The 72,089-nt window shown below is 44.4% G+C and overlaps 2 protein-coding genes across 2 annotated transcripts; both read left to right on the forward strand.

Moving 5' to 3' along the window:
* The first annotated feature begins 2,275 nt into the window (after window positions 1–2,275).
* On the forward strand, window positions 2,276–23,274 carry LOC149335558 (uncharacterized). The gene is made up of 7 exons (XM_089553825.1): window positions 2,276–2,394; window positions 9,490–9,570; window positions 13,183–13,227; window positions 14,400–14,420; window positions 15,509–15,520; window positions 17,209–17,412; window positions 23,125–23,274. The coding sequence occupies exons 2-7, from the start codon at window positions 9,498–9,500 to the stop codon at window positions 23,220–23,222; spliced, it is 453 nt and encodes a 150-aa protein (XP_089409951.1). The 5' UTR covers window positions 2,276–2,394; window positions 9,490–9,497; the 3' UTR covers window positions 23,223–23,274.
* An 18,219-nt stretch (window positions 23,275–41,493) lies between these two features.
* Window positions 41,494–56,869, forward strand: LOC149335559 (uncharacterized). Its single transcript, XM_089553827.1, has 3 exons — window positions 41,494–41,785; window positions 45,889–46,073; window positions 56,758–56,869. The coding sequence occupies exons 1-3, from the start codon at window positions 41,662–41,664 to the stop codon at window positions 56,791–56,793; spliced, it is 345 nt and encodes a 114-aa protein (XP_089409953.1). The 5' UTR covers window positions 41,494–41,661; the 3' UTR covers window positions 56,794–56,869.
* The last annotated feature ends 15,220 nt before the right edge of the window (window positions 56,870–72,089 follow it).

The following is a 72,089-nucleotide window of genomic DNA, read 5'->3' on the forward strand; positions in this document are numbered from 1 at the left end:
AGAAAGCATCAGGGCTCAAGAAAGGTTGCGTAAGCACCCCGTCCATCTCATTATCTGAAAAAGAAATCAGCTTTCTCTCTGGTTTTACCTGATTTTACCTGGTTTTTAGGGGCACACTGCATTTTCGTTCTAGCCGTGTTAATTGTTGGCGCTCATCCTTTCGCATCGCTTACGTTTTTACCGTGTCTCGCCTTCTCATGTTTTTTTTTTCTTTTAGCAAAATTCGCGCTCTCAACTCTGTTTTTCCATTATTCCATTTGCGCACACTGAACCCTGTTTTTACATTGTCTTGTTTTTCCGCATGTCGTTCGTGCTTCATTTCATGGAAGTCTTTGTATAGTGCGATAGTAGTTATCATTTTGATGCCCTGGACATCGTGTTGGTCCCAATTCGATCGCGCGCCTTGATTACCCCTCTGGTGGGATTTTACCTGGTATGTGTATAAAAGTGCGGGTTCAGGTTTTGCTCAAATAAAAGTCGGAAGTTCAGCGCTCTTTACCTCCTTCTCCTTCTTCTTCCTGTGTGGTGTTCGCGCTGCTGATACATATGGATCACAACCAACTAGCCCGACAGATGGTGTTATTCTACTACGACCTGTAAATAATTTATAATCGAATTTTTTTTCTCCTGATGATTCGTTTGTCGGTTACAACAGTCGAACAATGGCTAACACGTAAAAGGGCCTTATATGTCACGCGAAAAATGAAATAAACCTCGATATAATCACTGCTTCATCGTTTTAATAAACTACAATGCTAAAGCCAACATGTCTCAAGAGCACGAACGACAACGGATTTAGAAGCAGCGATTATATTGCAGTCTTTTGTGCCTCACGTGACCTATAAGCACACTTTGACATCACGGTCATCACTCGGCTGTAGAAACCGAAACGGGACGACAGAAAAATGCCATTATAAATCGTTTTACGGTCGTAGGCGAATACCACGTAACGATTCATTCGTAGTAGTATTTTCCTCATCATTGTAGAGAAGAAAACATGCCACAAAAATTTGACGTCTAAACTCCTTAACTCTGCTCAGCAGATACCCTGCTACAGATTCTTACCCAGCTTATTTAACTGGCTAAAGATACAATATTACGATCCAAACAAGGTAATAGACAAAAGTCGAATTCACAAGCACCGCTCATATAGAAAGACAGCTGCAAATACAGCTGAACATCCCAAGACCTATAGCGGAAACCAACGCATCTGATTTTCTGGGAAGTACAGGTTCTAGGTACTGCCCTAAAGTCGTCGGTCTCTTTATTCCTAGGTACAAAAAAATAACTATTTTCTCTTCGTCCGTGCTAGACCACAGGCTGATCGCATAGCTTAAATTATTTATTGCAAAGTTCTCCAGGTCTGCATAACCCTAGCAGGAGAGGCACATCTTCAGCACGCAGAGAATTTTCTGACACTCATTCGTAATGTCCTCCACTACACTTCTAAGAAGGATGAAGAAAAATATATCCCCTTTTTGACGGCTCATAAAAGCAGACATACAATGCCAACGGCACAGCGCCTTCCTGACTGCCTTCTCCGTTCCACCTTGCACCCGTAGTATAGCACAAGCTCGTACGACCTAACTTATTGAGACGTCGCTTCAACCCTCCTCCGAACCACAGCGCCTCCTAAAGTCAGGAAGTCCTGCCTCAAGTGATAAATGCTCGTCCAGAGGGCGCCACAAATCAATTCGAACCCCGGCGAAAGCAACGAATGAAAGGCGCCCACAAAAGAACAGCCAGCACGGCGAGGTGATCGAGCACCTGCCCGTCGGGTGCCACTGGCGAATCGACGAGCGCGCTTTTCTACCCCCAACGATCGGGACGCGCTCGATCACGACCCACTTGGAAGTTGGTAGGCGTGCGTGCATGCCTGCGTCCGGCATTGGACATCAACAGCTGCTGGCTTTACCGCGAGAAAGAGAGATGGAAAAAGCAAGAGAGTAGGTACGTTTGTATCATCCGCGTGCGTGCGTGAAACAGAGAGATAGATAGAATCTAGACGAATGTACGCGTGTGCGTCAGGATGCGATGGAAAGAGGGTGAGAGTGTGTCCATGCTTGACTGCGCGCCTCTATGGTATATGGGTGAGAGAGTAACGTCGTGCATGATCCAGTGTTCGTGCGTGTGCGTGCGTGTGGGTGTGCGTCTATGCGCGTGCGTGCGTGCGTGTGTAAGTGCGTGCGGGTGTAAGTGCGCGCGCGCAAGTACAGGCAATCGTCCAGCCATGGTCGTAAAGAGAAAACGACTCCTGGTGTCGCCTTCGCTCGCGGGTGGAAGCGGTCAGCCCGGGGTCTGTGCTCGCAGTCGGAGTAATCCTGAGGCGCCAGAGAAGGTGGAGGAAAGGGGGGAACCTGTGAGAACACCGGGAACCGACAGTGCCCCCGCAAGGTAGGTGGGTCACTGATGGCAGTAAAATGGGCCGCGATAACAAAGGTTCCGTGGTTGTAAATTGGGCCCGAGGCCAACGGTAATGACTTGGGAGAGCGGGTGCGGGTAGAAAGCGTTGCTGCCTTTTCAAGATACCGCCGATGCCTCGAATTATCGCTGTAATGCCAAGGCTAAGAAACTAGCGGCTAAAGTCGTGAATTTTTAACGTTTAAGAGTTTATGGCCTTTGTGGTGCGGAAGTGTGCATAGCTGGTGCATATGTTTACACAAATAAACGGCTGCATAATTAAAATATGCAAACTAGGTTAATTTTGCAACGTCTAAAAGCGTGACACGGCGCGTGCGTATGCTTGCGCACAGAATAAAGCAATGGAGAAATTTCCAATATTTGCATCATTTCCTGATGTATCATTGTGCCCATTGGGTTCTCAAATTTTCTTAGCTAGTTGTTTTTGGTTATGTGAACAATGATCATAAACTAGACCTCCCGCATCGTCAGCGTCTAATAATTTCCTTTTATAATTATGTTGGTATTTTCTCTTGTTACGCCACCGATAAGATTTGATATTTTTGCACGCATCAAGGAAACCGACTTACGTCTATACCCTCTGTTTTGTTCCTGGTGCATGAGGCATTACGCTCCCATTATACAAAGCCTAACCTCCAAAATGAGAGTTCCTTACACGGAAGGGTCTCCCTCGTAAACGTACCGTAAAGCTCATTCCCAAATTAGAAGGACAAATGACCGCAACTTATCCAAAAGCTTTCTCTGAACTGATGTTTAGAATGTCTGTTTAGATATCTCATATGTTTAGAAGTGTTTAGACAATTAATGTTTAGATATCTGATCGTGCAAGCTTTGAACGCTATTACGATACTTACAAAACTCACAGTGCAGTCGAGGTGCAAGGTCACGTGGTGGCTATACGAATGAGCTCAAAGAACTCATTCTGAGTAGGTTTTTCAATCGCCAGATTCACCTTCGTTTCAACCAGTGCGGCCGCGAACAAGCATAGTTACAAGAGAATGCTACCGCTCTATTGACCTGCGACACGAAAACTCCTCTGCTACATGTTTTCTCGCACAAACACGCTATAGGCTACACTCTTTAACTCATTTTATTAAATGAATCCGAAATAAACGCTCGAACACGTACTAAGACGAAGACGCGTCAAAACCAAAGCCACAAAAGCGAAATTATGCGTCAAAGAAAGATTTGTGGCTCTAAATTCTGGTTTGTATTAGAAAACTCGTTAAATTAATGGATTTTCAAGCAGTGGACGTACGCTTGCGTGTGTTGACCGCGAATACAGCTAAAGCAAATTAAAGCACAACACATATCCAAATGCAATAAACTAGAGACAGGAACACACGAAGAGAAAGGTAATGAAATGTCAGGCTGCAAGGAGATTCCGGAAGTCTTGCGTGAAAACCCAGAAGCAAGCCTGAGAACAAAAAGCAAATAGTATTTAATCTTAGACAAGAAGCATGGTTGGTTTCGTCGTCATAGCCTTGCGTAACTAGAACAGGCAGAATAGCCAAAGCAATCAGAGGAACACCTTGATTAGCTATACACGGCCACGCGTGTCCAATTTCTTCTTTCAGCACATCTGCCGCTAAACAAACAGCGAAGTGAGATCACCTGCTTTTTTCGGCAGAACTTCCAGTAAAAAAACAGTAGGGGACGGTCACGAACTACGTGTTAGTCCTCACCGTTAACGTCCTCCGGAAACTACCTCATAGAACTAACTAAACAGGATCCATAAATAAGAGCACAGTAGACAACAGGCAATCGCCTCCCATTCCGGATGCTGTTAACGACGGACAGGGGGAAAGTTAGCAACCTGCAGCCTTAGAAGACAGACTTTTACTCTCAATGCTTCCTGGTCACTGCTACAATGATCAGTAGAAAGGCATTCCCTCGCCCTTTCGTGCTGAATTTAATTCCCTTGCTTTGCGAACTAAACAAGTGGTTTAGTTCAGTGTCTTCTTCTTGTTCTTCTTCTTCTTGTTCAGTGTCTGAGCAACACAAACCACAGTAAGCAAATTGGCTAGCTAGACAAATACGTTAACGTCAATCCCCTGTATGGCGCTGAAAATAGTACAGGTAGCAACAGTTTCCTAGTGGGCTGAGCAGCCGCCTCTTATGTTAGAGGTTAGGGGGTTCGATCGCAAGAGCAGCCGGGTACCGGCCGATTTTCGGTAGGCGCAAGCTTTCCCCTGGCCTGGTGTTCGGCTACACTGCAGTGAGATTCTGGGAAAATGGGCAACCCCACCTTTTGTAGACGAAAACACCATGTGCCAAGGCGCTCTTAGAGAAAGATGCCACTGCAATATTACAATTTATCATCGCCATTACGGTACAGGAAAATGGTACATGCACCAGTGAAGCTCACACCCTCCAAATAACCTCACAATCTCTTTAGCAAAGATGAAATATTTATTCGGAAAACCCTGAATTTGATCCGGTCCTTCATGACTACCCTCTTTCAAAATGTACCCGCCTCGGTGGCTCTGTGGCTACGGCGCTCGCCTCCTGATCCCAAGGTTCAGGGTTCGAAACCGGCCGCGGCGGCCACATTTCGATAGCGCCGAAATACAAAAACACCCTTCAACTGTGCGATGTCGGCACACGTCAAAAAGTCACAGGTGCTCCGAATTAACGCGCAGCTCTCCACTACGGCTTCCCTCATTGTCTCTGTGTTACTTCAGAGCGTTAAACTCCGCAATTCACAATTTTCCTTAGATGTATTCAAAGGCCATCGATGTTTCTAATTACCGCCGCACTGTCTCAGTGGTGATGATGCTCGGCTGCTGACCCGAAATACGTGGGTTTAATCCTGGCCCAGGCGGTCGCATTTAGATGGCTGCGAAATGCTAGATATCCGCCTACTGTACGGCGTCAGTGAACGTTAATGAACCCCAGGTGGTCGAACTTACCCGGAGCCCTCCACTACGGCGTCCCTCATAGCCTGAGTCGCTTTGGGACGTTAAATCTCAATAAACCAAACCTAATAGCTAAACATATTTACACTTATTCAGGCTTGCACCCTACGACAACGTAAAGTAAATCGCTCGAAAATAACCTACGTCCAGTGATAAAAAGGTTGACGTCACTCTAACGTCAGTTTAGTAGGCATCGTTCCATGTCAAGAAGAGTGGCAAACAGGGCGAACTTAGCGCGCGATGTTTTGCTCTTGCAGGCTTTGGATAAGCAAAAGTTCCACCAGCGTAAAAATTACAAAATAGCATCTGTTTAAAGTGATTGGAGAGTCAAAACAAAAAAAGGATGATTCAACCTTCAAAGGAAGGTTGAAATAAGTAACAGCACAGAGCAGCGCTAAACAAAAAGTGTTACGCCTGACACGAGAGCGAAACAAAAGCCAGTGCCTGTAGCAAAATATCACATTTCTTAGGGCGCACCCTCACCACCAGCTCCTTTTGTGGCAACCAGCAAGAGACGAAGATTGACGACTCTTCCGCAACCACTTTCTCCCTTCCGAATCTGCGCCTCTCTGATAGTCTTGCACTCCTTTGAAAACACCCGTCACGCATTTCTTATTCATGCGCTTTAAGCTTCCCTGAACATTTTGTTGGGGGACACCCTTGCGGCAACTGTAATACTTGGTGTAAGGCACAGAAAGAAGAGAAAGCATAGCAACTAGAAAACCTGAAAATAAAGGTAAGATCGGCGACGTGCATAGTGTATTAATGCGAAGGAATTTCTTGCCTGTTGTAACGCGTTACGACGAGATGTTTGCACGAGATAACGGCAAGAACGAAGTAATGATAACCAGTTGATAACAGAATTAATGAAATAAAACAATAACAGGTAATAATAATTAATAAAAACAGTTATAGCAATAGTGACTAATAATAGTGACAGTAATAGTTCGCGATAATAATAGTGAAATTAAAAATTGGTGATAGTAACAGTGACAGTAATAGCGATAGAAATAGTGACAGTAATAGTTATTGATAGCAATAGTTATTGACAGTAAGAGCTAGTGATAGTAATAATTAAAATGATAGTAATACTGACAGTAATAGTGGTAGCAAGAGCGAAAGTAATAGTTAGTGGAAGTAACAATTAGTGACAGTAATAATGACAGTAATAGGTAGTGGTAGCAATAGCGACATTAATAGTGGTAGTAATAGTGGCAGTAGTGACGTCATCAACCAGTCATGTGATAGGACCCAACTAGTGACGCGATGGGAACACGTCCTGGTGAAGGGCTCCGGAAATTTCTTCCACCTAAAGCTAGAGAACCCCAGATGGTCGAAATTTCCAGAGCCCTTCACTGCGGCGTCCCTCATAGCCTCAGTCGCTTTGGGACGCTAAACCCCCATAAACAATAAACCATGTCTAAAAAAGGAGTTGACGACGAATGGATGACGTCATAAAAGACAAAATGACAAAAAAAAACATGTCTAGAGAAGGAGTTGCGTCACTCCTCCTCAGTACGTGCGCATTTCCAGACGTAAGGAGACCTAAGTGCCACCATTAAATTTTAATAATGTTTCCATAAGTTTCTAGCATGTCTGCACGAGCAATTCAAGTCTGCTAGCAGGTCGACATAATCATTTTTCATTCCATTCAGCCTCCTCATGACAAATATTGCCGAAATCTCGCGCCCGCTGCGAAAATGTACCAGTCCACGCCTACTTCCGGCGTAAAGAATTTTCGCGAAGTTTAATTCAGACACAATCCGACGCTAAAATAGAGAATCTTTTCTCTCTTTTTTGTTATTATTTTTTTATCTTATTCATGTAGTGACAGTCCGTTTTCTATTTTCTAACTCTAAGCTTCGTTTTATTTTTATTTTTCACGGAATGGAAGGGGAAGGGAATTATTCTTTTTTTTTCGCTCACAAAGTAGACTGTATATAATTTTTTGTCACGCCCTGCACGCTTCTATCCACGCGCTAGCGCAGACTTCCGACTGAGTATTTTCTAGTTCTTGGTAAAAAAGAATAATTCGATAAATGTGCCTTCACGCATTAATATTTTATCGTTGGAAGTTATTTACGCACGTGCTCTGCATGGAATGATTCTTCCAAAATTTAAACTGAATTTTTTTTTTCGGGGGGAAATATTTTTCATTTCTTTCTTGGTAAGCGCTGCATAAGTTCTCAGGCACTTCCTGGTTCACTCTGTAGCGTTTGCTCTTAATTTTTTTCGGCGTCGGCTGATCGCTCAGTCGCTTCAAAAGCGCTACTGTGGCGCTGCATATGAGAGCCTCCTGAAGGAAAATATCAAAACAAGCAAAATCAGTTTATTCCCCCCGACTGGTACATTAAAGTGAACAGGAGCATCAAGGAAAAGCTGACCAGATACACCTTACTGAGAGCAGCGGCAGCATCCCTACTGAAACGTTCCATAGGAGTCGCTTGTATGGAATTATGGGAATGTATGAAGTCACTATGACCCTAATGTGAAAAATATATGGACGTTCATACGTTTTTCGTATGGAGTCCATAAACATTCTACAAAAAGTTCTATATATTTTCTATAATGCGTGCATGACGTCAAATGGAGTCCGTAAGTTCCAAAACGCGCTTTCCATAATGTCAAAATCGACTCCATACTCACTATACTGACTCTATATTCATATGGAAATATGTGGAATTATGGAACTCGCCTTATGGAAACTGTCAGTAGGGATCAGATACAAATAGCAATCTTTTTGTGGACACAGGGCAGAACACAATACCTAAAACCACAGAAGTCGAAGGTTCGCAAATTTCGAGCACAAAACAGATAAATTTATAAATGCATAGTTTGCATAGTTTGCACCCGGATCATATAGTTAGTATTACAGGTGTACAAAAAAGCGCTTTGTGAGCGACACGCGATTGATATATCTGGGCAGTAGACACACGAGAACCAAATGTGAGATCTTAATCTTTCCCTCTTGTTGGCCAGTGTACACGCCTGTCATTGAAATGTTTTCTAGTGCGCAATGCCAAAGAATATTGCATGCGAATAACATGAGACGCCACCCCAACGTGGTAGATGCGACACCTTCCGGAATTTGCTTGTCGCAACGTATGCGCTTCACACAGGGTGCATGTTTATGAGGTCGCCATTGGCCCCTCCTGAAAGCTTTCAGCTCGGTTAACATCTGACATGTGCCATGTGCTAAAGCTCAATGGCAATCATTTGTCAAATACAACGCGCGGAACAGTGGGCATTGAGCGCGAACATTTCGGTATGCCGGCTACTGCGCGACGAGATCCTAACATGTTATTAAGGTCTAATTTAGCCCCGCTCTTATTGCTTATAGTATGCAAAATGTATGCAAAACAATTGCAATGATTTTATTTATTCAAATCTTAGGTAAAGTTATTTACATGAAGCGCTGTTAACCGGCTCAAACGACTCGTCTTCTTTACAAGGTGCAAAGCTCTCTGCGCTGTTTAGTTTTGAAAGTAAGGCTTTCTCAGCATACAACGTAAGTATGCGCGCATTTGAAACGAACCTGGAATAATCCCTAATAGCCATGCCTTCTTACGTTTCTGGCAGTGAAGCAGAAGTTTGAGGCGAACGATAACTTATTTATTTAGGCGCAAGATGGTATGTTCGCGGTCCTTAAAGCTAGTGTTCTCTCACGAAGCATAAGAAGTAGAACTGCAGCTCGCTCATTTCATTGTAACTCCTTGTCTAAGAAGCCGGAGTTTATTAATTGCAATCAACTAAATATCTTTAGTCAGCAAATAATTCCCGGGGAAGTTTAATGCGAAAGCACTAAACATGGTCTCAACTGGGAATCTTGTGTGATGCTCGGAGCAACTTCGGTAAGCTCGGGTCTGTTCGGAGGAGCGTCGCGCAAGCTGCAGCCAATGGAAGGAAGCTCGGGTAAGTTCGGGGGAAGCTCGGGTCAGTTCGGAAGAGCTTCGCGTAAGCTGCAGCCAATGGGAGGAGGGCGTCGCCTGAGCTGCAGCCGAGTGGAGAGAGGGTGTGGTGACGAAGAGCCAAAAATGCGGCTGCTTGCACATGTAGGTGCCGGAATAAGGAGGCGAATAATTAACACATGCTTTCACACGTCTACACGGCTTTAACTATGTTCAAACCCTACCACTTTTTTTTCTTCCAGAGGACGACATGACCAGTACAGGCTTCTACGCATTCATCATCGCCGGCTTTGTCATCGCGCTTATCACGGCAGACTACTACGGTGAGGTTCGCTAATATTTAGAATATTTCAGTGACAAGATGCTCTTACCCTGTCCAGTGAACTATTACCCCTGTCAAATAACATCATAATCTTAAAGATTAAGGTACAAAGTTTATGGATGTCCGTCTATTTTACCTTGAAAAATTCCTGCCAGTCTATAGTAGTCATGAAAATGAGTTTTAACCGTCAGTGTTCAGTGTGAATAATTAATTACAAATGATTTTGTAGTGGCAGCTTTAACCTCGGTCGGCGCTAGCCCTGAAGCCCACTTTGACTTTAAGATCGACCATCAAACTTGGAGAACCACATTCTCTATGACGTCGGCGTTACCGGCAAGCACTGGTTGTTCCTGTGAACGACTTGTGGGTTCGGTGACGTCACTGGCAGTGGGTGAAACCCCCTAGCGGCTCCTCGGGCAACATTTAAAATCATATTATGTTTCACACAGCGCCTCCGAGTCAAAAATTCTGAACGGCATCTCCTTACACCCGTAAAACAAATCACACCATTTGTTTGCGTTCGGAATTCCCTGTTTACACCACTTTCATCTAAATTGTGCAGTTATTAACGAAGCACCTCAACCGAGAGCTTTCAAGCTTGCTGCTTATCCAATAATGCACTGCCTAAGCATTTTGATTGTGAGGTAAAATTCGAATAAGGATTCTATAATTAAGCAACTTCAACACTCCTCATAGTGCCATTCGAATGGCATGTTGTATAAACGCTGTATTAGCCGAATAAGCTGTCTGAAATGAAAAGTTCAGGACACCAGTTTCTGTGCAGAAGTATGACTATAGCCAAATAAAACGTCTCAGTGATATATTAGTCCTCCTTGTTTTTACTTTTAAAGGCAAGTAGGAGCGAGCAATAAAACCTTGAAAGCTTCGAGAGGGCTTTTTTTTTCTCTTTCATAATTCATGCCTTTTCATAGGCTCCGAAGGAAGTGTTGCCGTGTATGGGAATTCCGAGTTTGACAGTCGCCTGCAACCAATTATGGAATATGCAGTTACTATATATTAGGTCCACTGTTACAGGAAACAGAGCTGACAGAATTAAATAAGACGTAGATGCCAGTGCATTTTTGCCTCCGAACAGCGAGAAACGAAAGTTCCATTAGGCACGTACTTTATTTCCGTGATAATCAGGACCGTCAAAGGCTCTTGATCGAACTTTAATGATGCGAAATGAACTCCCAAACTTTCGCGCCTCTTTAAGGCAGACGAAATGAACCGAATCGCATGCAACCAAGTCTTCATTTCTGTAGAAATTCCTATTTTTTGTCGGTATCCTCTCATTTCCTATAAACTAACCTTTAATTTGAGTCTGCGGTGAATGTGTACGTTGCTGTGGCACTCTGTGTATTTTACTGCGTCTAAAGAGTGCGCTTCACTGCGTGAATGCCAGTATGTAGCAATGTAATTGGCGCAGAGCAATAAATTTCCACAATAGCGTTCGAAAATTTTCTTTTCAAAAATTAAAAAAGTTAAATTCTTTTGGGAGTGCAGACCACCAGGTTTTCATGTGTTATGGCCTCAAATACTAAACAGCAGCTCCGCGGGTTCTTGAGGCCGCCATATTCTACTAAAACTACGTGTTTTATTGTCGTTTATGATTACTTCCACCAATATTGACAGTGACGCAACATTTTATTTTGATGAAAATCGATTTTACACTTTCTCTGGCCTCAATTATGATCACTTCTTAAAACATTAAAACAACACAGCGTTTTCGACGTCACGAACTATTCCCTCGCATTAATACCCACTCCCCGCTTCACTAACAAAATTCTGAGGCATTTATTTTGTCATCTTAGCCATTTCATGAAAGTAATAATTTTCCCTCACTACTGCTGCGATTGAACGCACGCACTATTGTTTTTTTTAGTACAATTACAATTTGCGACTTCTTCACTGCGTCATGCAAAGCATTAGCCCAAGCCGCGGTTTCTGTTTCGGTTCACTGCTTTCGTTGTATTAAGATGTTTACAATCTATATTTCGAAAAACAAAAACTGTTTGTTGCTTCGGAAAAAGACGATGAACAAAAAATGTTCAAACACCCACGCAGTTCGGGTTTAAAAAGTCATTTTACTCAAAACTTTCTGAATATAAGAGATCAAAATGCAATCAATACAATTTCTTCAGACGTCATGATAACGGTGCACTTCTAAAGAGCCAAATACTCTCCCTCGTTTAACAAAATATATCGGCAGTATCATTTTTTCTATTTTACGGCCGTGCTCCAAAACAAGATTCATGCACAGCCACAGATCTATGCGCCTCTGCAGCTTTACCATTTCTCCGGTGAATATATTCCACGATCTATCTGTCAGCATAGTGTATGAGATCTCATTGCCGTAAAACAAATAAAAGCATTATATAATCGTTGCAACCGAAAAAAGTAATAGGAGTAGTTATTAGCACAGGGCAGGAAGTGCTCCTAGCATAACATCGTTGAACTGATTGCAAAACATTGCTCAGAGATCTAAGCGCTCCCGTAGCTCACGTAATTCAAATAACAATTTCAGCACGGGAGCTAAGCCCCTTGGCACTGTAGATATTTCCTTTTCTTTTAAAAGCAAACGGACAGGATGGACGAGGGTACTTTCAATCCTTCTTGATGCCAGAAGGCGGGATGAATGATCGCTTTATTTGAACAGCATAGATTAAGTGCTCTACTGAAGGTATTATGCAAGAGATATGTACGCTGCTTTTACTGATTATTTTGTTTGAAATCACCTTAAGACCAGTGTGTCTTCGTTAATCAAACCAGCGCGTTCCTCCTAGCGTAGAAGAAGACAAATTGTAATCTAGATTACAGTTATTAGATAATTTTGTGCACTCACTTAAAAGTATTTATTACACCACTTTCCTTCGACCTGAAAGCGTTTGTCCTTGCTGAATACGGCGGGAGCCTCTTGTGTAATAATCTTGGAAAATTAATAAAAAGGAACCTCTGAAACTTCAAGACTTGCTTTCTACAAACACAGTCGCGTTGCAGCCGGAGTAGAGCTCTCAAAAAGCCACGCACACTCTGCTCCAAGACCGAGCCCTGGACTTCCGTATTTGCATAACTTAACAAAATATCGATTTATGGAGCAGGTGTGAAGCCTAAAATGAGTCCGCTATTGCACGACGTTTCCCGAAAATATTGGAAACTGTCCCTGGAGAGTTATGGGATTTTGTTGTCTCGCCGAAGCGCTTTTTCAGCGGGAGAACTTTTCATGATCTTATTCCTGCACCTTCGTAGCTGCCACACGCTCGGAGCTGCCACAGCAAGGCGCGCATTCTGTTCCGGTCAGTCGCAGAGTAGGTGGAGAATTTACAACTCTACTCTGATTTCAACGCCGCCATAAGAAACTGTGCGAGACTAGTTTAACATCTCCTCGAAGACGATGCCGACGAAGCGATGACAAATCAAAGGCAGCGTTTCCGCTTCTCAGCAGCTCGTTATTCGTTTATTACTACTGAAGTGAGCTTAGAGCCCTTGTTTTCTTCGGACTCTCAATTTTATCTTTATCGACGACGCATTTACTAGTTTTTATAAGTTTTTTTTTTCTTGTGTCACGCTCTTTGTTACGTTCAGAAATGATATCTTTCACAAAACCTTTCAGAACCGGAGGCCAAAGAAGTTCACATTATCAAGCCCAATTTGCCACGTAAGTCGCAAATTGACCGTGTTTGTTGTTCTTTACACGTATAAATAAATCAATTTTTCTAGTTTTTGTAATTTCTGAGCCCGTAGTAGTAGTAGCAACTGAAGTCGTAGTACGTTACACCCCGTATATGCCACCACAGTAATGGCGAGGAAATGTTTGTTAGTGGCAGCGAGAGAGGAAGTAGTGCAATTCTCATAGAAAAAGGAGTGAAGAGGAGAATGAGGATAAAATAACGCTGGGAATGTTCAACAATGTTGGGGGCACTCTAGTCAGAACAACTTCTCCCCCTTGTATAAGCAATTAGAGCCGACTTCTAGCGAGCCGAGGAAGTCTGCTAGCATCATAGTACTCCATGAAATTACAGATCGATTAGCCTACTGCTAGCCACTTGCACGGTATATGCTAAGGTAATTGCTTTCAGTCGGAGCAACTTTAAACGGGAATCATCAAAGAAAACAGGCTGGTTTTCGGAATGGGCACTGGTTGAGACACAGTAATCACGCCATCATACAACTCGTAAAGTAAATGCGCAGAATACAGCAAGCCAGCTTCTATTCATAGCAGCGCCAATTCCAAAGCACCATGGCATTTCGTCCATACATTGAATTATGAAGGGAATGCTTTAGCATAGCGTAAAAAGGGCACACGCAAAGGCCCTAGAAAGTTTATAAAGATGGTTTAAAGTAGGCTGTACGCACTAAATTATTTTTTTGCCATTCGCTATTCCTTAATATATTAACAAATTATATTGCACCCATTTTTTTTATCAAATTCTATATCTGTTTCTTCCTTTTTTTTCGGCAAAGCAATTAACTATAGTTATCAAAAGATCAGGTCGGCATTAAACCATGGAAACTAACCCAGAATGCACCGAGGAAACCGTTATTTTTTAATCGCAGTCACACCAATCAATTTTTTGTTGTTTAAAAGTAAACACTTGAATTACTATAATAGGCAGAATTTACTGCGCCTACATACAGCCTTCGCCTATCATACAATACTTCATTGCATTAAACTTGCACCTAACCAGAAGGCATTTTTCATGTACGGCACTTCTTTGTATGAAAGAAGTCCTCATAGTTATTCTCTTTGCCGGGCGTTCATGAGAAATGATCCTACGCTAATACAAAACCGCTTCTTTTTTCCTACGCTCAACGCCATCCTCCTCGCAGCAAGAAAGAAGCTTACCGGACGTGAGTAATGTTCAATTATTGCATATCCTTGAAGTTTCGGCAGCTACTCAGCTCGAAGCGGTCTGCATAAAAGCGAAACCTGCTAGCCTCCCAACAGTGCACATTACTCCCCTCTCTTTAAAACTTGATTACCACTAAACGAGGATGAACGCGCAAAAAGAAACGCGAGAGCATACGTGTAACAACTGATCGCGTCCGTTTTTTTGTTGTGTTTTGTTTTATTTACCCTTCTAGGGTGTGCGACCGATTCAACGGTAAAGTAACGATAAATGTATCCCGGCTTCCTACGGCAAAGTAACGATAAATGTACCCCGGCTTCCTCCGAAGTCTCAGAGCTCCTTCTAATAACGAGCCATCTTGTCTCTTTACTATAATGGGGTCTTTAATGTTCAATGGGGAACACTCTACAATATAATAGTGCAAAGAAAGGGTGAAAAGAAGGAACTAAGCTCCGCACTTCCGATAATTTCAACACTTACGCGCTGCCGTGTAATGAAGTGAGCTCGTTAATCTAACTATCATTTCCTCGCAACGAAGGAACCAGCCAGTCCAATTAGCTGGCTCGTTAAGCTCTCCTTAGCGCCCGTCTTAAGCTTGTAGTCCGTAGCTGGAAGCTGTTGCAATTTCTTTGTCCCCCGCGGCCATTACGGTGTACGCGTTCAAGCGAACCACGACGTGATCCTCGCGCGCTGAATACGCTGCGCGCGCCTGAAGAAGGTAGTCATCAATACTAGATAAAAGGCGGGACCACCAATTGCCCGAAAAGGCTCTTAGCAGCTCTGATTGGTCTAAATGAGGTCTAATCTTCTTCCTTCCATTCTCGACGGTGCTGTATTTTTCGAGGAGGTATATATAGGCCCTGAAAACGCAAAATCTGTTCTGAATTGCCTTCGAATTGTGTTGCCATGGAGACTGGAACACATTTATCTCCTTTATTACGTCCCTGTTGGCCAAGTTTATTTCTATACTATAACATCCCTGTATAAATATTAATTTGCATCTTTTTGTGGTAAGCTTTTTGTTCATTTATTACTACTTTCATGCTTGAACGAAAAACTCATCATATACTTTTTCTCATTCCGTTCCAGACACGTCTAATGGTGAGTAATGCGACGTAGAAGAGAGACACTACGGGAAAAGTATGCATGTTGTAGAAGACCTGAAATATTTTACTGGCTTCCAAATTTAATCATATCTTTGCTTTTACGCGTACTCCTATTGATCTTCGTAATTGCTTTTCGGTGCGTCATTTTCCTCAATCACGGGTTCTTAATCAAGCGCTCAGCATGTTTTATTCTGTCATTTCTTTTGCATTTACGTTTTTTTTTAATTCACCTCGGCTGGTCTAAGGATTTAGTTTCTACCACACCGTAAAATTATCCAACGAAATGCAGTAATGAAACGTAATACAAAAGCAATTTTGCTTTGATTAGACGACGTTAGCAAAAGAACAGTGGTTTTCCTGACTGACAACAATTTTATCAGGCAGGATGTTTGATTCTTCAGCTACAAAAAAAAAATTATTAACTAGACGTTTTTTTCCTCAAGGCATGAAAACCGCCTTTATGAATGTGTTTAAATGGATGCGTACAGTAAAACACTGGAAGCAGTAGTTGGCCACACGAGTGTAGGATGCGGGGAAAAAATGCAATAAGTTGATGTCAGAAATGTTTCGGCCAGATGACAGAGAATGAAACAAGAATGCTAAATTTATTTGCTGGAACGCTGGATGTTCAGGAGCAGTTAAAAAAAACTAATGAATAAACTGGCACAGTTGTTCTCCGCAGTGATCATCATTCTCAAGCAATTGTACTCTCGTTTATTGAATCTCAATATGAAAAATAACGCTGTTTGCTAGTAGGAAAGTGTAGTTTCCTTCTGACAATTTTTTCTTTCCTAAAATTGGTTGGGTCAAGGCTTCTTTGTATCCTCTGTCTTCATGATTTTTTTTTTCACTTTTCTGCTTGTGTTGGAGTTTGGCATAGTTTTTTTTTCTATTCTATAGTCAGATGGTTGAGGGGTTTTTAGGTTAAGTTTATGGGGTTTAACGTCCCAAAGCAACTCAGGCTATGAGAGACGCCGTAGTGAAGGGCTCCGGAAATTTCGACCACCTGGGGTTCTTGAACGAGCACTGACGTCGCACAGTACACGGGCCTCTGCTTTTACATGTTTCTCCCATGACGATGGGAGAGTTTGTTTCAGTAATTCTGTATTTCAATGTACTGATCTTCATGTGCAACCGTCTTGTGCCACGGCCCCCATGCAAATGTAGAATCCAATGTCGTGGTGGCCCCTAAGGATACCAAGATGGATTAATTAATTCATTAATTAATTACTTAATTAATTAATTAATTAATGATTCGACGTATGGACGGACGGACGGACGGAGGAAGAACGAAAGATTCAGTGAATGAATAAGCTAGTCATTCAATGAATAAACGAATGAATGGTTTGAAGAACGAAGGCATTAATAAAAAGTAATGTGTGAATGAATGATAGAAAGAACGAAGGAATCAATAAAAAGTAATGTGTAAATGAATAACAGATAGAACAAAGGAAACAAACAAACAATGAATAAATAAATTAATTAATTAATGAAATAACGAGATAATCGAAAAAGAAATAGTGCACTCATGAAACGAGTGCAGCTCTGTTAAACGAGTTCGAGAGAATCCACTTTTTTTTTCGTCACCAGGATCCCGTAGTCCTAAGGCCCACTCGACTTGCAACGGCATTATTCTTGCATTCATCCTCTCCGTCCACTACTTCCCACTTATAACTGCCACAGTGCGGTACGCCTTCTACTACACGGGCAACATCTGCAAGGAGCCCAACCCGTTCGTGCCGCTGCACATGGAGCCCTACGTGAACCGGACGTCGAACGAGCATCTCACGCTGTTCTACCGCTGCATCGGCGGCTTCATGAACCCCGTGGTGTGCGGCTACCGAAACAAGCCCATCAGCGACATCTGCGTGCTATTCCACAAGCGCTGTGGGTATCCGCGTCACTTTGCATTCTAGCGCTTGTCGGGCCCTTCATGCCTCGAATGAATGCGAGAGCGTCCGGCTGGTAGACTTCTGAATCAGAACACTGGGGTTAGTCAAGGACTTGGCCGATAGAAACCTAAACTAAGTGTCTGAAAAAAAAATCAATGGGAGTTCACCGAATGTCAAACGTGCGTCTAGGTCACATGTATGTGTGCCGTTGATATAGAAAAGGCAGTGTCGCAGGGGAAGCTGTCTAGGGCACGTGGCTTACCCACGCCCCATTAGCCAAGCTCAGTTAGTATAGTACGATATTACAAAAACAATTTGGCTGTGGCTTACATAAGGTTAAGCCTGGATATCTCGAAGCGAAAAGCTCTCGCTGCTTTCCGCCAACTCCCAAGCTCTGGATCGGTGTTTCTGCGCCGTACGACTGTTGCTTCTTCTTCTCCTTCCATGGCGAGTGTCTGCGCCTGTTCAACGGGCAAGCGCGCCTTATATACCTCTCCTTTCAAATGCGTACTGCGCACGGCTGCGGCGAAAGGTCAGACGCTGAACAGAGGGTCTTTCTCTTTGACTAAAAATGCCCTACATAAGGCACCCACCCTACCCACGGTTTTACTCAACTGAACAGATGCTAAGCTCAATGTCTGCCGCATGGCATCACTTACCGGCTTAAGATCCCGCAAATGCCATTGTCTTTCACAAACGTCACACACGTAGCCGAACGGATTGTTCACAAAGTCTGCCATGAAGACCTTGTTCGCACTGGCACTTCTGCGTGTTTCTGCGCCGTCCGACTGTTGCTTCTTCTTCTCCTTCCATGGCGAGTGTCTGCGCCGTGCGTGACGTCACTCCGTTTCGCGCACGCACAGAAGTGTCAAAGCTGTAGTGTGGCTCACGCGAAGCGCGGGGTTGACAAGCCTAGTGAAGCTTTTCGCTTCAAAATTCCTCAAAGCTTTTCTTGGTTTCGGTGACTGTTGGCTTCCTTCCTGTACATAGTTCAGCTCAAGCTTACAAGCTGTATATACTTCCTCATGGTCATGAGGCATCATCGAAGTACCTCTTCCTTTATGAGTCCGGTGAATTGAGTTGCCTGATTTATGAATCATTGGACCACGGTTCCAATGGCCAATGACTTGTCATGTGACCTTGCTATGCCACGATGTAACTTCATGCACACAACGACTACGAGGTCCCGAGGTGCGGAAGAATCCGTCTAAAGCAGCTGAGTCAGTATAAAACACACAAAACAAGAATCGCCTTTCCCTGATTTTCTTCACTTCACATCACGCTGAAAGAATTGCGAGTCATTTCTTAGGGGTGGATCCAAAACAAGCTCCATTTATTCATACCCTGGAGGATTTTGGCAAGACTTCGAATCAGTGAGGTGTCTGAGCGGTGCGCAATTTTCGCCTGCGTATGATGTACATTTTATTTTGTTCTCTCCCTCACGCTCACCTTGGTACAATCAATGTTGCGCTAGTCAGCGACCGTTAAGGCAAGTAATAACAAAAAAGAAGTATTCCCTTGCTGTTTCTTGCTTTTACAGTTGTATAGTTGACTTGTTGATCGCAGCAGCATTACTTCCGAAGGTGTGGAATCAATCTTCGTGGAGTAATTAAATACGCATTACAGAATGGGCACTTCTTTGTGCTCCTGATTGATGGAGTTTTAAACAAAGCTAAAAGCGTTGATGCTTGGGGAATAAGGGGTAGGAGAAGGTAGGTAGGCGAGCATTGCGCTTAAAATAGTGAGCACAATCTTCAGTTTCGCGGTTGGCTTTCCGGAAGATAAACTCTCTTCTAATTTTCCGGGATTAGGTCTCCTGACATGGACTCAAAAGCACCAAGTTTGTCTCGGCGGCAAGCGAGTATCTGTGGGGCTACTGGCAGCTAGTAGACTAGTTAAGCTGTTTCCGGGCCGACTTCAGTTTTCCTAATTTCCTGCTTCCTCTTCCTCCTTCCGGATCCCCTCCCCCCACCCCGGGGGGGGGGGGGGGGGGGAATGTTAATGTAATAAATTGCACTTTTACGTCAGAGTTTTCGCCAGCTTTCCCACTCTGAAAATTTTTCCGCAGACCGCATTGCAGTGAAATTCAGCACTCCGTGCGTGTAATCTGCCCTCTGTCATTGCTTTTACGATTATATTTAGCAATTTTAAAATGAAATACAAAGCTCAATACAGGTTTTAAACCCCTTTCGATTCCGAGCATCGGCTTTTTATTTGAAGAGTCCTCCATTCTCAAAAGCATCGTGTATAGAGAGTAGCATTGTTTACGCAGTGTTCCTTTAGCTCTTACATAGCGAATTATTGTGCGTTTCCTCTCCTGGATAATTTCATAACAACACTTAACACAGTTAGCCACTGCAGCTCATGCAACCCCTGAAAACTTGTTCTGGCTTCCTCTTGGAAAATGCTGATCCACATATTTTAGCAATACGGTAATCTATATAGGTGGAATATTTTTAAACATGTTCCAAATGGCATGTTGCCGGGCTTATTGGGGCAGCATATTGAATAAGGTCAAGGAAAAAACGAAGGCGAATAGTACAACGAAAAAATTTGACGGTCCGCTCAAAAGATCAGTGTGAGGCGGCAATGGCTGCCGCTTCGTGCTTATGCTTCCCAGGCACTGGCTCCACTCCTTCTAGCATGAACCTCATCCGAGAGAGAAGTTCCGGAAATTGAGGATTTTCCCGCTACGCGTCGCTGCTGCGATACTGGAAAAGGCAGATCAGGAAAGAATCTTTCTATCATAACTCAAGAGGCAGTGCCCTACTTTTTGAACCTAGGTCAGGGTGTCTTAGAACGCGCAGCTACAAAAAGAAATTTAACGAAGAAGATGACACATGTGCAGTGTGTGGTAGATCTGTGGAAACAATCGAACACCTCATAATCAAATGTGGTGGTATCCATCCGGATGTCAATGCAGGCACAGTCACTCTTCCTGAGGCCCCAGGGTTTAAAGATAACAGTGGTCATGTAAATAAATCAGCAGTGGAAGTTAGTAAAAAGCGATTGGAAGATTGGTCGTTGAAAAGCAGAGATGTGGCATAAGGTTAGAATTGTAGGAAACCGTAGGTAAAGAAGATGGTGAATCTCAATGAGAATTGCCAACACAGTAAACAAAAAAAATAGTAAAGAAAGAAAAGCTGAGCATGTTGGCAATTGCCACCACCCCGTTTCAAAGGGGGCGCTCCTATCCATCCATCCATCAATCCATGTCACCCGTCGTTCCCATGTCTGCCTGCGCCGCCGATCGGCTTCTCGGCCGGCAGTGATCACACGACTGGGCCTCGTCAAGAGCGAGCCTTGCGAGCGTCCTTCTCATCACCGATAGCACTGCGTCGCCACAGCTGCGCCGCCATCCGCGCTCACTGGTTTTTCGTTTCTTTTATATTTTAATGCGAAAGCATTTCTTGCCTCATGAGGGGCGTGGACAGAATGTGTGTCACCACGGGCTGTGGACAGAGCGTGTCCTCATGAACTGTCGATCATCCAGTAAGAGTGTAATTATGATTTGTAATTAATGATAATAACTGAATGGAAAGTTTAAATGGCCGAATTGCTAAATAAAATAATTAATTAATTCCGGAACTACTCTGAACAATTAACAAAACTGTCGATTTACTTGTAATTCCTTCAATACTGAACAGTGCAAAAATGATGAAATGAACTGATCGATAAAAATAAAACTAATCAATCAATTTCATTTAATCTTTAAGTAATTATGGCTAAGAATTACATTTAATTAGTAAATAATAAATAAGTCATAAATGACTTCTGAACATTAACTAAACAATCTGCAGAAATGATTAATTACCCTACTGAGTAAACGAGGAGGCAACGAAACTCGAAATGCTTTCTCATTTCCGCACGTAAGGAGACTTAGCGCACCTTTAATTTTTGTTTCCTTTCCCGCCCACAGATTAAATCTTGCCTGAGCTTCTCCACACCAGGCTGCTTCCGAGATTGACTTACACGGAAACTATAAGAGTGGCTCACATGGCCGATGGCATTCACGATTAGATAACTAGTAGCCGGAGGCATCGCTGGGCGTGCGTGAAAGGTTTCACAGCTAGTCCGGCAGCTTGAGATTCAGATATCTTTATTTCTATCTCCGCATCAGCGTTGTTTTTCTTGTTGTCTTTTTTTTATACGAGCTGTTTGCCATTAGGCATAATGAGTTGTTGTTGTCAGCGTGCCTTCTTTTTCTCCCCTTCTTGTCTTCTCTCTCCCTTGGCTTCTCTTCAAGTTTTTTTTCTATGCTTCTTTCTTTCTTAGGCAGCGTATTTTGATCTCTTCTTTCAATCCTTACGTCAAGAACAGCGTCCCTCCCCCTACTTCTTGTCTTCTGGAAGCTTCGGTCTATGACTTTGGACGGACTTCATCCACTCAACGGCAAAAGAGGGGAGAGGGGGGGGGGGGTCCGTTTAACGGCTCGCGCAGTAAAAAAATCCTTCTAATTGCCGCCTGGTACATGTGATGTGCTTGCTGCGCCTTGTTCTAATCAAGAAACATGTTGCGTGATAACTGAATTAGCATGGTGTTACGATACCAATATATTTTCGATTCTATAAGGCAATAACCAAGAGGCAAGGTAAAGTGTGCAGCATTTTCAGCCAGTTATAGAGTTAACAAATGAGAGAGCAAAGGAAAGCAAATGATCTCTGTTTTCTAGCGTCGTTCCCGTAGAAGGACTCAACATCGGGCACAACTGATGCAGCTGGTCATGTGCTTTAGTTTAGGCCTGTCACAGGAATTATGTTTCTCTAGTAGTTTGATCGAGTACTATATAGTCCTAATTGCATTTCTCTGTTCTTGCTGCAGAAAACACGCAGTTATAGCCTCTCGCAATTTGATCTACATGGCCGTGTCTAACTCTTTTCATTCGAATTTATTCCCTTCAGGTTACACGCTGAGTGGACGGACAGGTCGCGGTGACAGCGGGGGGGGGGGGGGGGGGGGGGGCAGCTAGGCGCATGTTTAAAAGGCAAAAAAATAAATGTGCAGGCTAATATATGTTATGATGCGACTAATATTCGTAGGCCGTTTTTGTTGTATATTTCGCTTGAATTGGAGAAAGAAGGGGAGGGAAGGCGATGTAGACTTGCAAGTGGGTTATGCAATTTCGTCGATTGATACCCGGATATGCACTCGCACGCACATTCACACGCGCCATGGTTTTTTTTTTTTGCTGAAAGAGAGTATACGCCGGTAGCGCAGTTAAAACGAAAAAAAGAACACATGCAGAAGTGCAGGTGGGCTGTAATACAAGCAGTAAAAGCATTTACGTTTCTAGCAGTATTCTTCTAAGAAATATTTTAGTCCTCCCTGATTTAAAACCAATTGTTTACAAAATCCTAATTACCCCTCTGCGCTTTAGCTGGACTGTACAGTTTTCAGCAGCTCAACGTGCAAGTAAACAACGAGATAGTATTGAACCAGAGTTAAATTCCTTCCTGTTTAATTTCTTCAGTATCCTCCTCCCTTTCAGCTGAGAGGCAGGATAGAAAGACACGGAAGTGATTTCAATAGAAAGAGCTTGTCATTTCTTTTATCTGCCTGCCAGAAGATGATTACCTGCCCTGCATACCCCAGCTCTTTTTTCCTGGCTATACTTCCACTAATTGCCTAACGCTAACGATTGCCTAACAGTAATGTTGTATCCTGCGGGCTATTTTTTACTCGATGTTTTGTTTTTTTGTTTTTTCAGGCTGGCAAATCATGCTGGAGACACCATCAGATATTGAGGAGATAATCAATCGGCGAAAGAAACTCGAGAAATGTCTCGGAAGAGTGTACCAGGGCTGATGCACACAACGCCGCCGATTAAGGCGCATGTCTTCGCTAATAATAAACTGCGTACCGCCGATTCAATTTCAAGTAGCAGTACGATTAAGGAAATGACTTGAACATTTATTTTAGGACACCTCAAGAAAGCTTGCGATCATCGTAAAAGTACCTGTTTTTCTTCTGCTGGTTAGTCTGGCGAAGCCTTGTCAGAATGAACAGCTCGAGATAATTAAGTGAAACCAATTTAGTTGGATAAAGAGCGCTCAGAAAAGTTTTTTATCCCTTTTCAGAACCGTCTAATGTCTTTAGAAAGAGCCTAAATCATACCAAGGCGCGAAAAATAAAAAACATACAATACCCAGCAAGCTCTCGAATATCACTTTAACCAAGTATAGTATTAGCATGTAAAAGGAATTAGAAAAGAGCCCATAAATTTGAAACCGCTCTCTTCATTAAAAATTAATTAGTTTGTAAAGGCGGCTCACAAGGCTAAATGCAGGCAGGGCCTAGGCACTATCTCGCATTTCCGCGCTTTTGGTTGTAACGTGCAATCCTTCCTCCCTGACGGCGCTAAGAAGATGAAAAGCACGTGCCATCAAGCAATATTTGTTCGGCTTAATTATTTTGTTTGCACTGCACACGCACTTCCCTTCAATCTGGCAGCGCTTTCACATATTCCAGACAATTCAAGCACTAAGCTTATCCCTGCAAACATCAGAAAGATTAAGAAAAACAAATTTAGTAGGTTTCTTCTAGACGGCAAATAAATATTAATACCCTGCCTTGAGGAACACGTTCTTCTCTTGAAAGGAAAGCAGGAACAAAAATTATCTGGGATAACCGGCTTATCAGGTTTCAGGTTCGATATGTATACAGAACGTTTCTCGTAATTCATTACATGATTTTTAAATATAGGCTTTTTGAGTTTGAAGAACGATTCTTTCGGAATAGCATTGTTAGTTCTGTAGTACGTTAGAATACAGCTAAGGCATGCTAACTAGCATGCTGGTTAACGAATATTCAGTAGTTAACTTTTTAACTATTACCGTTAGTGTCCTTAGTTTTTCAGAGGCTTGTAGCCCACAAAAATTAATATCCATTTAAGTTTTTAGAATTTCGAAAACGCGGTTGCCCTCGGTGCTGTGGCCCAACAATTTTTGGCTACATCGCGCCAAAATACAAGCGCTTTCGAGAAGCTCGCAGGCAAAGCAACCTCTCCAGTGCACGTAATTTGTCGAAACAGCCAATTTTGTTGGGCCAGAGCGCCCAGGGCAACCGCATTTTTGGAATTCTAAAAACTGATATGGATATTACATAGGGCGGGTTTCACGCCTTTCAATAATTACAGAGCCTAACAATATACAGCTGTTAACTATTCAAGATTACTTAACCAGCCCGCTAGTTAGCACGTCTTAGCTGTATTCTAATGTATTACACCGCTTGAAATTCTATACATAAAAAGCGCTCTTCTCATTCATAAAGCGTGTTCTTAAAAACTGTAAAATCTTAGGTGAAACACCTTGTATATGAAGGGAAGTCAGTAAACGTGCCGGTCTAAGCCCCTCGAACAGGAAAATCTTGTGAAACCGTTCCAGCTCCCATAGGGCCCAAACGTCGCCGGTGGCAGTGTTAAGCCTAAATAAACCACGACAGCGACGAGAAAACCTTCATTATCTCTTGGTACTTTAGCGCGCCCTGGTTATACCCTATCGGCGTTTTTCCAAGCCGTTCTATGAAGGCGGCTTTTTCTCGGTTTCAGAAAACGCTGCGACTCGCGATTACAGCGGCTGCTTTTCATCGTTCGATATACACAAAAAAAGAAAGACAAGGCTTCGAACTTGGCTCGAACCACCGTCTGGTTAATGTTGTTGAGAATATGTAACAGGCTATCCGACGAGCCGCCACCGGAAAATGTCTGGTATTCCAGAAAGCACCGGCGACACATCGGTGATGGTACGCAGACGTGTTCAAGAAACTTGCTTGGCTAAATTATGCACGCATTCGCCCCTTATCTTCCATCCGAGCATGCATTAAGTGAGGCCGTGGTAATAATCATCTTTCTCGGCAGAACTTTTTTGCTCTTCACAAGCTGTCCCCTCGTAAAAAGGCGTGTTATCTCCACGAAGGCTGGATTGCCAAATAAACAAGGCAGCAGCCACGTGTTGTCTGTAGGGGATTCCAGGCGTTTTGATGCATGAAAGAAGGAAAGGATAAGAAAGGAGGAGAGGAGGATGAAAGAGGCGGCACGGAGCGTGGGCTCTGAGGGCGATTTCACGATGAGAGTTTGCGCGGAAATCAACGAATCGATACGCTCGAGCGCGATAGTGCTTTGATCAACGCCTTTGCAAAGTCGTAAAATAGTCGACCGAGGCCGATCGGCGTCAGGGTCAGCGGTGAAGTCACGACCTCTGGCCTTTTGTGCCGGTTGGACACGCCCCGAGCAAACGAAAGAGTTGCTGTATGAAACGATTGAGGAATTATTTAACCTACTGGAGTAGAGCTGAAGCTATCATTGAGAAGAGAGAGTTTGCAAGACATACCACCCCAGAGCGGTGTGCGTGCAATCGTGAAACAATTAGAGCGCTAGTGAAGCGTAACTAACTTTGCTAAGAGATTCCGGGTTCTTGTAGAAACCTTCGATAACTTTGATAATTTGGTTCCCTGCCCATTTAGCTTGTATTGAAAACTGGTTATTATCCACCATAGCGACCGCTCCTCCGAGTAATCGAAAAGATATTGCCCATTTAGCAGAACACTTGCGGTCTTTTCCAAGAGTAACCAGGCTGCATGATGTGCATCTCAGTGGTATAGTGTTACCGTCCCCCAAGCTCCAAATCTATGTAAGGTAAGAAAAACCCTAACCCTCAATTTCCAAGAGCTATGTTCAGGGAAGCTGTAAGGGCTCTACTTTACGATCGAGAACCAAACGATGCTTTGTGGTTACTTTTGGCAAAAACAATAAACCTCTAAAAAGTTTTAAGAGCGTTGCCTACTGCCTTGAATTGTTCGGGCTCTGGTAAGAGATAGAAGAGTGAGAATAATACCTCACTCCCTGCGTTCGAAAAGTTTGCATATGCTAAATAATATGCGGAATACAAAAAGAAAGAGTCCATATGCACCCCACCAACCAAGCCCGAGACAAATGAATTCAGAAGTGCTTTGTGGGTGCAAAGCATACTACGAAAAGCAACATGCAGCAGCGCCGGTATGCATTGCGAGTGAAACTCTGGGCGTAACTCTACGTCGGAGACCGCGGATTTGTTTACGCAATCCCATGTAAGAAGAAATATAGCTTTTTTGTTGTTGTTGTTGTCGTTTTGCTGTCCAGTCGCCCATGGTGCACAAGCGTAGCGCTAAGCCTCGTAAACAAATAATGATGATGTAGTGAACCACACGCTGCCGTAGTTATGCAACCGTGATAAAACCTGCCTTTTCTGTGGGACGTACAAACATCAAGTCGCGTCACGCTAGGGCTGATGTAATATCAATGACGTCAGAAAGTGATTTACACAAAGAGCCTGGCGTTAGAGTCTGGAGCTGCGACGGAAACGATTGCCTCGGCAAGACATATGCACCCTCCTGTTATGCTGCGAATCAATAGGCAATGACACCGTATATTACTTGAACTGCATGCTGCAAACAGAAGCACGCATAAAATTGCACAATGGGAGATTGAGTTACGGCACGGCGAATAAATTTAGCGTGTGCTGAAGGCTTCGGATTGCTGCACTTGCAACTTGGTTGGAGTTTCGTGGTCGACCCCGTTCGAACTCGAACCATTTATGAATTTGGTTTAGTAATGGTCCAACCTTACTTAGTCTCCGAGATTTTTGACCTCTTAGAGTATTTGATATCACCATATTTCATACTAGCGTAACCCTTCTGACCGTGCTTAGAGAGAGCCATCTCTCTTTTCTCAGTATACTCCGGGCCGTTGAACGGAAGACAATTAACGAAATGACGTAGGAGTTCAAGAAAAACGTAAAACAAAAGGTCTCTGCATCAAGGCACAAAGTTCAGCTTGTTGCAATGCGTTCATGTTGAAAATATACGGGCACTACAGCAGGCACACGGACGCAAGAAAACTACAGGGCGGAGCGCTACTCGCAACTGAATTTTTTTATTTACAACTTCTTTATATACTCATATAAAAAAAAAACAACAACAACCGAGTGTCATCACGCACCCATGAGAGCCTTTCGGCCGAGAAACATTAACAAGCAAATCTCGTCTGACTTTTTAAAAAACCTATTGTTACTTTCTTGATATGCGGATATATGAGAAGCCTCTGAATACAATACATCGGTAGCGAGTAGCGCTGTGTCGTGCAGTTTTCTTGTGTTTGGGTCCCGATATTACTGCCTGGATTTGATGAACATGAAAGAATCTCTACTCTCAGCACCGTATCATACCTGAGGAGTACAGTGAGGACAAAGTTAATTTGTCCTTTATTTATACGTTACCTTATTCTAATGAAGAACGCGATATTTTCACTGAATAGCGGAGCTTTTAAAAGCTACAAAAGGTTTTCGAAACAAGAAAATACAGAGAAGTACACAACGCAGGGCATTCTTGCATACCCAGAAACTATAGACAAAAGCATTTTTCAAACAAAAAGTTTATGAATGCAGTTTTTCATACATTGTAAGATTTCAGTATAACAATCAATATATCCGCAGATTTCCCGTCGGCAGGCTCGCACTTCTATATCGATCGTTTGCTATCGTCAAAAACGTTCCCAAATGTTTTTTTTTTTTTTATGGCAATCTTAGCTGCGCGATGCGAGCAATGGAAAAACTTTGAAAGAAATAGTTTGCTACGAATCGGAAGAATGAACCACTGCCTTCAATATTTCTGTTACAGTACCTTACAATATTCTAATATTCGAAAATTTCGTCCATGAATGCTGGGCATGACGACTCCTAGAGCTGGCGCTCCATTAAAAAGAGAAAACTATCCGCTGAACTCTCAGAATCTGTTTTATCAGTTTAAATTACCGAATAAGTGAAATGCCACCAAGGCTGAGAGCAGAACTGGCACCCGAATAACTCTCTCTACGGGTCAAAAAGAACTGTGGGGTGGTCATGCTTTGCTCTCTTGAATAGCGCTGCAGAGCTGTGCGCTCTCCTGTGATCTACATCCTTCGCTAAGTACCGCCATCGCTAATTCAGCAAAATGTACACAAAGACATCTGCTTTTGAGCGACAGGAAAGTATTAACGTGTCTCAGCGAAGGCTCTCAGGAATTACCATTCAGCTAAGGCATGCACTTGAGCACATAAATTTGGAAAGACACTGTCCTCGACTGGTATAACTGCAACTTGAAAATGCAGTATGTCCTACGGGGGTGCCATTCACGTCTTCGCTCATCTGTTCGAAAACAGCGATGTCCTTAGGAAAAAGACTTCACACAAACAACGAGAAGGATAGAGAGATAGGGCGAGGAGGAGAGGAAAGGAGACAGGAGGGAGGACCGGAGGACCGTGACAACAGGGACAGACGGCAAGTCGGTGGTGGGGCGACGGGTGCGAGACGTAAAACCTCAGTCGCACAATCAGGGTCGTGGGGGGGGGGGGGGGGGGTTGTGAAGGGGTGCAGGTGTGGAATATTGTCACTGCTGGACTGCATCACTACACCCGCCACCGTAATGAGGGAACACTAATGCTAGCTCTTTAGTGTACGTAGCATGAATCGCATTGATGGTCCGCGGCTTTTTTGTTTTAAATAAACGACTGATAGCCACATGGTTCCTATTGAGTGGCACTTTCTACGAAATTGAATCAGAATAAGACAGCACTTATTGAATTGCAGCGTTAGTGTTCAAAGGAAGGATGCATGGTAAGCGTACCTTATTACTTCTTCCAAAGCATGCGTCTCAACTTTTCATTCCGATTAGATTTGTTTTGATGTGAAATGGCAAACAAAACGTGAAAAGTGAAAAGAGCTTTTAATGCTCCAGCTTAATCAAATATTAGTGTCGCCAGTGTAGTACAGTTTTACAAAACACTCATTTTATTCCTATCCTCACGCCTGATTTTCTTTTGCTGTTCTTCATCCTTCATTTTTCTTTATTTTCTTTTGTTTTATGCCTATGGCAACGGTATGTTGGCGGTGGCAGCGATCTGAAGTCTCAGAAGGCGTGCATGCTGCTCGTAACCCTCTGTATCATCCATATGAATTAACTGGCTTTCAGAAATTGAAACACAGAGGAACTGTCTCACATCTCGGTGGATACCTCAGTCGAGCCATGGAGGAAAAGAGGAAGAAGAGAGCAAACAAAGGAGGGGAGAGAAAGGTGCCGTACGCCGTGTAGGGCAGGAGGATAATTTCGAACGCCTGAGGATCTATAACGTACAGTGACATTACTAGCCTACGCCGGAGGCGTAAGACGGAGAAACGGGCTCAGAACAAAGAAACGGGCTATGAGGAAATGAGAGGTGCAGCACCTGTTGGCACTTTCGGCGTACACTTCGAACGTGCTGTGACAGGAGGAATCACGAAAGAAATAAAACAGCAAACTGAGAAACATACGCTGCAGTCAGTGGCTTCGGAGTAATTTGTAAGCACAGCAGAAAGTTTACTCAAATCAGCACGTCAGCACGTGCTTCTGTGCATCCTCATAAAACACCGTCTTGACATGGTGAAACAAGAATGGGTCTGGATGTGAGCCGGAGCTCTCATAGAAGCTTTTAAACATCTTCAGGATGGGCTTGTCCTGCGGTCTTTTGTCTGCCCTCATTTTCGGATGCTTTCTTCCAAGGCTGCTTGAGCAAACGTCTCTGTTGAGCTTCGATGATGTGAAGAGACTCTGGAATTGAGAGGCCGTGGCTTCTCCCTGGGTCCCTGAGCTCTGGAAGCGTGCAGTGTAAGGAAATTTTTAGTAGGCTAGAACTCAAGCTGACATGCGCGGAAAAGGCCGTTTGTGCTGCTGATCCTGTATTGAGCAGGTGGTAAGATGTCCACACGGTTGTGGCTAGCCGGCCCATGTGTGTGGGTGTGGGCATATGCCCCCACACAGACATATAGATGCGCTTTACAAACATGCACCGAACACATATTATATACCACTCCAATTCGACAGAAATATCATGCATAGCAAAGCATAACCGTGATAAACAATGCAAAACTAAGATTATCCGTGTCAAAAAATGGCCGCACAATGTTAGTGCGCCTAATTCGCATTGAATCTAACTAGGCCAATGAACCGATATTTTTTTCCTTCGGACACCATTCCGTCCATCGAAAACGAATGCTCCCAGGAGACTGAGGCAGTTTTGCTGATTTTTTTTTTATAACAGAAACGGGCACTTCTCATGGCGAGCGATATTTAGCTTACCTTTTACACAGTGCCAATAGTTACTATTAGACTTGAATAAAAATGTCCCGTCGTAGTTTTGGATGCAACATGCAGCTTCTTTATTTTTTTTTTCGAACTAACTGCTTGGACTTAGATCAAAGAACAGTTGAGAGCAGTGCTGGCTTTGTCTGGGCAAAGCATCTTTGCTTGAATAAATCTGTCGGCACGCCTGTCGCGATGTCCGCTGTCAGGACAGCACTGACCTAATCCGCTTTATCCTCGACACAAGGAGGTTTAAGAATCTGAACGCATGTTCTCGCTGGGGACCGGTGGGTGGGCATAAATAAATTACTGTCGCACTGTCGGTGTCTTCATTAGTCGAAAAAACGCTGTTCGTTCAAGAACGTTGAAGAACTTGTCCACCCTTCTGCATGGTAGGCCCTTGTCGAATATTACTGGCGAATTAGCGCTACGCGCGCTCTGTAACGCACTGCCCTCGTTATTCAAGTACAGTACGCCAGGAATTAATGTCGCTACTGTCGCATTCTTGAAAACGTGGTTCCTGCCAAAATCAGGCACTCCGGGAAGGCCCCCATACTAAAGTTAGCGGACCGGGATTTCGCTAGCGTTGACCGTCTTTCGAGGTGTTCCCGATGCGGTTAACGCGTGCCGCCAATCGAGGGGAAACCGTGAGCGGCTCTGCTTTGTAGGCGCGGAATAACTAAAACTTCCCTGCCAGTGTGAGATTTACGCACCTCGAGTAGAATAGAAGTCACCACCTTTTGGTGATGCGTTAGTGCTGCTATCTCTGGACGCAAAAAGTTCCAATCTTAATTAACTTGGAGCTGGTGAGCGGTCTTATGGCTCAATCAGAGGGGTATTTTCAAACTTCCTGACCGGTTACAAATTACTTGCGAGGAAACTGAGCATACGTAAGACATTTCACGAACATCTCAAAACAAACTGACGTAGTTATGTTTTCGTTACTTAGCTTAATACCATGAAAAAAAGTTTTCTATTTAGCACGTACGGGCCAACCTTCGAAAACTATCTCTTATTTAATATATCACAGGCTTGACTAAGGTATCTGGACGGAATTGCTCCAGGAATGTATCGTGGGTAGTGATTCACATCTCTTAGCACGCGAGTGTTTTCGCTTTCCTTGGACGTCATACTGCCGCAGCTCTAGCTCCCTCTACTCCTCTCCCCTCCCTCTCTTTCTGCGACAATATTGACCTCCTGCCTTTAGCCACTACCGTTGAGCACTGAGCGGCATGGTCAACAACAGCCCCCCCCCCCCCCCCCCCCCGTCCTCCCATCATCCCCACCCTCTCCACGCGCCCGCTTTGTTTATAGTTTCGCTCACTACTTTCTACGCAACCCTTAGGCGTCGCTTCGCAACCCCGCGGCCTTTTCTGGCTCAAAAACTAAGTTCAACAGCCACCACAAATCCGCCAGCGGAGAGTGCCGTTCCAGTGTGCCCTATTCCAGCGCAGCTGGCGGTCCCGACCGCGGTCGTTAAAGTGAAAAGTGTCCCACCGTAACCTGGGAAAGCGCAAAGACCGCTTTGGTCTAACGCCAGGAGAGCCTAGCGCCGCCGCCTGGTGGCGGGCATCGTAAACTGGGTTTCAGACGCAACTGCTACGACCTAGCGACCGAAGCAGTAAAGGTCAGTCCCCGGAGGTTCTCTTTTACAGGCTTCTGTTCCGCGAAGTCGTTGGTGGCCTTACGGTAGCTCGAAACTCAGCAGCCGGTGGGGCTACAAATCAGAGGCTGGTTTTTGTTATTTCTGAGCCGCTCGCTGCAAACCTGCGAAGGAGCCCAGGTGCTTAAGACAGCGATATTCTCGGCCAGATCTCCGTTTCCATTCTGCGTTCGCTCATAAAAATGCCCAAGTCGGCTCCCATTTGGTTGTGGACTGTAAATAAGTTGTTTCGGTGTAGTACGCGCTCAGGCAGTTCCATCCAGAACCTGGGAGAAGGATTTAGGAAAAACGCGAATATTTTGCTTAACTGAGTTACAGGGGCTATCGGTAAGAGTCTCTTGCAGCAAAAAGAACATAATGTGCTGGATTCTAATCCATCCTAGCATTAACAGTGGACCAACATATATTTATTTCTACCTTGAAAGATTCCCAAAACCATACAATCGCATAGGGAAAATATTGATAGAGATATTCCTTCAGATTTAAGAATAATTTCAGTGTTTTTATCTTTTCCGCTTTGCTTGTTCCTTGGCCAGTTGGATTTACATAGGGACGGAGTTGTTACTAAGCGGAATTAAAAAACGTGAGAAGGATATACACGAAGCGATAATCTGCAACTGAATTTTATTAGTAGCCATGCGACGGATACATAAAAACGAACACATAAATTCTAAGCAAAACTTTCACCGTGCGTTTCCCAATGCATCCAAGAGCTTCATTTCGTCATTCAACGGCTTACTGGATGCCAAACAAGTAAAATACGTCAGTGTTTCATGACTTCATATTTTGCATAGAGATGTATCGAAGTATGTAAGAGAACTGAACACATGCATCCTCATCCGATTGGGATGACGTTTGATGAATTCGTGGCGTTTGCGACGGTGATATGGGATTTACGAGATACAACGAAGATGACGATGACAATGTGGCGGCCCGTGATATGCCGACCCAGTCAGTTTCATTAACCATCACTAGGCGGCCCATCTGAGCGAAGTTCTGGATCAGTCAGGAATTATTTGAACCTTCCCTGCACGTTATCTATCCATATAACCAGAGAAGTTACTGGCTAATAAGAAAACTTAGGGACAGACTTATTCTTTAACGCGCGGTTGATGCCACGGTCAGCGTACGCGAGATACTAATGCACGACTATGGCGTAGAACTCGGTACTGGTGGCTATAAGTATCACAACATTTCTGGATTGCTGCGCCAATCACGTGTGAGACCACACTTCCAAGAGTCCAATGTCTGGAATGTAGCATTCGGTCGGTTTGACAGACAAACCTGGGCTATCGATCCTCTCGTACCCTGGTCGAATAATTACTTCTTGCTCGATAAGAGGTTTTTGGATTAAGGCCATCATGATTTTATGGCGCTTAAATAAGGAAAGCAAAAAATAGTACGAAATAAATAACAGTGGAGTAAAGAAAAAGAAGTCTGACAAGCAGCCTGTGTCAAAAATAAAAGGACCAAGGGTTCGCTTCTGGTCACGCTGTGTAGCTTGTCACGTATAACCAGTATTCCAAGTATCGAGAATGAAATCAAATAGAGTTGCGTTATTTCATCAAATATATGCTGGTAGGACAACCTAGGTTAAAAGCTACTCGATACAGATTGACGACGTCCAGAACACTGATCCTCATACTTCCCGCAGTTTGGGCTTTTACTGACGCTAGAAAAAGCCCAGCGCAAGGCTTAGAAGCGAACCCCTCGGGCTCTTTCATTTTGACAAAGGCTCTCCAGTGTGTGCTTCTGACGGGAGAAAAAAGAGTAGTTGTAAACGTCCAAGCAGACAAGCAAGCTACAACCCCTGGTAGAAAGCTAAAGTTAACTGCGTTTACTCTGACACCATTCAACAAAATGACAGAAAACCGTACTTCCGCTTCGCTACTTCTTTCTTCCTCTTATCACAATAGCGCTGCTTCTTCCCTGTGTCTTATATACTAGTAAACGTCGCTGCTCCTTCAGGCTATATGAACGACACTGTACGGTGAAGGTATCATTACTGTAGTGGAAACTCGTTGAAAACATTACCCGCTAGATTCCATGACCTAAACTCAGTGCCAACTTTCATGCGTTGCCATTTTCTTTGGAAGGTTCAACTTAAAAGCGACTCTGTGTAGTAAGGAACGCGTGATGCAACGAATAAAACGAAAAAAACATATAGTGTACAGGTAGCCGTATCAAATAACAGGAAGTCCTAATAAAAAAAAAGTTACCTGGCAACAATGTGAAAAATATTTCCCATACCCTCGCCTCGAATGGGGTGACGTTGAGCTACAGCTATGAGCCTTAATTTTGTCAGAGACCGATGGCCAGCGTTTGTCTCCAAGGATTTGTCCTAGAGGAGCCACGAAAAGCAACGTAACAGAAAAGAAGACTGAATGCACTGTTCACCAGCGTACACAGGATAGATCCAAGGAAGTTGCAGTACTCTGTAATCTGAGGCTTCTAAGAAGCCAGGCTTTTCTCGAACACTAAGCTCCTATATACGATAGACAACGTAATGTAGAACAAAAACTGGCCGAGGAAAACACACGCCTCCCAGGGTTTCAGGGAGGTACACAACAGATGGCACAAACGCTGACGTTAGATACACTGTGGTGAGATTTAGAATAGTTGGTTGACATCAGTTGGATGTGATAACTCTCAAAGCCGGGATGAAGGAGAACGCGAACACACCAAGCGGTCTTTTCCTTCTTTTTTTTCGGATTAAACAAGAAAGCGAAAAGTCTGCATCTACACATGAAAAAGTGAAGACGCATTGCTTTAAAGACGTGACAAGAGAAACACGCCAAGTGCTGTTTCTTTGTCTCTCTTCCTTGTTTATTGGATTCTCCGAGCTCTATTTCGTCGAAAGCAACGTTACTAGAAACTAAAATAACGTTCATCTAAGCGAAACTGGAAACTCAAACTTTTTGCCGTAGTTGAAGAAGAGCGAATTTATAAAATGGCAACGCTTTTCAGAACGTGGGCGGATTGCCATAGAACCTTTCGGCAATTTGCAATTAGTGAAATATTTGCAGTACTTCTTATTATTAGTTCATTTTAATTGGTCACCAAGCCTTCACAACCGAGAATCATCAAAAAATAGTTATATATTATTAAAACCTAGTAAAAGCTCACTATGACTTACTGCTCGAGAGTTAACTTTTTAAAAAAACGTAATTATAATAACACACTTTTCATAACGTAATACACAACACTGTTTTCTAGCGCGGTCGATGTGACGCTTTGAAGTGTATTTGGAATTTCGTTGCACCACGTTTCAGACAGCACGCGGGATTTCAAATGCAGGGGTATATTCAAGAAATTCTTACGCATGAAAGTTCTTTATTCTCCTTTTTTTCCTCCATGTCCAAACAACAAACGTCCAAGAAAAACCACTGCTCGTTTGCCACAGAAACAGCTATGAACCTACCGGGTGGTTCACGTAAGGTCGTCAGCAATTTTGAAAAATTGGCTTCTTCGCTTAAAAGATTCGCTTCCTTGATATTAAACTCGTATGTGATCAAGAACACACTTGCTGGAGCTATGCCCCTCGTGCGAACAAATCCTTGCTTGCTTACAATTCGGCGCACTCTAAGTTGATAAAAAGAGGCATTGTCAACACGTGCTTCAAAAAGGCTCTGGAGAGGTCGTGTGGGCACCAGGTGAACAGTAGTTTTCAGGAACAGGTAAAACGGTTACAAGAGGCTGGGTATCCAAACGCAATTTTGGTGTCAGTGGCTGAGGGGATGATTCGTAAGAATAAATCCAAATGTCAAACTCTGCCTGAGAAAAGTAGGAAAACAGCAGTAATTCCGTACATGCACAGGATTTCCCATAATCTAAAAAAGATAGGTCAACGAGTAGGCGTTCAGGTAGTGTTTTCGGCCCCAGATAAACCGGCAAAACTATGTAAGATGATAAATCCGTACTCTGTGAAACATCAAGGTTGTACAAAGAATCACACCAAGAAATTTGTTGACTGCGCAGAAGGTGTGTATTCCTTGCCACTGTCATGTGGTAAGGTGTACGTAGGCCAAACCGGGAGGTGCCTAAACGAGAGGCTACGGGAGCACAATAGGAATATAGAAAATAAAAAGGTAATCTTTCAGAACACTGTGAGGAATGTAAACCAGATGCATGCATGCCGAAGTTCGATGAATGCCAGGTGAATAACAAAAGCAGGAAACAGCTAACACGGGATATTGTTGAAGCAAGACGAAAAAAAAAACTTAGAAGATAAGTGTGTAAGCATCCCTCTGTATATTTATCAAAGAAGGAGATGGTTTTTCTTGATGGCTTGTACAAAATGTGAAAAGTGACTAGCGGTGTGATAGGCTCGTGGGAAGATATTTTGATGCTTGAGCAGTATTTAAAAAACTGTTTGTGAATTAAATAAAGATTCAGTTGAAAGTTAGCGCATGTGTTGTCGTCTTCGTTGTGTCCTCGTCTCGAGTGCTACAGTTTTTCATCATGAGCAACCAACTCGCCCAAACATTCACCCTGATATTCAGAACTTCAGATCGCTATGCACTTCAGTAAATTTCCTGCGCAAAATTATCCGGTAATTTGCAGGAAGTATACCGAGCTTCCGGCCAATAGATCCTATCAAGTCGTGAACAACTGATACATCAGGTATACATAGAAGAACTTGTCAATTCAGAACAATGTTAATCGAGTCTACGGAGGTAATGTATGCGAAAGTTCATAGCTCAGCATCGGCATGATTTAATGCTTGGCAATCTGTGCAAATATGAGTTCTTTTGTGTGGAGCTCTAGTCCCTCTTTAAACTAAACTAATCGAATCACAAGGAAAGAAACAGTGTTGCCCTATTCCATCCACAGCGCTTTTTCTCCACTCTTCTCTCTTCCCTGAGAAACTCCTTGAAAGTGCACTCCAAACACTAACGACTTTCTCGTCCAAGAACCAAACGGAAAGAAATCAATTGTTTTTCACCTGTAGAGGTCTCGCACAACAATTACCCCGGTACATTTGGCCCGCAGAACGAAATCAAAGAAAGTTTTCTACTCAGTATAGGAAGAAACCAAGAAATAAATACAAAGCCCTGTACAAAAGACCCGCCAGGCGTCCATAGGCAGAGCTCGCAGACGCGTCGCCTCACCTAATCCGGCTTACCTGTTCACTTCCGGGCGACTAATCCCTGTTTCAGGCTCGACGACCTGGCAAGCGTAGGTGCTAACTCAGGTGCCGGCAAGCAATGACATGGTCCAGGGAACAAACTGTTCTGCCGCGACAGACAGAGAGTGAGCAGGTGCCGCTCTCCTTGGCGTCAGGGGAAGTTCATCTTCTCCTCGGAAATCCAGCGACTGTGATTTTTATGCCTTGTTCGACCTAACACTTCGGCGCAAGCGTTTCAGTACATGGAGGTCAATTATTTGGTTAGAAACAGTAATGGGCAGGTTTCCAGGAAGTGCTAATACCCACAAGGGCTCAGATAGAGTGTAGGAGAAAGAAAAGCAGCAAAGGGGGGGGGGGGGGGGGGGGGTAAGCTATAGAAGTTGCTGCCGATTTGCTACCCCGCATTAGGGCCACGACAGGAGGACATTAGGGAACAAGAGGAAGGAAAATTTTAACACTGCAGCTAATCTTGTTCAGTATCTGTAGTTTGAAAAATTTGAGTCACTATAAACGGGAGAGGCAAAGCAAGTATCAGGAACAGAATTTCCAACACGGCATTGTTCTTGTATATACCGTAAGCGACCGTAAGAAATCCAAATGGAGAGAGTCAAAATGGGCGAAAACCTGAAATTACTTCGAACGTTGTATTTTGACATATTACCAGTGCCAAATTTTGACTTTACGCGACAACACGGCCGAGACCTCCCGGTCTTTCCTGGGGGGTCAAGTTCTTATCTCAGTGTTCCTCAATATGCAGCGTAATCTCCGTTGCCTTGACAGTGTTTCTACTGTGATCCCCCCCCCCCCCCCCTTCACCACTTCGATATCTGCAAGCAATTACTGGCTTCGTCCCTGGAATTTGAAAACATTGCAGCGCATGCATACGAAAAATTTCGTTATCCCTCTCCAGACGAGATCGTCTTTTTACGCCTCTGAGAGCGCTTAGAGATAAGGACGGAGTAGAAGGACATGCACAGAGCGCTGGTAAGTGTCCCCAAAGCTTGTGTGGTTCCTTCTACTCCGTTCTTGTGTTTGCACGCTGTTTTCTTCCTGACGCAAAAATGCACTTCCCACTAGCGTCCATAAGCGGAACAGCAGATCAGACCGCGATGATGCAGCGCGAGCATTTTTCATACCATATATGTAGCACGGGCAAGCTAAAGCATCACAGTCACTTCTTGGAACACTTCTTACTTTAAACCGTTAGCTTCACTACAGCACCGTGAATAACCATCTCCCAGCCTAGCACATAAAAATACACCACCACACTGGTTTGCCTAAGCTTAGGTTTAATAAAGCACCACTTTATCGCATCTCGTGACAAAAACCAGCCCATGTTGTCTTTTTCCCATGTATGCCAAGGTGAAGTGAAGGTAAACATAAACGTCGAGGCCCCTCAAAATAGCAACAAAATCATGCTTCTGAACGCAGAGCCCTTGTCACGAGCGTGGCGTAGCCCGAGCGAATGGAACCCCGAATAGAAAGAGCGGATAAAAGTGAGAGAAAGAGTGAATGGACGCCTAAGAAGGAGAGCACAGGAGCTAGATCCTGCACAGCTGGCGACGCGCAGATAAATGACGACTCTAACATCCATCACTGGCCCGATCGTAAATCATTTCGGCGATAGACTCCAACGGGACCGAGGGTCGCCGGCCCATAAATCGCCGATGCACGTGCCGTTATCGCTCAACCAGCTGCCCGGCAGCGCGCCCGGTTATGGAAGCTGTCATTGAGTCTCCGGTGTCTGGACGCTGTCCGGGCTTACGTCCAAAATAAGGCTCGAACGGAAAACGCCTTATCCTATACGGGTCAAAGCTGTTGGATATTATGCTTGCCTTGGACATTTATTGCCGCATGCTTCTTCTTTCTGCCTGCGCATTTATGCTAGTGCTTGTGGCAGCAGCTCCTTTTTCGAGCATCTAGAGAGGCTTCACATCTGAAGGACAGAACTTATTCCAGGGAGACAGCGCGCAAATAAAACATGAGGTCCGACCGAGCTTCGATAACCTCGCTAAGTCGTCATTTCATGGACGTAAAGGAATGGATTGGTTCGTGAAGGGTACTTTTTCTTCAGCGCAGAGCGTTGCCGGAGAAGTTGCATAATCAAGTCCACAAACGAAATTGACACTATAATATATATCCTGTTGACAAAAAATATATTGAAGAATGACTCGAGCATTTTGCTTCCTCCTCTTTTTGTGTGGCTTGGCCTAATTTTTTATTGTAAATATCTTTATATTCAATAAAGACTTTTTGCTCTTATAATTACCAAGCTTCATCGGTGCAGTTGTGGCATGTTTTGCGTCATACGGGCGCCTTTTGCACTCTACGAACCTTTCCGCCTGTTTTGATCTTTTTAATACCTTAAAAGAGGCCAACTTTAAGGCGTGAATACAAAAGCGATGAGAACCAGATAGCAGTCGCGTGATCTGCAAACGAGGAGGGCTCTCGGCATGCTCGATAGTCGAGGTGTCGTTACGGCTGAGGGTCATGTGACCAGTACTCGTCACATGACAGGCTTCAACAGCGCTGATGTCTGCGGCGGATACCCCAGGAACGATTCGCTAATAGGTGTCGCTGCAATAAATATTAGAAAAAGAAGGTCTTGCTTACATATAGCACCAACCGAGGGCATGATTTTTATACATTTTCTCTTCTTGACGTTGCATTCTTTTTTTTTGCACCTTCCCTTGCTATCCTTACTTTCTGGGTGTATTGCTGCTCAGATAATTATGAGCCAAAGTAAGAATTTACAGCTTATCGCTGTCTTGTCTCCCACTCTTCAGCCCGTAAAGTTCGCTGGCACTGTGTAGTCTTTTTGGATCATGTCACGTCCTGTTTCTTGTGTTTTCACTGGAGACTCCTCAGATCTGGATTGAATTCATTGGTCGAAGGTGGCGAGTGAGGAATTTTCGGTTTCTGCCAGCACAGTGCGCCATCACACAACTAAGAAGACAACCTATAACTATGTCGTTTTCTTTGCAATATCCCTCATCCCTTTTTCAAGTTGCAGCTATAATAGGAAAACAGGAACAAGAAAATATGAATTCAAAAAGAACGCATTTGTAGTCGTACATAAAAGGAACGAAAGAGGAGTACTAGAACACTTTAAGAAACAGGTTCTTGTAGAAATCATAAAATATGTAAATAGAGAGAGGGCTTACAACCGCAAAAACGGTAGAAATAACCCGAACTATTTTGGTAGATGGCAAACATTGCCGCATCAGTAAATGTTATGTATGAGAAAAGATACTGTATTCATGCTCTAAATTCGTAATAGACATATGGAGCTAAATTTACTTTCTTTTATCTGGAAGAACCGCTGTCCCAAGAAAGATCACGAAATCAAAAATTTCTTTTGGAGCTCCCCGCTAACCTAGTATGCCTGTTAAAATGTTTCAAAGCTTGTTGATGGTACCACAGCTGCAATTGCCCGCTCTAACAAGCTCATGGGCAGTAATGATCTTCCCGATGCCCGTGAGCAAGGCTAAGACTGCCTGCTCATCGCCCGTACAAATTTTTGACAGAGGTGCGTAATTACACATATGTCATTCTTGAAAACGATTTTATTGTTACCAGCAAACGAAAGCCAGGAAAAGCGTCTCTCTTGCGACAATAAATATTTGTACAAAATTTAAAAAAGGCTTAGGGGGTTTAACAGCCCAGAGCGACTCAGGTTATGAGGGACGCCGCTTTGAATGGCTCCGGAAATTTCGACCCCTCGGGGTCATTAACGTGCACTGATATCGCAAGATGCAATTCATATTTATAGAGAATACTAACTATTCTAAATATCAAAAAGTTTGAGCGTAAATACCATCTAGTTCTAGTTCAAGCAACGCTAGCCAAACACTCCCGGAAACGGGAATGGAATTTGGGGGGAATGAGGTGAATACTGCAACCGGGTAACGTGTATAACGAAAACCGTGTATAACGAATACTGCAGTTCTTCCTGCGCTGTGTACCGCGGAAACAGATCCTAAACAAACACAACTAAGCGACGCTGCGGCAGCCGCTACCATCCCCGGTTCGTCCAATAGGCTTCCGTATTCTGCTGGCGCACTGCGCTCCACCTCAAATGCCACCCTGTATGCCCCTCGTTAACACTGGCATGCGGGCTAACATCTGGGCCGAGGAGAAGGCACGAAGCGCGGAGGCTCGGCTCCCCGAGCGTAATCCATGCCCAGTCACCGGAAGTCAATCGGCCAATTCCCCGCGTGCCTGACGTAAGGCGCCTGCCTTCCATCCGGCCATCTGGCAAACCGGGAAACGCTCGGCTCGTCAGACAGCGGGATCCTGACGCTGTTAGCACCGCGCCGGCGTCCACAATGAGAGCTTCAGCGACGGGCCTCTGCTTTTTGGGCGTCTCTGTTGCCTTCGGTTGCAACACGTTAGTATCTTTACTGTTGTTGCAATCAACGCTTCCCGGATCCCTCGCCCAGTCTCCGTTCGGTGAGTAGACCTCCCTTCGTTCCGTCCATTTTTTTTTTCGCTATGTTCTTTCTTTGCCGCGCAAACAGTCGGCTCTGGTTAATCTTTGCGCACCGTCGAGTTTCCGTTCGCGTCTGCCGGAAATGTTCAAACTATCGCGAAAGCAGAATAGGAGCATTCCAGAAAGAAATCAACAAAAAAAGAACAATACAGAAAGTTTTTCTATGCTGTTTAACACTTTTTGCAATATAAACTGAAGATGAGTGCTCTCGGCTGCTCGTTCAGAACGCTATATACAGACCGCAATTACACAACTTGCGATAAGTAGCCCGGTTAAATATCTCGTCGAAGCTTCGACGTTTGTGTACGAAAAATTATATATGTATAATCTTAACTTTCCAAGGGCCCACAAAAGTTCTGCACACCTTGACTGAGTCCGCAACCATGCAAACTGTTTTCTCTCAACGGCCTCCATGATGTCCTTTGGTTTCAAGGACAACACATGAAACGAACCAGCCAATACGATACGAGCCTTCGAGTTAACAACTCTTTAAGGCCGCGCATGCTAGCGCGGCAGGCTTGCCTGCCGAAACTCATCGGGTAATTTCAATAATCCACATTTCGGAAACAAATGGATTCAACCTTCAGAAGTTTTCGAGTATTCACTGCCACCGCCCTTCTGCAGTCTTGTCTCTTGCACTGGAATAGGGCCAAGTAGAAGCAGCACAGTTAATAATTAGATGCACTAATTTCCGCGGTCAATATAAAGAGCCCACTATCGCGGTGGGTTTAGAACTCGGCAAGTTCCAGACTTGCTAGAGTATTCGCTGCAACATCGACGATCATTGCACGCTCATCAATGCGCGCGAAAGATTAAAAGTAAAGTTGGCCGCTTTATTCTGAAATGTAGTCTGTTTGAAACAACAATCCTGGTAAAAAAAAAAAAGATATCGGTCTGAGAGCCTCCACACAGAGTGTTCTTAATGTACTCTTCATCAACCTTTAGGGCTGTGAGTAGCGGCAACAGTTTTTGAGCATCCAGTATTCGTGATTTATCATTCATCAGGCCCTACTCTAGTACTTTATCATCATTCCGTTCTAAAGAAAGCGTTTTTGCCTGCTATACCGCTTCTTGCTGAACATTCCATAATCTTCAGTTTCAAATATTGTGCGGCAAAGATTGTCGTTGTTGCCCTTGATAAAAATCGACACATACCGACGAGCAACTTCTACCTATGTTTAGATAGCACCTTCCGTCTTTAATCTCTTTTTCACTAATATCAGACGTATTGCTTTTGCGCATGAAATGTTGGCCGTTAGAATTATTCCTTATGTTGTTAATAAATATCGCTCAGCAGTACTCTGAAAACGGAGAACAAACAAAAAGCGCTTGAACGAAGGCCGGCGATTCGCGCATCCGCCAGAACTAAATACGGAGAGAAAGAACAAGCATGGCAGACATTATAAAACCTCTAGCACTAATCGACCAGTAAACAAGAAGCAAAGTGGGTGTCAAACTTTTCATGCGACAATTTAGGTGAGAAAAGAGAAAAAATATAGTAAACAACTTTACTATAGACTGACTATCAAAAGCGCACACAACATTCGAGTTTTGTGCACTTTGCTTCAATTTCCTGTTTCATTCGATTCTACGAGAAACGAAATAATGTTCAAGAGGGTTTATTTCTAAAGGACGAAAAGTTTTGTTAGTTATTTCGCCCTTGGGGTAATTCCAAGATGTTATAATGAGGGCTATGTTGTCCTGCGCTTTCTTCGTTCATCGCAATTTTCGCTATTGTAACCGTATCAAGTCGAGAACACGTTCCACGAAACATATATGAAGACGTCACGAAGTTTCTGAGAACAATATATGCTGAGCATAAGATCTTCATTAAAAAAAAAACCTTGTTGTCCCATTCCTTAGTCTCTTTTCTGTACCGGCGCTTAGGCGTACTTCATTAAAGAAAAGTTTGCGCTGATGCCCACGCTAGCTATATTGCTTGCGAAGCACTAGATCAAACAACCGCTGGGCTCCGTTGCTCTATGAAGAAGTGAAACACTTCACCTTGTTTCGCTGAGCTGTATATACTTGCTGGTACGCTTTTTTAAAGAAGAAAGGATAGGCTAGAAATAAAGAACTAGGCTATCAGGAATCATGACAGCCCTGGTACAGTTAACGGCCCCATCATCCCAAGACAAAAACAAACAGGAAATAACAGCAGCCAGCGCACGAGCTCATTTTCTCAGCCGCTCCAGAATGCACCCAGTCGCTTTTTTCTTCTTGTAACTTATATTCTTGTCCATACTGTTCCCGAAGATCAAGTGAAGATTTAATTGAGGCCTGTGTTATATTCAGCGCCTATGTGTACAGTAGTTCCTTCTTGCAAACATCCTTAAATTACTTAAAGATTACATACACACGGGACATACAGCTAAGTTAATATGTACTTACAACCTACGCATGTTGATTACGGACGAGACGGAAGTTTACAAGTCGCGCCTAGAAATTACCTTTTCTGCTAATAATAAGGAATCCGTTTTTTTTCTTCGCTAGAACAAACATAGAACAGTGTTAGCGTAATACAAGGGCGTATGAAAAACAAACAGTACATCGAAGATTAACGCTACCTCTTTTTTCTATTAAACACGGCATTGGGCATTGTTTTTTTTTTGTTTTCTTTTGACCTAATTCCTTTCAGCTTCATTACAAGTAGGGACGAGCGATGTTCTATAACTAGATAGCGATCACTATACAGGCAATGACTCCGAGAGAAGAACTCTTAGTTTTGATAATACTTCTCTTATTAAGAAAGAAGAGTTATTAACGTAAGTAGCTCGTGCGGCGCTGCTCGAGCTACGCAGGAGGAGGTAGTGCGGAGGTTTGCACGGCTTACTATTTAAAACTTCGTTGGCTCAGAAGTGCATTGGGCCCTCTGCAACGCTCTGATGACTTCATTGGTCAGACGAAAGAGAGTGCCTTATGACGAGCTCCAGTTCAGGATTCGAGATTGGTATAGCACAGAAATGATGCCAAATGTACATTTGGCTTAAAAGGGTTAACGGCCCAAAGTGACTCATGTTATGAGGAACGCCGTAGTTGGATGCTCCGGACAATTGCAACTAGCTGGGGTCCTTTAACGTGCATGGATATGGCATATTACGTGGGCCTCTAATATTTCACCTCCTTCGAAATGCGACCACCGCGGCCGGCATCCAACCTGCGTGTTTCGGGTCAGCAGCCAAGCAACATAACCACTGAGCCACCGCGGCGGCTAGAATTTGCATCTGAAAGGAAAGGATTCCCAGAGAGTACCTATTAGTATGACTGATTTAATAAAGAAATATAAATTTTCCGGTCCTTTCAAGTGCTATCGAAATTTCGACGACATTGCCACCCACGTTTATTCTCTGAATTATTGCTTAATTTGCTACCCGCCACGCGTATTGCGCGAGATTTTGGCTTAACACTCTATTAACTTGACTCTATTAACTTCGCTTAACACTGTATTAGCTCTATTAACTTGACCTTCACCTGGTTAAAAAGCAGACTAAGCAAAAGCAAGGTGCCCGGAGAATCGCACAAGATCAAAGATCACGCGGTAAAAAAATTGACGACTTGGTACGGAAACACGCAGGTAAAAGCAGCAATGCACAGGATTAAAGAAGCTAAACTATGTAGTTAAAATATCCTAACACTTTCGGGCTTTAATCCGAAGTGACCACGAGGCTGTTAGTAGTTGTTAACCTATGTCTCTTTACACAGCAGCCTCCATTTATGTCTCTGGATGCAAAAGCAGAGTTGAATCCGAGCGACATGCCTGATTCTTCACCTCTATATTGGTTCACTGGCGATGTTTGTCTGATATAAAGCTTAGAACGCTTGCATTCATAATTCTGTTCTAATAATATAGAATGGATATGGAATGCTTGCTTATATAGAATTCAAGTTAGTATGAAAGAAATGTTTACAGAGTACTTGGACACATTTTCTTGCAACAGCTGTACACCTCCCCTTGCGTAACATTGAAAATCGTGGAGAAAAGCCCGGTTTCAGGAAGCTGGGCGCACAGGTGTCGCAGCGAGTGCAATCATAACTCGCAGTTTTTTTTCGAACCGGCTCGCAGACAAGGCGGAGATGGATTACGCCCAGGGGCACTGCAGAAAGATCGACCTCCCCCACATCTACCGCAAGCCAGGCGAGCCGGTCTACTTCTCCATGGAGGGCTCCTACGACCACTACTACTACTGCAAGGAGCAGCGAGCCACTCGCGTTGACTGCGCGGCTGACTTGGTCGACCAGATATGCACGGTGCGTCAGATTTAATTTGAAGTGAAACATGTTTTTAAGTGTCTAGTCGCGGCGTGATCATTTACTGAGCGAAAAGACATCGCCAACAAAGTAGAGTATAGGAACTTTAACCCTGTACCAAAAGTCGACAAGGCGAGCAAATATTCAAAAAATTGCGAGGCACTTTGGCAACTAAAATGTTGAGAGGCGAAAGCCGACGACACCGTATGCCGGGACGACTTCCGGTAGATGTAACGTCACACCATTCCCGTGACTATATCAATAACCAAATTTTACATCTTTCGGGGATCTTAAGTGTTAATTACGCTTAATTACACATTTTGCCAACTAATTTGACAGAAGTTCGGCGTTTCTCCGACCATTCTCTGATAATTACCATTATTCCGTGACGACCTCCGCAGAATGTGACGTCACATCGTTACCGCGGCTATATCGACGTCTGCGTTATTTCGACGCAAGTTTGACATTCCTGGCTATAATTAATTAGCTAATTTTTCTACAGTCGACAAACATAGCATCTAGGTTCATTTTTTCCTCCTCGATCTGAATCAACCATTCGTTTTCTCCTATCTTTTTTAGTTCCCGAGTTAACAGGGTTCCAAAGGTGTGACACGCTCTGCTAACGGACGACAGTATGAGCCATTAAAGGCTTTCACCTTAAAATACAGCAGGTGCTAAAAACTGATTATAAAAGTGAAAGCGTGGTTAACGATATATGACAATAGACGAGAGACAGTATTTTGTTCCAATTCGCTAACTGCGAACAGTGAGAAAACAATCCACTACTGTAATGAAAGTGAAAACGATAGGATAAAAAAGCCACTGGTAACACAAGAATAATTTACGTTCTAATAGCTATGGGTGAGTAAATAATATTTTTTAAAAACTGAATCGAATACGAAGAGTGTAGATAGAAGCCGAATCGAATGCAAATATTCACACAGGAAGAGGATATGTAATAAGGGAGTAATTACTCATTGACATCCACCCGAGCGCAGCCATACGGCTACCAAGGAAAGCTGTACAGCTTTCTCAGGAACCTCAAAGTTAAAGAAAAATCCGTCCTGGTCCGGGTTTCGAACCCGGGACCACCTATCTTTCTTTTGCAGCCATATGGCTGCGCTCGGGTGTATCTCAATGAGCAATTACTTCCTTATTACAAATCTACTCCTCCATGGGGTTTTCCCATAAAACATTTGACCAGGTATAGGATATTCGTGCAAAACGATTAATCATTCGCGACAGCCAAGTAAGTGGTAGCGGGTATAACTTACGGAGTTATAACCATGGCTCTCAAAAGACATGGCACTCATGTTCAGTAGGAGGTCCGCAACACGAAAACAGTATGGTAACTTTATGACCCTTATAACTATACGTATAGGAAGACACATGTTCACACTTTGTGGCACGAGAGTCAGCGGCAGCAGTTGGCGGTGGTTAAGGTCATATATTTTTTCCGTTTTTATTTGTCTTCCCTCATACAGCACGGCTAACGTCATTATGATGACACTTGCTGCTTCATTGTTCTCAAACAACATAGTTGGCCCGTTCCAGTGAAGTCATACGCGATATCAATTTGTGCTAACTATTCGCACTGCTCTTTGCAATAATGCCTGGCGTTACGCTACCGCATGCTGACAAATCAGCAATGGGTTGTGTTACGCCAACGACGTCAACACCACAGAACACAGAAACGTGCCTTAATAGCTTTCGCTGTTAAATGATACACTCCCAGACTATACGCCCTATCACGAGCGAAGATAAAACAGTCATACGTGCATCGGCACACCCCAAACAAAAATTACAAAAGAAGACCGGAATTTCAACTTGCTTATCCCGCATGGCATATTACCCGCCTAGATTACAGTGTTAGAGATGGCGTATTCTCCCTAGACAGCATCTCAATTCAAAGCACCTCTGACTCCTGCGTTGCGCTCGTTTCTCATAATATAGCAATCTCCACAAACAGTCGCCCTTTCAGTTCCTGCTGTCATCTCATTATCATCATCAGCCGAACTGAATCACATGCAGAATAAAGACATCTCTAAAGGACCTCAGTTTATCGCCGTTCTGCGTTAGTGGCGTCTGTCTCTTTAAAAGTAAGTAACTCCAAACGTGACGCTTGTGCAAGCAGTGATTGCGTCTCTCTCTTCGTGCGACGTTCCCCGTCTTCACATAGAACGCAACAGCCCTCCTCGACAGCTCTTGCATTATAATCGATTCTCTGCTAGCAACGCACGGTTTTCCTCGCAATTCTCTCCCTTTTGCCAGCGGACACTGCGCATAAGGGCAACAAAGTTTATTATACCCCACACACATGCGGCCGTTATGCACTGGCTCCAGCTCCAAGCATAAAATTGCGCTGACGGAGGCGCCGCATGTGTGTAAGCACTGGATTACGTCGCCGTCACTGGCGAGTCGTAGTCCACTCGCGTCCAGCGAAGCTAAGGTCCACGTCAGCGAGACCGGAGACTAATCTGGCGCTTACATATATAACGAGCTGTATAGACGGCGTCGCGACATTTCCCATCAAGGCTGAGCGCAGCGGCGGCTGACCGTATAAATCTTCCACGCGCGTGAGGTGTCATAAACGAATCCCGAGGCACCCTCTGACGTTACAACTTCGAAGAGATTCTTGCTCAAGGGAGCCTGCCAGCCTGGCCTAACGGAAGGTCGAAAGCGTATACGCACTGTAAAAGAGATATGGCTGACAGGTGGATTTAGTCGTGACGTCACTCCAGTGGGACAAACAACATGTTCGAGACATTCTGGTTCCGGTAGCACACCGGGCAAATGTATGAAAAAACACAAAGTAAAGTCTCATCAGTTTCTGAGAGGAGACTCCGAGCTATAGGTTTCCCAGCCCGACTCTGGATAGCAAGAAAGTGCCAATTTGTTACTCGGATGTGCCCGGAATTCGTAATCCTCTCGCAGTGAGTGGGAAGAAAAATTGCTGCTACGGCCGCTGTACAAGGATACGTTGGGAATTGGAATTCACGGCTTATGGCCATGACCTGCGAGGTCAGTCATTTTGAGTTGCGTGCCCAGTTGGAACTGACAATAACGCAACTTTGGTTCCGTATGTGGAACAGCCACGTGGTCGTGACGGAAATTTCCAGGAAAAAAGGCGTGCCAGCTATACAGGTCAGCCCTGCGTAGAACTCGAACTGCTTCTAGATGGCCTAGAGTGCATCTGCGGTGATGTGATTGTATCACTGAGCAGCTAAACTTAACTCCTGCAGCCACTTAAACATGGAAAAAAAAAACTAGAGCGCATTTTGTAGAATGAGAGGCGCTCTCCTGCCTGATAGTGTACCTCGTTTTTGTATGGCGGCACGGCTTTAACGCGAAGAAACACGGTACAGGTGGCGCTCGGGCCTTGCGATATGTTCAGCCCGATGGCGTAGGGAAAAGCGCGTCTCGTCATGTTGAAAATTTCTTCATCTCGTTCAATAGGCTGGGTACTGAGGTGCTGTAGTCCACATGGAAGCTGCAGTGCCAGTTTCTTATTGGGTGAACTTCTGGCCTTCCAGGGAAGTGAGGGTGCAGGAAGTAGTGACAAGGAAGGATGGAAACAACGCTAACGGTAGACAAAATAACGGTAGTTGCACTTGTACATGGTCGTTTTCGGTCATGATAACAATGGCTTGGCTCTATTTAATCATGACCACGACATGGTTTCCTTAATCCCGTACACCTTACATTTGTGCCGAGTGATTTTTGAGACTAAATTTTTCTGGTGCGGAATCTCCAGCGCCTCCGAAACTCCGTCCAGACACAACTCTGCCAGCAAGACACCTTCGCCCGGATTCATGTCACTGATTCGCGAATAGCCAGCTGTCGATTTTCTACGCGGTACCTAGTCTTTACATTATTTATTGCAAGTCTCACGTATTTTCTACTGGTTCAGCTCTCGGGACTGCCTGACGACAAACTATCCAGAGCGTGCATGCCAAGCCGCTGGACCATCAGAAGCCTTCTGATCGGACCTGGTCAGAAGCCATAAGTATCTGGCTCTTGCTTTTTTTTTTCACTTCCCATTCTTCTTTAGCTCGGAGGCATTCACTGCGTCCAGTCCGAAATTCTAAACTTGTCCTCTATCGCCTGTAGTAAAGCGGGGTTCAAGATCATTTCTTTATATTCCTCGCTTTTACTCCGACATGGAAATTGCCCGTTTCCCTTTCCATTTATCTTCCTGTCCCCTCGTGCCGTTTCTAAGGTGCATTTCGCTGCGTGTAATCTTTTTCCTCGAGCCGAAAATGTAATATCCTCGGCTCCTTGTGGTCCCGACGCCCTGCATCTTTCGTAGTTCTTCCTTTTTTTTTGCTTGGAGCCACAAAATGTCCCCTGAACCTCCGGCCGGCAGGGATAGAGTGACCGCCCCCGTGGCCCGCTGCTACCGAAAAGCGTCCTTCGAGCATAGCGCCGAGCGTGCTCGGAGTGTCGGCCTTTTTCGTGACAATTTGTACATCCCTGTTGGCCGACGGCTCAAAATTCCCCGCCGCTCGCTCGTAGATTTACTTGGAGCTCAGCCATGCGAGGCCATTACATACTCGCTTCGTCGTTGATGACATACCAGTTACTAAGGGCGAAAGATTACCTTCCAAGTTTATACCCCTTTCGCTTGTCACTCCAAGGCAGCCCACTGTAGTCGCGAACAGCGAGAGAACACGAGGATTGGGTAGCGCGGGCCCCAAAGTGTCACGGGAGAAACGAAGGGGAGAAAGCTACGGGGACACTTAAGTCACCTTGCGAGAGGACTGCGACAGAATTAGATTGCACATTTGTCACAGCTTCTGTTGCAACTTCTGTGTGCGGTGTATATAAGCCTGAGTTTCTTCGCAGTTTTCCGTCCATCAAGCTCCTTGTGCTGCATCGCATGTATGTTGCTCACAACGCGGTGAGCAGGTTATAATGACGTCACAGGTCACCTGACCTCTTTCGACCACTCAGCGAATTTGCAGTTGAGGTTAAACAGCAAGCTTGGAGAGAAAATGCCCAGTATTAATTGGAGTAGGAGCTATGATTACTGCCTTCTGCTAGCTGCAACTGCAACGGTCGTCAGCAAAGAAGGCACACTCCCTTTATTATAAAAGTACGCCCACTTTCAACAGCCACTTTTAGTACAAAACACGGCAAGGCACTAACACAATAGCACACCCAACAATTCTGGACAAAAGCATCTTTGAACGCCAAACCGTTTATCACCGCCATTTTTTATTGTAATGTAAGCTTTCACTATAACAATCAATATATCCGCAGATCTACCGGCGGCAGTCTTGCTTTTATTTTCTATTAAAGTTTTTTTTATCGTCAAAAGCATTCCCCTTTTGTTTTCTAAGGCAGTCTTAATTGTTAGATGCGATCGACGGAAACACTTGACAAGAAAGATTTTGCGACATATCAAAAGAATGAACGTTCAATATTTCCATCAGAGCACCTAATAATTTTCCAATTTTCAAAATTCTTGCCTGAGAATGCTGGATACGTTTTCAATTATTGCTCTGCTGCGGCACCCGCTGCCATAGTGTCCCACAAAACTTCCTTGTCACATATTTTCATCTGACTCTGCCACCTCCACCGATGCTTGTTCTTTTTTACATATATACTTTTATTTCGTGCTAACAACGGCAACTTCTTATGTGTTCGCATCGTCTTTTTTGTACACAAGAGCAGTTCATCCCAAAATCAGGAAGCACTTCTGCTCTAGACCAAAATATACATACGTATGTACGGAAATGTATGCAAACGTAAGTAAAATTACATGTACAGAGAGATGTCAACGTTCAATTAGAACTTAAGAAAACGTAAGGCAACGTACGAAGAATTTCTCCATCATTATCACTCCCCGTTTGGAAGCAGCCGAAAGTCCATGCATCTATGGTCCATGCATATAAAGTCCATGCAGTTTATGGACCCAGCGAATGTCCATCACGGCAATAATTTCTAGTCAGTTTACGTTTAGGTGCTCTTCCGGCTATTTGATAGTCTATATCTTTTCTTCCTAGAGAATCCGATGGCCTATTCCATCCATCAAGAGGAGCGCTGAGACATGAAGAGCAGGAAAAAACACAACAACCCCATTGTCCTCCAGGACTAGAGTATATCGGTAAAGAAAGACAGACGCGTCCGAGCATTTCTTAATAGCTGTCCAGGCGGCCGAACAATGCACCAGTGTCTTCATGTTTTCACGCGAGCACTGGTTCTCATGCAGTATTCGCGCCTGCATTTATTCCAATATGCGGTGCGCTCTAACAAAGCCTGTCTGGGCTCGGGAATTCTCGACGCAGTGCCGCAGGGTCAAACAAGAAAGATGAAGGCGCATGCGTTGGTGCAAGTGAGCCTACCCCCTCTGCAATATTTCATGTCCCTATATCCCCGACAGGACGACAGCCCAGTATTGTTTCTTTGACGTTTCTTATGGAAGAAAAAGGTAGCACTAATAAAAAACATCTGTCAAAACAATTATTATATGCATGAGCGCCCTGAAACACTCCTAGCAACAATAACCACGTGCCGCCTGGCGTTATGGGAAGGGAATAAAAATGCAAAAGGGTAGTACATGCAGGGCTAAGTGCTGTGAAGAAGGGTGTCGTGGTGTATGTGAGCTTGTTGAATGGCGGAGCTATTTTAAGTAACACGCATAACATGTTCGGGCCGGAAAAAAAAAAGGCTTCAGAAGACACAGGGAGAGTGTTCTAGGAAGTCGTATTTCTTTCCCCAAGTGCTTTATAGACCTTAGTTACAATGTCTCCGCGATACTGAGTCTTCTGTTGTAGGCCTAAAAAAAACAGACACAAATGTGGCAGCCTTTGCGAACAGAAAAAAGTGATGTCTACGACGCAGGACACCTCCTGACTCAGAAGAAAACCTCCTTATATAAATATTATAATATGGCGATCAATCGCAAAGAAAAACTCAGTTTTTCGTGGATCAAAAAAACAAGTTATTCTTCCACCCTGCTCCCCATATCATCTAACGAATGTAATGAAGGTGCGCGAAAAGAGGCCGATGCGTATTTCCTCTGACCATTAGAGTTTCTCAATATTACCGAGAGGAAAAGCTGGCGCCACCATCTATGCGAGTTCTTTAAAGAGCACTTCATCCATCGTGACGGTGGTGGAAAACGTTTATTTGCTCTATTTTACAATTTTTTTTTTGCGGCTTCAGATGGAGTCTTCTATCTTATAATCAGGGTCGGTTCCCCTAGTCCAGGGCTCCGCTGAGGGTAGCTGCCCTGCGTCCACGCCTTTCTAGTCCTTGTTGGACTTTCAGGATGTCGCTGGGTAGCATCCTTTCCCACTGTTCCGCACTCGGGTTTTCAATTATGGGTAGCTTGTCTACTTTCTGGCAAGTCCATGTGGTATGGTATAGGGTTGGTTTGTCTCCCCACCACGGGCACTAGCTCTTGTACTGTGTGGGGTAGATTTTGCTTAGGATGTTTAGGCACGGGAATGTTCCCGTTTGTAACTGTCGCCATGCTACGGCGTCTTCTCTATTGAGTTGTTTGTGTGGGGGCGGGTATTTTCGTCTGATCCCTCTGTAGTAGTTAAGAATGTCTGTATAGCTTTGGGGTACCGGCTCGGGTTCCTCAGCGGGGTCGGGACTGTTGGATGCTCGGTTTGTTGCGTACCCTCCAGCCATCCTATCCGCCTCCTGATTTCCCCTAATGTCGGTATGTCCCGGCACCCAAACTATCGTGTGTTTGGCCTGATTGTTTTCGGTTTTGCAACTTGAGCGCAGAATGCGGAGCGCACTCTGGCTGATTCTGCCGTTTAGGTAGTTGCGGCATGCAGCTTATCAGTCAGTGAGTATGGTTAAAGACCTGTTGGATGGGTAGACCTCCACTGCCGCTAGAGCCACAACTGCCTCTTAGGCCTCGACTACCGTACAGTTCCGGATTGACACGCTGGTGATTTCTTTTAGGTCCGAATTGATCACTGTTGCCACTTTGCTTTTCTTGCGGTTTCTGTTACCAGTGTGTGTAGCGGCGTCTGCGTACACAGTGTGGTTTCTAGTTGCCAGTGTTTTTTGCACGTACTCTGATCTTGCTTCTCTACGCACCATGTGTAGGTTCGGGTCCATATTCTTTGGTATCGGTGCTACTTTGATGGTGTTTCTGTAGTCGTCTGGTATCGTCTCCGTGCTTTGTGTCTCCTTTTTTTGTAGCTTCACCGCCATATCTCACCAATCAAAATCGTGACACATCTGCTGACAAGCTTCTGCTGATAATCTTCTATCGACAGCGATGAGACATTAAACGCTTTCGCCTTAAACCGTGGATTATGACTCTGAATCTGCAGCTGCCCCTCTGTGCTCTCCTCTGCGGGCAGAATAAAATATTTCAAAAGTTTATTTTTCCCTTCAGCAAATTTAAACCAAGTGTTAGGCGGGTATGGAAACTTTCAAGGTATCTCTTGGAGGATTCGAGGGAAGGAAATTCGTATTGTCATTTCGGAATCCACGTATTATGTCCAACATTAGCCAAGACAAATACGAAGTCACGTCTTAGCGACATTCTTTCGCCTTTCCTTGGTGAATGAAGTGCAACGTCGTCTGCTTTCTCTCTCGCTAATGGCGAGGAACTCTGTGAACAAGCGCCTTCGAGGAGGCAGTTGAGATAGCGCATGCGCAAATTCCCGCAGGAACAGTTAAACAGTTCCAGTCACGCCACAAGGTTCGCCCTGAAGATGAACTGCTTTTGGCCGAATTTATTCAAATGTCCGCGTCGAAAACTTAATATTTTTTCCCTTACGCATAGTAAAAGGCATGGTGATAAAAATAATAATTCAGCCTCCTTCCCGTCAGTCTAATGATCAGTCGGATAATTAGAAGCAGCGCTGTGCTCAGCTTGCGAGCCAGCGCGGTAATGACAAACAAATCTTCTTGCGCGCTCCGTACCTCATAAGGGAAGTGGGGACTGAATATGTTTGCATGTATGAACCATTCTTTAGCTAGACAGCTCTTGAGTACAGTAGATGGGCATATTGCAGCCCCAATAAGTTTGGAAATTAAGCTGTTACTACGGGGTTTTTTTTTCTGTGTCTGTAATCGCGAGCTTTCGCTCTTTGATTTGCAGCGCTGCTCTAGGATATGCTCTGATGTATTATTATTCACGTACAATGCGCTAAGTGCAGCAGGTTGTTAGCTGGAGTTGATTTAGTGCCTGTCAGTGTCAAGACGAGCAGCCGGTGCTTCAGTAAGAACCGTCGCATACGATGTCTTCCCTAACTGCAGAAAACTCTCTCATTTCCTTTTAACGTCTCCCTTGATAATCAGCTTGTTAGGAACAGACAAATGTATTCAAGCTTCTATGCAGTCGAAGAACATCAGCCTGTAAACCCATATTTCATGATAACGCCTGAAAACCCGTGCGCCTCCGGGTACTTGCTGTTAAACAAGTTCGACAAGGTTCAGCAAGTTCAACAAAATAATGCGTGTTAGACTAGGTTAGCGCATTAGCATGCTTCGTTTCATAACAGATTGCTGGCGCTGGTTCTCTATAAGCCCGCAGTTAGGTCGTGCCTACGCGTTAGGTTTGGTTACAGCTGTGTTCAGACGTGTTCTCTAATGCCTGCAGGCAAAGGGTCGCAAAGTACATCGAAGACTGACTGCATTCTTTCGTAAACTACTCCAGCTTTTTATACACTTTACCCCACACAGAAGAGGGAGAGAACGCATATTAGATTGATTTAATTGTGAATTCTAGACTTTCGCTTCTAACTAGCTGTTAACTTAGACACATGCAAGCTTGCGTTTATTTTTATTTTATTTTTTTTACCACAGCCGCTTCACAAAGTTTATTTTACTCACTTGCCCACGCGCAATTTCGTGCATTTAAATACAGCTTGCCGCTCTCAATAACAATCCCTTTCCTTACGTCTCTTAGCATTGTGCTCAAAGCTAACTATTTTTGGTTCTCCGACTCTGTTCAAGAAACCCGCAAAAGGGCATGTTATAATGTGATACCATCGCCGTGGGTGTAGTAGAGTCGTACAGTTTGAAGCAGTAGATTCCTTTCAGTCTTTGTGTTGTTCAAGTCATCAGCAATTACGATTCGGCAGCGTCGCTACAACGTCCGTTATTAAATTAATCCAGTTCTGAATCTTCCCGCTTACTTGAGGAGCACAAGTGAAAATAACTACTATGACTGAGGAAGTGCGTTTTAAATATACTTGACTTGATCATTTACATATACGAGCACTGCCTGACATCTGCGCAGTTTTGTACATTGTGCGGAGAATTCACCGCTCACCGCATAGAAGTATGAAGATGACACTGGGCACTTCTTTGCTGTTTACTTGATGCTATAGAAAACGTTTCTGCCATCATTACAAACACACGCAAGTTTTTATTTCAGTATTTCTTGTGCTGGCAATGCATTGAATATTGAAATTATTGTCCGCACAGTGGCACTTACAATTCTTAGTTGTATCCAGCGGCGTCAACTAACCGTCACCCGCCGCGGTGGCTCAGTGGTTACGGCGCTCGGTTGCTGGCCCCAAAGACGCGGGTTCGATCCCGGTCGCGGTGGTCGAATTTCGATGGAGGCGAAATTCTAGAGGCCCGTGTACTGTGCGATGTCAGTGCACGTCAGTGCGATGTCAGGATCACCGCCGCAAATTATGTTGAAGGCAAAGGAGCGCTGAAATTAATGTAATGCCGTTTTTCTTTTTTTCGGCAGATGCTCGCAAAGAAGAAGATCGAGGAATCCTTCTGAAGGGACCTTTTCTACCCAGCACACCTGGCACTTGGTATAGAAGCTCGAGCGCAAAAATAAACACGTTTGTGGAATACGCACCTGGAAGTTCATTACAGTCACAATGAAAGAACCCCAGGTGGTCAAAATTTCCGGAGCCCTTCAATACTTCACTTTAGGAGGTTAAACCACCCGAAACCAAACCAAAATGCAGGGGTAATATTTTGCTGTGTACCTTCTATGTTCTTGTTCTTGTAGTCGTCTACCATGGTAATATAAAGTCGCTCACTTTTTTATAGTTTAACTTTTACCGCTGCGCTAAAGCGGCAGCTGTAGTGGTGCGAAATGCTGGTGGGAGTGTGAGTGTTCAATAACTCTGGGTGGCGGTGTGGGTTCTCGGCTTCCTTCACCTAATGGTATTAGCGCCACGGGTAAGTTCTAGTGAATATATTTTGCTGCTCACTTTGGGGAAGCAGGGTGCAGACTGCAGTAAACAGTTGTTTGGTGTCGGGGGCCCATGTGGAGGGCCGGTGAGTGGACGACGCCGACGACGACACCGTGAACTCGCAGAAAATGCCATATACAGCTGTGGCTGAAAAACATGCACGACGGGCTTAGCAGACTCTGCACCAGTCGCAGTTATCAAGAAAACAATTGATCAAAACCAAAACAGTTTCGACTTTCGCAAGTCCGGTTTTTCTTCTTCTTGAATCGAATTACTGTCGCCGCCTACATTCTTGATGCGCATACTGGAAAACCTCACTCGCAGTGTAAGTGCTTACTCAGGAACACAAGCTTCCCCACTCTGCCGAGAGATGGCGCCGGGCGGGAAAAAAGAGACAGGAAAGAGCGTAGAAGGAAAAGTAAGAAGGTTCAATGGTTCTGTGGGGTGTTCTGCTGTGCGCTAACCGATAAAAAAGGTGTGTAAAATAGAAAGAGAAAGAGTAGACTGCAAGCAAACCTTGACCTGTGGTCGTGCTGTGTTGCAGCGAATCCCTTTTGCACACTCCAGTTTTACGCAAAAGGCGGCTGCCACAAATTTCAAAGTTCCGCTCAGCCGCCCAAAACGCGTGAAAAACAAGGTTTCTAAGCTTGCCACCAAATGTCAAAAAAGGCGCCACTAGAATAGTAGACGCAGTCTGCCTCCTTGAACTTTAAGTTGTCTTTCATGACAACTTTTTTTGTCTATGCTGGAACGAAAAAGCTACAAATCTCAACTGCCTACAGGTCGGATTCGTTGTCAGCTATTACAGGAGCCCTTTCGGGATTTTTGTCTTATTTGCGCTTTCTTGGTCCAAAATAAGGGGCTGCTGCTGTTTTCGAAAAGGAAGTTTGTGGTGAGGAGGGCAGCACACTTCTCATTAAATTCACCTCAAACAGCAAGCAAGCAATTAAAGCCATAAGCCATTCGAAAAGCATTGAATGAATCACTATAGCAGACGCTGTGACCGACATTGTACCGAAATATGGGAGGGCTCACTGCAGAAGGAGACATTTAAGGCTGCCTCGCTGTTAACTGCCAAAAATGTCCAGCATATCATCTCCCTCGCAGTTTTTTTTTTTCTTTCAGTTTAAAACCTAGCTTGGCCTTACAACGTGAGAACTATGAAAGTGGCCAGCGTTCTTTCCATGGTCCCAGCCGATAGAGGTGTTCCTTCGCCACTGAGGGGAGTGTCATTGACTCCAAAAGTTCTGTAAACTTTGTACAGGCAACACAACCAAATCTATCGCACCTATTTCCCACAAACTATATTCACACGCACGGTGCATTTTATCATGCATTCAAGGAAAGAAACTCGGAACCCTATAGAGCACATAATAGAGAAACAGCACATGATTACTAAACATAAAGCATCCGCACATGGGACGAGCACTTGTGGGTACAAGGTATGCAAGGAATGACAATGCAAGTCCGTCTTTGCCATAAGTAGCCAGGCAACGGGCTTTTATTCTTAGCTTTTTAGAGGATCACTTATTGCATCCTTTAAGCTCTAAATTTCTGTAAGGCAAATAGAACCTTAGTCATCGTATTACGGGACATTTTAGCATTGAGGGGTGTCATCAGTGTTCTACTATACGGCTGAGAATCGAGTGCCATTGTCTGTTTACTTTTGTGGAAGACAACAGTGCAGTAGCCGCCGCGGTGGCTCAGTGGTTATGGTGCTCGGCTTCTGACCCGAAAGACGCAGGTTCGATCCCGGCCGCGGCGGTTGAATTTCTTTGGAATCGAGATTCGAGGCCCGTGTGCTGTGCGATGTCAGTGCACGTTAAAGAACCCCAGCTGGTCGACATTTCCGGAGCCCTCCACTACGGCGTCTCTCATAGCCTTAGTCGCTTTGGGACGTTAGACCCCTAAAACCAACCAAAACAACCAACCAACAGTGCAGCAGAGCTTTGCGCCATTTTTTTACACTTTTCCTAAAAATCGCCACCTCCCTCACTGATTCCCAGCAGAGTGAAAATATGTTATAGTGATAATCTTAATGCGCAAATTCCATGCAATTTACCCGCAGGTATGAACCGTGCTATCACTTTTCTCTATTGCACAAAAATTTTACCAGTATTCTGCCTTAACTTACTGCGCGTTTTTAATTTCATTACCAGACGGCAGCAGCGGCCTTGCGGCCTGAGCACCCGCCTCGCACACGGCAGATGCAGGTCCTGGTGATCGGATTTTAGAGGGGTTTAAATGCCTGAGAAATGAACATTTGACTCCACATTGTGTAGGCGAACTCACCTTGTGTCGTGGCACTGTTTGGCCACAGATGTTCTTTCGCCATAAAGAAAAAGTTGGGAGTATGCTTAAGCTTTGCCTTAAGAGTAGACGCAATAGCGCCTTTTACTTTTTTTCTCTCTTTTATTTCCCTTTTCCTTTTTTTTCATTTTATAGCGCAATTATAATTCGTCTCATTTTTTTTAGGTACTGTGACGCAGTACATATCCTAAACACAGGTTACTAAGACATATACACCACAAAACGTTTACTAGTGGGCCGTTGGATCTAGCGTGGCCTGTCCAAATAAGTAAAAAAATACCATTCGTGGCTAATGGTTTCCGTGCACGCCTGGCACGCAGTCGGTCTGGGTTCGTACATCATTCCTGGCTAGTATGGCTAATTTATTTCTATATTCTGGAATACCATAGTTAAAATATTCGCCTCGCCAATTTAAGCTTAATTTGGAGCCTGCCCCAATCCGTAATCCTCATTTGAATCTACTGAGATTTTTTTCGACTGACGCAGGACGACGGACTACGACGCCGGGTTTTCAGCAGTACGAGCTCCTTACTCCATAGCGTAAAATACTAATCATCATCATTAATTTCATTACTTTTCTCATATAGCCCAGAGACGCTGTTCCTCAAGAAAGCCTTGGTAAGCACTCCGGAGGATTTGGGTTCCTTAGCAGTTAGAAACAAAGACTCTCCGAATTTTAAAGGGCAGCACTTCAAGTCTACCACCACGTGTTTTGAAACAAGCGATGTTTCACAATAATGCTAAGTACCTGAAGCCTCGGAAGCACTTAGTAGAGGATGTTTCCAGGCTCAGCACCCTCGGTACTCGTGAGAAAATGACACTAAACTTCTAAATATTCAGTGGCGCCTGCCGCTGTATCAGCACCCCTGAGAACAAGTGCAGCACTTAAGACCATTTTATGTGGAAGCATTAAAGACAGCCTGATGTAGAGAGCGTTGCCCAGGGAAACATTAAACTTTATGAACCAAAAGTCCTTCTTCTCAGTGCAGAGGTAGCTTAACACCTCGCCCAGTCGCGACGACCGGTTAAGCAGGTGTTTCGAGCGCCCGTCGCACTGAGTGCATTCAGGCTTTGTGCGCAGTACTAAAGCCTCCCGCGGATCCCGAGGCGATCAATGCTGCTCTCGGCGTTTCATGCTCGTAGTGCTCGTTAATAATAAAGAGAGGTTCTTTCTCGATAACTAAACCAGGTTTTCCGAGCCGTGCTAACACGAAACTCCACGTGCCGTCTTCGGCAAATAATGGCTTATTCGTGGAGGTGCAGCTTTCAAGAAGTATGAGTCTTAGCGAAGAAGGGAGACTGTTTCCACGTCTAAATTGACTCGAGCAGCCTCCCTGCACCTGTGGCCGCGATCGCCAACTGCGTCTGAAACTGTAGTGTAACGTTGTCGCAGTTTCTACGAGCTTAGGGGAAAGAGAAACAGCTTTTCTTGCTTTTTTTTTTCATTTATCCGCAACTTTCGAGAGCGGCGTCAACCGGCAGCACTAGGCGCAATGACGGTGAGAAAGACAGTGAGAAGTGGAACGGTCTTGCTGCTCTTTCTTTCGCTGTGGGCCCCACACCAAGGTAGGCTGGATGAAAAATGTACCCTCTAAATATAAATAAGTCCATATCAGATTAGGAAGGGAGTAAGATGTTCTCTACCGCAGAGTTTTTCAAGGGCAAAGTTATACTGATGAAGTACCGGAGTAGATTTCTACATCTAAATATACAGAATGCTCATTCTTGGCAGCGGAAGCATACTCCCGTTTGAAAGCATAGTGACTTGATGCAGTTAGCACAGGTTGGAGGCTTTTAAAGGTAGCATTCGTCGTCTTGAGGTTAGCCAATAGAAGAGATTAAACGCTCGGTTAAAACCTTCGTAAATGATAGAATTTGGGACGTTTTGACGAGGAAATTTGAGATAAGCGAAAGTTATCCGGGGCGCCTATTTCGCCTTAACCCTGATAAGCCTTCGTGTTTGTCTCTCGCTGAGTCCACTTATTTCTTTTTATTCGTTGGTCTCGATGCCTTGATTACTGGGTGCCTTGAAGGTCGCTTGAAACGGTTACCACGGCAACTGGAAGAACTCCTACAAATGGAAATCGACAATGAGCTACCCAAGGCAACTGGAGGCTTTTTGTCTTTTTGATGAAGTGGCTGTCGTGTTTGAACTACACACTCTAACAGGCCTCCAAAGTGGTGGGGCAGGGTCCCCATGTTAACGGAGGCGCTACGACGCCGTTTAAACTAACGTGCGAGTTACAAAGATCGAAAGCGCTCTGCGCGCTATGTGTACAAGTCACCACAAAAAGTGACTGCTCAAATGTTTATGAATGCTTGAATGTACGGCAAATCAAGAAATTGCGCATGAGCCTTGGTTTACGACGAACAGTGCGGTCACCTGGCCGTTAATTATTCGTAACCGCCTTCATGCTTACGAATAAACCCAAAGCCCACTTGTCTATTCTGCCCTATGTGAAAGGGACAACACCACCAACCTCCCCCCCAAGAAAGTAAACTTTTAAACATGTCCGCATTTAAAGAAAAAACAGAACTGCTACCAGTGTTTTTTGTTTGTTTGCAGGTCAGATTTTTTTCTTGTCGTTTTGCATTTTTTTTTCGCCACAATTTTTTTTATCCCGAAGCTACTTGTTGGTGACTTGGAACTACAGCTAGATTCACATCCTAGTATCAACAATGCTTATATTGTGCAATATATAACGCGAAATAAGACACCTGATACCGCCGCTCCTAGGAAATGGTCCTATTCTTTCCTTTAATTTTATTCTTTGTTCCTCACCATTAATCTTCTTCGTAAATGATAGAATTTGGGACGTTTTGACGAGGAAATTTGTTTCTGTTGCCAATCGTAAATAATCCATACTTCCATTGATAGAAATCTACCCCATGGCTTGGGCAACACATCATGACCCGGAAATAGTGAGCCCTAGAGGAGAGCTTACTCCCACTTTTCTCCTATATAGGCTGATTCGGGCTTAGAGTGCACTTCCACCCCGTGGAGTTCTGACTACGGCTTTCGTTGTCTGAGCGTTGTGTTCAGAGTACTCTATAAGAACACGGAGTCCAACATTTCGTCAGTAAGAACGCAGAGAAGAATTTCGTATATTCTTGCTGCATCGAGATCATTTCCATCGAAGACGACTCATTTCACCTAAGAAACCAAACGGGCTGAAAGATGGAACAGCGGTTGAACTTCCGGGGCCGCTCGCTAAGCGTGAGATGCCGGAAGTGAAAGCTTTAAAAGTGAGGCAGACCCTTCCAGTTATTCAATGAACTAAGGAAGGTTTTATTTCTTTAATACTGCCTACTCCTCGTACCTTCTCTGGCAAAGGATGCCAAATTTGGTTCGTCCTATTCGCCACCGTAAAACTAAGGAAAAATTGAAGTCAGCCTATATCTAAAGACAGCAAATACACCGTTCTCACCGAAAACAGAGCTTTTAAAAGATATAGTTCACTTTATGTCTAGTTTATGGAGGCTTAACGTCCAAAAGAGACTCAGGCTAAGAGGGACGCCGTAGTGGAGGGCTCCGAAAATTTCGACCACCCGGGGTTCTCTAACGTGCACTGACGTCGCACAGTACACGGGCCTCTAGAATTTCGCCTCCATCGAAATTCGACAGCAGCGGCCAGAATCGAACCTGCGTCTATCGGTACAGCAGTCGTGCGTCATAACCACTGAGACACCGCGACGGCTTTTAAAAGATATAAAAGTCTAAAAATCGAAATACACATGTCGCCCGACGGGCCGATTTTACAAGTAAACTGCATGCGTTTACACCAATTGTTTTGGCGCGGATGACCGGAGTGAAAAAAAAAAAAGGACGCCTGCGGCCGTCTTCCATATGCTGTCCTTTTTTCCGTTGCTTGTATCGCGTCCGTTTGGCCTTCTTTGATTGGTCACTAAGAGGTGCGCGCGGCTTTCAAGCGTCCGTAAAAAGCGGCCCGACCATAGGACGGTTGTCGCCCGGACCTCACGATTGTCTGTCATTGGCTGCGGTATGCAGCCAATGGTGAGGTCCGGTCGCCAAAGGCCCAATGGCCGGTTCGTTTTTGCACACACGCCTGAAAGCCGCGGCAGTGAGTGACCTGTGACGTAGCACCGAGTGGATGCGAAATGGACATCGTATAGAATACGACCGCTGTCCGCAAAACAAAATAAAGCTTTAGTTTGATATTTACAAAAATTTGTTCCTTTAGGTTACGGAACGTCATGGCATTGCGGCAAAGGCGCCGTAATGATGCTGCGTACCTGCGAGCAGTACGCCTTCGAAGAAAAAATTTAGGGCCGATCAGTCGGACTGATGAGGAGGAAATGCGACAATTTTCTTTCAGTCGCTAATCTATTATATTTCCTGTTCCATTCCAACTTTCTTTATATTTCTATTCTTATTTCATTCTTATTCGATTTCCCTTCCTTATGGCTTCTATCATTAGAAGGACAAAAATCTGGGCAAGTTCGCTACGATCAATTATACAACAGCGCAGAAGACAAGGCACATGTCGTATTTTCTTCTTTTTGTGCCTTGTCTTCTGCGCTGTTGTATAATCTATCATTCATTTTTGCCTTGTTATTTTAGTCTGGCTCCTCCCACCTCTCACCTACAAGTTGAGAGGAGGAGGAAGAGAGGAGATAGAGGGAGAGGGTAATGTGCGGCAGGTGGAGAGCAGGCAATTTCTTCAAACACCACCTGCCTGCTGCTACGGTTGGCAGCTAGCGGCTTCACTCAGACAACCACGCCAAAAAGTTTTAGCTTTCATAGCACTCCTAATACCAACGCATTAAAAGACCTGATTCTTAAAGGTCTTCGATGTGCCCGTGAGACAGGAGTCTAGAACGTTACGCCCTCTATCGGTGCAAAGACGTAACAATCACAGGTGACACGATCGTCGCAGGTGCCTCCACCTGACGGCATTTCGCTGCTTGCAGCTTCTTTCCACATCATTCTCTTTCCGTTCATCTTAGCGTTTCGATCACTTCCTAACAAGCTGTTTGTGGCGCCTAATAAGCGATGAGCGGCGAAATCTCGCCTCTTCCGCGTAGCTTCCTCAGCCACCAGAGGTCGATAAAACCACTCTCACATACACACGAGGAGCGTTCCGTTTCCTATACCTAATGTGTTTCCGAAAAGAGCGGCTGTTTGTCACCCAAACTTTACGAAAACAAAACGTTCCCAGACTAACGCGGGCAAGGCTTAGCGGGTTTTTCTCGATATACGCGAACCCATTAGGAAAGGCAGAAGTGAGCCCAGTGAGCTAAGCCGGCGTTATCCGGGCCGCCTGTTTCGCCTTAACCCGGATAAGCCTCCGTGTGTGTCTCTCGCTGCGTCCACTTATTTCTTTTTATTCGTTGGTCTCGATGCCTTGATTACTGGGTGCCTTGAAGGTCGCTTGAAACGGTTACTATGGCAACTGAAAGAACTCCTACAAATGGAAATCGACAATGAGCTATCCAAGACAATTGGGGCGTTTTTGTTTTTTTGATGAAGTGAATTCTGTGCTTGAACTACGAACTTTAAGAGGCCTTCAAAGCGGTGGGACAGGGTCACCATGTTAACGGAGGTGCTAAGGCGCTGTTTAACAAACGGGCGAGTCACACAGATTTTAAGCGCTCTGCGCGCTATGTGTACAAATCCGCAAAAAATGAGTGCTCAAATGTTTATAAATGCTTTAATGTGCGGAAAATTAAAAAATTGCGCACCAGCCTTGGGTTTACGATGAACAATGCGGTTACCTGGCCGTTAATTATTCGTAACCGCCTTCATGCTTTTGAATAAATCCAAAGCCCACTTGACTATTCTGCCCTCTGGGAAAAGGACGACACCACTAACCTCCCCCCAAAAAACTAAGCTTTTAAATATGTCCGCATTTACAGAATAAAACATAACTCCGACCGGTGTTTCTTTTTTTTGTTTCCGCGTCCGTTTTTTTTTTTTCTGTCGTTTTTGCGTTTTTTTTCACCATAACTTTTTTTTCTCCAGAGGCTACTTGTTGGCGGCTGTGAACTACAGCTGGACTGCCGTCCTAGTATTAACAACGTTTATACTGTGCAATAGCTAGACAATGCAAAATGAGGCACCTGATACCCACGCTCCTTGGAAGTCGTCTTTTGTTTCCTTTTTTCCATTCTTTTGTTCTTCTTCATTTTCACAGGGACAGTGTAAACTGCTGCCTGAGTAGTTAAATATCACGCAGTTACCCTAGCAGCACAGGTAATCGACCTAATATTGGAAATGTAATGGCAAATGCCGGTTCCACAAAGGACCATTGACTGCTTTCCTCTTTTTGTTATTCCTGTTGCTAGTGGCAGTGGCTGGGGTGTTTTTATTGTTGTGCACTTCCTCTTTCTGCACCTACTTCTCTCTGCGTTGCTTCAATGTTTGTCTTCTCTCGGTCGTGAAATATGACCGCACTTGTAGCCTTTGGTGTACGCATGCACGGTAACCCCATTGAGCGCCTTATGTAATCAAAAGTAACCAAGAGGTTCGCTCTAAGATTGCGCAAGTTCTCGATTCGACATGACAGCCTTGTGGTGGGGTTGGTGACACTGCGTGTTCCCGGAAAGCTTCCAGCGGCGTTCTCCTTGAAGTATAAGATCAAGAAACTCATAGGCGGAAAGTTCTTCCGTGCGGTATTGTTTTCACTGGGTTTAGCCAGGCCTCTCGTTTCCTAAGCATTCCTGTGGCCTAGCTCAACATCTATTTTGTTTTAGAGTGAGACCTCTACTCCTCGGGGTACAACTTCCGATTTCGAAGTGGATCAGACAATGCCCTTCAGTGCCTCGCAAGGTCAAACCAAACTTAACTGCGTGGTGGTATGGCCCAAGCTATGGTAGTGCGATCACGTGATCATAAAACTATGACTATTGGGTGCCTGACCTTGACATTTGATTAGAGACAGTGGGCACCACATCGCCAATGACCTCCAATGCCTCACAAGGTCACACCGAACTGCATGATGGTGTGGCCCAAGCTATGGCACTATGACCACGTGATCGCATTACTATGACCATTGGGTTACTGACCTTGACATTTAACCTTTACCACTGACCTTGACCCTGACCTCGACCTTGACATTTGATCTGAGGCAGTGGAGACCAAGCTTAACATAGTTTTCGCTCGCATAACTAGGTTCAAGCCACTTTGAAGCAGTCTTTTAGGCCCGGATAGAGACATTTATGCCCGGTTGCCCTCGTGGTTGTAATCCTGTTGCTGGTGAAGCAGTAAATGTGTTCCTCCAAGTAGCTGGTCTCGCTTCCGCAATTGCTGCAGACCGCAACGCCCAGTACCAGCAAACGAACTACATACCCTCACAGCCAACCGCTTTCAGAGTGAACTTGTTACCCATTTGTACATATAGATTTAATTTCTTTCCTCAGCAAATTGCGGGCTCTACCTGACATTTTTAATTATTTAGTTTTTAAAGCCCGCTTATTAGGCCCTCGTTCGTGGCTTCCGCGTCGTCGTCGGCGTAGTCGGTAACACGCCACCTGGCAACCGTAGCAGGTATCAGCAGAACGAAACGCCACCTGCCACGTCGACAGCGGAGGAATAGACAACCGGATGGTGGCTGCCACTGGAAGATCCCGGAGTAACCTTATTAAGACTTCCCGTCCTCCTAATCAACTCAACAGAGAATGAATCTCACTTAGCACTAGTCTCAACTTCCCGTGATTTGATAGGCATGGTAGCTCTAGTGCGCAGACCAAAGGAAAACCACAAGTTCTAGAATGAAAAACAAACCCATAACAACCACCCATCTATATCCTTCGCTAAAGAATCTGCCGCGCTCGTTTAACGGCTCTGACGTTTGGCTCCTGACGCCAAGCCTGAGAGTTCAATCTCGGCCGCAGAGGCCGTATTTGGATGGAGGCGAAATGTAAAAAACGATCCTGTTCTGTGCAATGCTAGCACCCTTTGAAGAACCCCAGGCGTTATAAATTGTTCCAGAGCCATCCACAACTGCGTCCTGCACTGTCCTTGTGTCGCTCCGGAAGGTTAAGTCCCATCATTTACAATTACATTCGCTATAAAACCTGATCAGTCTACAAAGGGTGGAGAAATTTATAGTCAACTTTTAACATGAGGAATATTTTTTTCGGTGTCTGTAGGAAAGCTCTTCAAGGAGGTGTGCATGCCTGATGAAGTAACTAATCTGGAAACTGATGACCATTTTCCACTTCCTTAACATTTCTTGAATTACTCGCCCTTAAGAAGACAAACTTCTAATTTCACGTTTACGTTTGGCTTATCCTAAATTGCAGAACGCGCAGGAAATTTAGGTAAGGACTCTTTAGTTCTGACCTAAATTTACTCAATCCCACAAACCCACGCTAGTAACAACAAACGTTCGCAGTTTAACGCTTTAAAGCAGGCACCACCAATAGATAGTTCTTTCACAGTGAGTGAAATCCCTGTTCAAGACATGGCGCCACAAGCGCTAATGCTTCGGGTTAAGTATCGCCGGGGCTGTATTCCTCGAAGTGCGGCATCCATAAACTATTTCGTCAGGCGCAGTTTTCCAGTAACTAATGAATAGAATGAATTCGAAACCTTCACATAACGCAGCGCAGAAACTACTCTATATGTATCAGGTTCCATAAAGTTAGTGAAAACACGAAATCCTTTTCTCGATAGGAGCAGAAGGACAAAACTCTTGATTCAGTGCTGCGCATTCCACATGTCATCGTTAGTGTCAAGACAAGAGAATAACTTTACCAGGAAAACTTTTCATTATTAAAGTGCATGCACTCATTTATGGAGACACACGATAGCCAGATTGCTCATGAATTAGCTTCTTAAAACAGGCAAGCGCCTTTAATACTCTGAAAAAAAAAGATAAAATCCTATAGTTTGCGAAGTTTTGCACAGAAGAACCATAATCCCTGGCGTGAACGGCAGGGGTATAATGGAAATTTCTGCGCGCACAAAAAGACAGCGAGGCATGCCACATTGTTGTCTCTACTTTGTTAGGACCGAAAGATCCCTTAGGCGGCAACTTTAACCTGCGCATCTGGCAATCATCAATTTTCACTAGGGTGCCAGTGTTAGCTGCAAAACGAGGGCGTAAATCCCTTATGACAAAAATTAGTTTCGAAGCAAGAACGGCTTCGATAGCAAAACTCCTAACCAGAGCTAATCAAACACTATCTTGCTGCGCCCTACTTTTTTTTTTTTTTTTGCTGGTAACTCATATGCCTGCCAGATGCATTAGAGGCAAGCCGATTTGAAAAGAGGTGGTTTTTCCGTTATACAAATGGCGCGGCCGTCGCGCTACTACCATCGTGGCCAGAGCTGATGCCGCGTGAGGATGGGCTAAACGGAGCGACAGTACGACTTTTTGCACAGAGCCAACTTGGGGGTTGCACACAGGACGAATTCTACTCCGCGTTCACCCTGGTGACATGGTTTCCAAATAACGTAGGCGCAAACCACGCTTTGACCAGGAGCCACTGATTTCCCTTTGAAGTCTCACGAAGCCGTTGTCACTGAATCGAGATGCGCAACTGATTGTTGTTTTTCTTGCACAGTGATGAAATATTATTAAACTGAGATATTTTTCCGTGTCATACTTAGGTGTAGGCTGTGATATATGCTTTACAGGCTCGCATTATAGAGGTATACTGCGGAATTATTTCATCTATATGTATTTCATTTAATGATCAAATGTTTTAGGGGAATCCCCCAAGCCGAACATATCAAGCCGCTAAAATCATACAACATACACCACCTCCCCTTTAACAGTTATATAGAATTGGCCATCGCAGTTCAAATCGTTATGCTAATACGAACACAATCAAAATTACATGTTTTGTGTTTGGCTATTCGGCTCAGTCAGTCGTTAATAACGATACTGCTGCCAACGATCGCGAAAGCGAGAACAAAAATAACCTTAAACGTACAACCTCAGTGGGCTATTTAAAAAGCGATGCGACAACTGAAAAGCCTCAATTCATAAATCGGTTTGTACGAAACAGGCTGGCAAACAAACAGCAAAACGCTGTGGCAGCGTACGAGTATCGAGCGTTAGCAATATCAAACGAATATTGCGTCCTTAGCCATCTTCGCAATATTCGGTACAAATATTTCTTTATATTCGAATATGTACTTTTTTGATGCAAACCTATACAGCGCAAGAAGACAAATCGTTCAACACCACTTCAAATGTCCCACGCCAGTTAGTTTGGCGGTAATGGATGTTTGAAGTTTCAAGAAGTCATGGTCTAGGGAACCAAAGGTCGTCAGTGAGAGTCCCTATCACACGCTACGCTTTGTTTCGACTAGTAATGTTATGCTCCGTAATACGCTGAATCGCTTGATACCACTCTGAACATTCTAAGCCAATTAGGTGGTACACAATCTGTGTACCAATGGTACCACTCACTGGTCCCACTTCTATGGTCTTGTGTTTCATACTGAATAATGCCAGTATTCAAGCTAACGCTCGAAGTAGTAGTTTGAATCGAGGTGATCCATAGTGAAACTGAATGTGGTTCGCGCAATATCCCGACTTTCTCTAAGCTCGTATTCTATGAATTACGCTATGGACGTGACTTACGCCGTTTCTAAGGATAAAACAAAGCAAGAATAGTTTCCATGGCAATTACCAGTAACTACAAATAGTTGGAACGCGACCGCCTTCGTTGCAACTCCTCCTGGCTGGGTTTTGAAACAAAAGTCGAAAACTACTAACACCAACCAATAATTTATTTTGGTTAGTACCAGTATCTCATAACTTTCTTACCAATAGTTTATTGCCTCATGTTAACATCGAATCGCGGACAAAGCAACAAGGGTCCGTATGCCGCAGAACAGAGGTTTATCATGAAGGCCCCATTGCTTCTCATTCAGAATAGGAACGATGGTGTTCATTACACTCAGAAAGATACGAATGTGTAGAGACCATCCTGTGTCATGGCCAAGTTTATAATGGCATTGCAAGACAATGTGATGGCGAGGATGCGCTTATGGCAACAAAGTAACGTGTCCTCATCTTGCTAAATTAGGGCGCGGGAGGAATAGTTAATTCGCAGAAGAGAATGGTTTGTTGGTTTTACTCGCTCCGAATTTTATCCCTGTTTCTTTTTTTCCCCTCTCAACGCCGTGTTCAGTGCTCTCTGGGATTACTCTGATTCGGGCAAAGTGGTCATTTATATGCAAGACAGCGACCTTAAGCGCCGCTAATACCACGGGAGGAGCAGACGTCTTGTTGCTAAGTCCTTGTGCACGGTTAAGCCTTCGATAAAATTCGCACTGTTGTGGAGCGGTCGTTCAATGGCGGGCAGCAAAGTTCCACGAAGCAGAGATCGTGCTGGAGTGCTGCTTCTGAACGCAAACAAGAACAAATATAAGTTTGCTTTGGTAGGGTCTGCGCTGCTTCATCGACGTACAGAGATGAATCGTCTATAGGCTGTGGCTGCGAAAAAAGCTGCAGTTTTCATCGTGCTAATGCTTTTCTTACATGGAGCGAAATCGTTACCAGCCCTTGTCGAGCATCTTATCGAGCGTCTTGTCGAGCGTCTTTCGATGCGTCGGTGAGCGATTTTTATGCATATCGATGAGTCAATGCGGAGTACATATAGGCTGTCTGTGTGCCTTATACTCTACCATACGTAGTGAGCATTCCTGTTGCAGTTATCGGCCCGAGATGCACGTCAAACCGGTGATCACGCACAGCTATATAGTGGGCCTTTGCGTTTTGGCGGTCATTGCAACCATAAAAGCATTGGCTGAAGACGGCTCTTTTCGAGAAAGTGACGTTTCGTACCCTCCACGAGTATCATGTTGAACAAATCTTTCTGAGGCTGTGATTAGGGTGTTGTTATTGTAAATTAAACTGCGCGAACGAAGCTACGAATGACGACACATAGAAAGACTATAGCCACGCATAAAAATTGGCAGTGGTTTATCTCTGGTTAAACCTGGAGGATTGTGAAAGCAACGAAGAGAGAGAGAGAGGCGATGGAGAGCGCGCGGCAGTTGTGGCGGCCCCGGCACGCTAGCTATGAGCCGCTACTACGCATGCGCAACTGGCGAGCGCGGCGACGGTACTTCTCAGTCACCCGCGCAGCGACGGCGGCGGCACGCCAGCTGTGGGCCATGTGACGTCACTGCTCCTCGCGCATGCGTAGTATGGCCTTTCCTCCACTCTGCGAAATGGCTCGGCGACTAGGGTAGTGTTGCTTTCGCAACAAAAGGATGCACACTAGCTGCTACGTTTATGCTTTTTTTTCGTCATTAAATTTTTTGCCCCTTTCCGGCCATTTAAAAGCGCCTTGTCTAACAAGAAGAGCATTCTGCCCGTCCATAAACATTTCGAACGAATCTTAGTTTACTGAGTCTCTTCGGAGTGGCCTACAAGCCAGGAGAGGTTGAGAACAACGTAATATCTAACATTTTGAATTTATTTTAAGTTAAATCTCGCGTTCATGCGAAGTGCTCTTTTCTCCAAAATTGCAGAAGACTGCTGAGATGCATTCCGATGTGGATTATTCATAAACGAAGAGAAAACTTAATTTACGGACGAAGCCAGAAATTTGTCTCTTTTAACTCTTTTTTTTA

The sequence above is a fragment of the Amblyomma mixtum genome, chromosome 7, assembly GCF_055824585.1.
Source record: "Amblyomma mixtum isolate Tamu chromosome 7, ASM5582458v1, whole genome shotgun sequence".
Classification (NCBI taxonomy): Eukaryota; Metazoa; Arthropoda; class Arachnida; order Ixodida; family Ixodidae; genus Amblyomma; species Amblyomma mixtum.

Excerpts from the sequence above, each read along its gene's own strand:
- LOC149335558 (XM_089553825.1), top strand. The coding sequence starts at position 9,498 with ATGACCAGTACAGGCTTCTACGCATTCATCATCGCCGGCTTTGTCATC. Across the intron at positions 9,571-13,182 it reads TATCACGGCAGACTACTACG|AACCGGAGGCCAAAGAAGTT; the intron begins GTGAGGTTCGCT and ends AAAACCTTTCAG. Across the intron at positions 17,413-23,124 it reads CGTGCTATTCCACAAGCGCT|GCTGGCAAATCATGCTGGAG; the intron begins GTGGGTATCCGC and ends TTGTTTTTTCAG.
- LOC149335559 (XM_089553827.1), top strand. The coding sequence starts at position 41,662 with ATGAGAGCTTCAGCGACGGGCCTCTGCTTTTTGGGCGTCTCTGTTGCC. Across the intron at positions 41,786-45,888 it reads CCTCGCCCAGTCTCCGTTCG|ACAAGGCGGAGATGGATTAC; the intron begins GTGAGTAGACCT and ends ACCGGCTCGCAG. Across the intron at positions 46,074-56,757 it reads TGGTCGACCAGATATGCACG|ATGCTCGCAAAGAAGAAGAT; the intron begins GTGCGTCAGATT and ends TTTTTTCGGCAG.